General features: G+C 39.0%; 1 protein-coding gene and 2 long non-coding RNA genes across 4 annotated transcripts; 1 reads left to right on the top strand and 2 right to left on the bottom strand.

Moving 5' to 3' along the window:
• The first annotated feature begins 13875 nt into the window (after positions 1-13875).
• LOC116320599 lies at positions 13876-18316 on the top strand. Its single transcript, XM_039617786.1, has 5 exons — positions 13876-14666; positions 14911-15066; positions 15363-15455; positions 15885-15968; positions 18284-18316. The coding sequence occupies exons 1-5, from the start codon at positions 14016-14018 to the stop codon at positions 18314-18316; spliced, it is 1017 nt and encodes a 338-aa protein (XP_039473720.1). The 5' UTR covers positions 13876-14015.
• A 2289-nt stretch (positions 18317-20605) lies between these two features.
• LOC120441687 lies at positions 20606-38563 on the bottom strand. 2 transcript variants are annotated; one of them, XR_005614188.1, is made up of 5 exons: positions 38514-38563; positions 38298-38355; positions 36459-36570; positions 35618-35893; positions 20606-20664 (listed from the first exon to the last, which is right to left on the bottom strand). It is a non-coding gene; the product is annotated as an uncharacterized LOC120441687 (long non-coding RNA). The 2 variants fall into 2 exon arrangements; XR_005614187.1 differs by lacking the exon at positions 20606-20664 and adding an exon at positions 35040-35099.
• A 1846-nt stretch (positions 38564-40409) lies between these two features.
• Positions 40410-44704, bottom strand: LOC120441707. The gene is made up of 3 exons (XR_005614215.1): positions 44306-44704; positions 43869-43980; positions 40410-43633 (listed from the first exon to the last, which is right to left on the bottom strand). It is a non-coding gene; the product is annotated as an uncharacterized LOC120441707 (long non-coding RNA).
• Between the last annotated feature and the right edge of the window lie 27385 nt (positions 44705-72089).

A 72089-nucleotide genomic window follows, 5' to 3' on the forward strand; every position in this document is an offset into this window, starting at 1 on the left:
CAAACCGCTATCATTCAGCCCTGCTAACATTAGCGAAATGTCAGACCTGTTGGTAGTTTGTGCTTGGACATGTAGGTTAAGTTAGTAGTTTGCCGGCGGTACTCTCTTGTTTTAATATCGTAACGCTAGCTTAAAGTTGTGAATTCATGCAGTGTGTCGGTGTTGGCTTACTGTTAGTTATTCACAGTGTTGGGTAAGTTACTTTAAATTAGTAACTTAGTTACATTACTAGTTACTTCTCTAAAAAAGGAACTCAGTTACTTCAAGTTACTCGTTACTTTCAAAGTAACTAGTTACTAGGGAAAGTAACTTTGGTTTTACTCAGAATTCTCTTGTTAATGTGTTGCTTCCGTAACTGGATACCCAGCAAGATTGCTAGTCTTCTAGCTTGCTTACTTGCCACAAGTGCACTGTGCCACCTACCAACAGAAAGGAAAAAATAATGTGCACATTTCCACGAGAGAAATCCCACGCCTGGACCGTCGTTGACCGCCGCCATGATTCTAGCCTGCTTTTTACATCCAACACAAAAACTGCAGTCGTGGTGCTTTTGATTGTACTCAGAACTTGGAAATTCTGCCTTCTGAATAGGAAGATGTAGGTAACACCAGACTGCAGATGAGCTGCACACAGAGCTGGACTGGGACAAAACAATCGTCCCGGGCATTTTGACTAGAGACCGGCCCACCATTATAGGAAAAATCATAAAGCCTTTGAATGAAAACAAACACTGTTGTGACAGTGATGTACACTGTTCTGATGGTATATATGTATCAATCTATCAATTGTTTGTTGTAAGACTCAGATAATTATTTTTTTAAAAGCGAGACATTTTAAACTTCATCATAGCTAAAAGCTGAACTCTAACTGTATTTTGAACTCCCATTTCCTGGGTGATAACCTGTTTGAATATATCATTTTATTTCATTTTGCTGCTCTTAATGTAATGGTACATTCTAATTATATTTTATCAGTCATTATATTTTATCAGTCTTAACCAAAATACATAAGCTTTCCCCCCTTTGGACCTGGTTTAAAGCAAAAAAGAAACCTCGGTCACTTCGACAAGCGTTCGTTATTCTGTAGCTGCATTTTATATAATAGGACTAATTTAGAGCTGCATGTGTTATCTCAATATTTTACATGTCACACAGTTTAGTTACAAACGAAACTCCTATTCCGTTAAATGCTAAATGGATTTCAGGCCTTTTGCCTGGAATCAATACTGTCATGTGTCTTAATGAGCTCTATATGTCTGTAAGCGTGTGCAATCCTTCAATAACTCAGGTCATTCTCACAGTAGATTGGCTAATCATAACGTTAACCAAAAGTTTGTGACCCTCAACAGACGACTCTCTGAGCCACAACTCCGTTAAAGGCACAAAAATGCAATGTGTATGACAAAATCCTTTCTACATATATAATCTCCAATATTATTCATTTGAGTCAGCGAGACTTTTAACATCCTCATAGAAGCTCTCCTCTACCCTAGAACTAAATCTATTTACTATCTGTTTCTAAAGCCTACATTATAACAACATTCTAGCATTATGTCACTGTGACAACTTATCCTAAAAATCAAAAAGAAATCCCACATTTTCTACTCATAAAATGTTCACTATTTTCCCCAAAGCATATCCTTTATTCCCACAGTTTCCCTCTAAATTTGGTGTACAACTTCTTATTAACACCAGCAATTTATCTTCTAAACAGAATTCAGTTCATTTTACTCCTTTCTTTAGAATTAACAATCTCTGCCTCAGTTTTACCATATCTAAATTATCAAACAACCCCTAATCGTTATAAATCCTAGTAAAACCCATTTCAAATTAAACAAATTAAATCTTAAACCCCTCTCTTTTTTGACACATCTCATGTGGCAAAAAACTCAACATGCTCCACCCAAGCTTAGGAAATTAAAAGGAAAAAAGGTTAGTCATTTCATTTCTCAGAACAGCTCAGCAATTCTCCTCTCCGGTGTTTTGCTCCAGCCCTGAAAACCTGTGTTTAAGGAACAAAATCGATTTAATCATCATGTCAAATCTTCTCAAACTCGTTGCTCCATCGAACTCTGGATCCTTGGAACTTACTCAACTCTCCCCCTATATGATCCAATCGGTGTCATGACAAAAACAACCTTAATCAGAACTGTCGTCAGTCCTGTGTTTCTTCAATTAATGGTAACATGAGTTATATCAAACAATATTTCCCTTTTAGCATTTTATAATGTATTAATATGGTCTAACCCAAATCAATAAAACAGAAATTCACTCAAAGGAACATCAGCATCCCCAGATTTAAGTCTCCCACTTGTCCTTTCATTTATTTCCCCCTTGGTCCCATCACTCGCATTCACTCCCATGCATTCACACACGATCTTTTTGCTGATACTGCAGCCTTCTGCGCACGTCATCAGATGCTCCACATCAGCAAAATGAGCTCAATCATTTGTTTTATTTCGTTTTCCTTTCTAGGAAAATAGTTCACTATACTTTTGACTGGATTGACACGCTGCAATCATTTTTTAGACAGGGACTCGCCGCCACTCAGTCTCTGATTGTAATCAATTATAATTCTGTAAAGCCCACCTGATTTTCGTACTTGGTAATTTTGTCAGCGCCGTCAGTTCACTTTCTTCCAGGCCTGCTTAGAACAAAAATGAAAAAAGAGAGCTGATTATTAGCTCATCAAAGTACAAAACAAAATCACCTGACAGGTTTTTTCTCTAAGTGCACTGTTACAAAAACTATGGGCCCTTTTAGACATGTCCATGTTTATCAAAACTCCCTCTCTTGAAATAGAAACAACAGCCTCAAAAATCTAAAACAATCTCAAAGTTCACTCGTTCAATGCACTGAAACCTCGTCAAAAGCTGCACCGTTTTACACACAACCATGTCTCCTTTGACACTTCACCATACTTAGATTCAGCCTAAAATATAAACACGTTATAACAATGTGTCCACACTAAATTATAAATTTCTTGTCCAAATCTGCACCTCTAAACTATCTACTTTGCTTCCTTTCCTCAAGGCCTCAATCACACACACAGGAAGCTCCTCTGTCGTCACTCACTCGAGCTAATTTGCGTACTGTTTCATCTCAACAAGTCAACGTGACAAAAGAAATACATGTTTAAACCTTATCACCTTATTCAATTATTTTCATTTTCTTTCTATACTAATCACTTACTTTTATCAATCAGTGAAAGAGCACTCCTAAGTCACCTTTTAAACTACTTTAAACACTTCTCTTTTGGTTTTTTTTGGTTTTTTTGTTTGTTTTTTCTCATAACTCACTCCCTTGTCATACAGCTTCTTTTGAGTTATTCCACAACAACTCTATTTTATCCAAGTGTGTTTTAAGTGTATTTTCTTCAACATTCACACCATTTTAACACTCATGTAATTAACAGGCTGATTTAATTACATATGTTTGTGTTCTTAGCCAAGTTTTAATCACTATCTATGCATTACTCCTCATGAGCTTGTCTCTGTAAGGTTAGTGCATTTCCTGTTTTTATGTGTGATTTTTATAAATGTTTCTTCATGATCTTTGTGATCTTGTAAATGTTTCTTTTGCAGTGTTTCAAACTCCTTTTGACAGGGTGTGTTTTCTCTCTTTGGCTCATCACTGGTCATTGTTAATGACATTTCCCCTTCGTCTGTGCCCAGTGGCCTTACCTGTTAAATCCCGTCTCCTCCAGTGACTCCAAGGTCACTCCGGGACTTAGGTTCAAGCAATCGTGACTGCGCCTTGCCTTAGGTTGTCCCAGGGTTTCGAGGTGGGATCTTACCCGTCATGGGCTGTCCAGCCTTCCATGCCCGCCTACTACAGTGGCCAACTGGGCAAGAGTGTTATCAGGTCTAGGGGACACACTGGTTCTGGAAATTAAAGGAGTGTAAACTGCTTTCTTTATTAAACTTTCCAACAATAATTTCACATGTAACAGTTTGTGTACGTGCGTTTTCAATTCATTAATGTAATTGTTAGTTCCTGTATTTATTTCTCTCGGTCTGTCTCTTTTCTAAACCCTGTAATTAATATAATTTTATTACTTTATTACTTTTTCTTAAAACATGCATTCGCTTCATCTTCATCTTCTTAACTTTAAATTTAACTCTGTCTATTTCTCTGGGTGCTCCCCTGACATCATCAGTCACACACACACACCTTCCTGTTTCTGCAGGCAACAGGCAGACTCTGTCTCCCTTTAAATTTCACAGTCTACAAACAATCAGTAATTCTACTAAATCTTGATCTAAAAACAATACACCTTCATTTCACTCACACACATTTAAACCGAGCTCTTTCACATATCCAAACAATTAACCAAGGGTATATGCTTATGTGTTTTTGAACTGAGAGAAAAGAAACTCAACCTCTCATACCATCACTCATGCATTTCTTGAATTAAAAGCACTTTCAAACTTTAGCACATCCTACTTTTCATCACAAAAGAAATATATTTCACACCCACTTTTTAAATGTTCTAACCTCTTTTGTCATTCAGTAATCGTCTCACACACTGCCTTTTCTTTCAAACTCCCCCCTTTTCACTTACTCAGACAAATCACACAGTCACTCAAATCAAATACTGACAGCATTCACACAGTTAAAATCACACAAAATACGCTTCCATACGAGTATTTTGGACATGCCTTCCATGATCAGAAAGAGCAAGTCAAAAGAAAAAAGAAAAAGAAAACTGAAACCTCTCATCGTCTCACAGCTTCTCCCCACACACACATAACTGAAAATAAAACACACCAACATTTATGGCTCACGAAATATACATCTATCAAAATTCAGTCATTTACTATACATCCACACTAATATATTCAAACTGTATTTACACTCTCGTGATAAGCAAAACCAACCTCTTATATACAGGCATTTATCAAAGCGCTCAGTCCTCTCGAAATTGAAACCACCCTCTCTGCGCGTCCCCGCTGCTCATTTGCATTTACACACACCATCAGTGCACATCCGGCTGTGCATTACTGACACAGAGACTGATCTTACTCATAGATCTCATATTTTATATTACAGACGTCTTTAATTACAACTGCACAGATTTTTTTAGGCCTTTTCAACTCCTATGTAATTTCGATAATAGAACATAACGGCTCCAACCGATCAGTCCCAGACTTTTTGTGCTCAATTCACCAGGGCGGTCCCAGACTGTCCTGTCCAGATTTCTAAACCTAACTTAATTTGCCAGCATACCCAATAAGCGCAAAATAGGAGACTCTAACTCCTAGCAATTTTGGAGGTTCCCAAGTTCTCCCCCGCTGTCGACGGTACTATCCCTACTTCACCGGTAGGCCAAGGGTCAGCGTCCTGCCCAGGCGCAAGCGTTACCAAGGAGAAAAATGCGCTTCTTAAGGGTCCCAGACTCCTCGTCCTAAAGTAATTTAGAATAATTTGAAACAACAATCTGCACCCAAAACAGGATTAAGATTGAGGCAGATCTCCCGTTGTGGACATAAGGGACTTGAACCCACGAACTGACCATCACACGTAGATCAAATGACCAACGGGGCTTCACCCCACACAATGACCAAATTCCCTATCATTCTAAGAATTCACTTAGCAGTCCAACTGCTTTCTCTTTTCATTCCTTTATTCTCATTACTCAGTACTGTCCCTTATACTTCATTATCATTACTTCAACCGGTAAACTTCATGAAAACTTCACCAAAATTAAAAAACAGACATTCACCAGTAATTACAGTGACCAGGCTTTTAATTTGACATGCCCAATGTGACACCTTTTGGAAATATATTTCAACAGGCAGTGTCTTACCTTTAAATGCCCCGGGGAATGCCTGCTCACTTTCACCACTGATTACCGTCTGCCCGTCCAATTACCACGGACCCCGGATCTCTCCATCTACCCCTCTACCTCTCTCTCACCGGAACGAGCCCCCAAATGTTAGGGTTCAATGTTGAGAGAAGAATCCATAAATAACCACAGATCCGGTCCAGTGTGGAATTAGACGGCATTTTAATGAATTACACATGTGTGAGTTCAACAACCCAATCAGTGTTGAACTGTCTTTATCATATTCAGACAACTGTTTTATGGGGTTAAGATAGTACAGCCCCCTTTTCTGTTACTAGGCAGAAATACGTCACACCAAAACCACAATGACTTTTAACATAGAACATCATCTTCGTGTCGACGGCTGATGCTTCCTGTCTCCATTCTCGCTGTCGCTTATCTCCTAGGACATCAGGTGCACTTCCTGTACAAAATGTCACTCATACAGGCACAACTCCGCAGTTAGACTCATTTAGGTGAGAGTTTATATCTGTGTGTGTGTGCGCGCGCGGCGGCGTGCATGCTGTGTACTGCGTGCGTGTCATGACCTCTCACTATTTGTCTGTCTGTACGTGCAGAGTTTGCATCTGCTTTCTGAACCTTAGTTGACCTCAACTTAAGCAACCAACCAGGCTAAGGCCATCCTGTGTGTAATGATCTTGACTTATATGTAAAATATATAAACAACTGTTTCAGTCTACCACAACTACTTAAGGCTTAATCCGCAATACATGCATAATAAACACCCTGCTCTTAACTTGCACTCACTCTGCTTTCGGTTTCACTTCTGCACCAGCCTGCAACTTCAAAGACATATAACTTCCTGTCTTCTTTTAGCACAGAGTTACTCTTTCACCCTACAGTCTGCATAAACATTAAAATTATAAATTCAAAAGCACTTCGGGTGATAGATTCAACTCAACAGTTTAAAGTGGTTTTTTACTGGACCTGTAATAAAGACTAATATAATACCCATATATTTGAACATCTGAATGCCTCTGAATGCAACATCACTATTAACATGAAACGGTAATGATGATTATAAAAATAGCAGCAAATAATAGCAGGAAAATATTTCTATTCCCCACAGTAGTTCTAAATAAATTCTGACTGCATTTAGGATGTTTTTTTACTCACTTTGTCTCTTCCACGATGTTATTTCTCTCTCCAACAACGTATGTTACAATTACATTAGCGTGACCAATTATGCAAATTAGGCGATGACGTCATTTAGCGACTTCTAACGACTTTTAGGACAGCCAATAGCGATTTTCCTTACTGAGGAGTTGGCAACACTGCCTTCATCCACCTGCTGGCTTCCACCACTTGCTAATGTTATTGAATCTGTGGAAGCTCCGCGATATCCACCACACGAAGTAACGAGTAACGAGCCTATCTAAATCCCAGTAACGAGTAACGCGTTCCTGGTTTTGGCATAATAACTAGTTACCGTGCTCGTTACCACAATAATAACGTAGTTACTGTAACGCGTTACTTAATAACGCGTTAGTCCCAACACTGGTTATTCATTAGCATTAGCACATTATAGCGGCAAGCTGGGCCGCGGTTCTCTTCAGACTACGTTACTTCGGGCGCCCGCATTTATACACCAGTGGTTGTTCGCAGTATGCCTGTCGGCGCGAATAGTTCATGCGGTCACGGCCACGGGTGATGTAGGAGGTAAAGTTTAGCTGTGGTGGCTCCAGGAAGCATGCATTTACTGCCGCTTGCATTGCTTTCAATGTACATGACGTTAAGAAGGCGAGGAGAAAGGGTGCGTGCAGCGCTTCGTTACACGCACGGATCAGCCGTGTGAGAGGAGAGATGGTGTGCGGCAGAAAATCAAAATTAGAAATCATAGAAGAAAGTATTACGCTATTGAACACAGAAAATACAGCCATCAGATTTCTTGTAGACCTAGCACACTTCTGGTCTGTGTCTGAATACATATATAAGTACATAGATGCAGATGAACACTGTAAACATGATGAAAGATCGACAGACTAACTCGAACATATCTTTAATCTTTAGGACTTTGGGTGGCGCTTCCTTTCCTTCCTGTCAACCTCTCCAGAGGGGTGTCTGCTGATGGCAGAAAGATTACATCACCTCTGGTTGGAACCCTGGACAGTGCCACAACCTTTGGCTTGGTGTCCAATGTGATGCCCCATCGCCACCTTCTGACCTAACTTCTTCTCAGCTCTGTGACTACTTCAAGAGGGGCATTCCTGTGTGGAGGCGTGCCAGGCAGCTTGTTTTACCTGTGAACTTGCGTACTTTCACTTCATCAACAACAAAGGTATGCAAGTTCAAAATAGTAATGTCTCATTTAAACTTAATTCAGTTTTACACTGAACAGGAATCGGCTTTATATATAAAACAATTGCAAAAAAAAAAAAAAAAAAAAATGTACCTATGGGCATTTGGGTTTTGTTTTAAACTTTTGTTTTGAACTTATCCCTTTAAAATCTAATTAGAGAGGGCTGGCTACATTTGATGAATACATTTTGTGTTTAAATGATTCGCTTTGTGTTGGGCAATGTGGCAAAAAGCTGAGATGAGATCTAGTCTCATATCACCATATTGATATATTGTAATATTGCCCAACTCTCCTCTGTGTTTTTCTCAAATTATTTATATACACCCAGTAAAGCGTGTCTCTTTGTTTCTCCAGTGCTATGCTTCATGTGGAGATGCAAGGACTGTGGGACAACATTAACAAAAAGATCTGAATTGCTCAAACACTACAAACTGATTCATAGGCATTACGGACGAGGCCACTCATATCCATGCACTTATTTAAATTGTGCATGTAGGTTCAAGACTTGGAACGCCCTACTGAGCCATCTATCAAGAAATCACCCTGCCCAACAAGCAGTCTCCAAAGCTGCGTCCACATTCACTTGCCATATTTGTGGCCATAATCAACTCTCCACAGAAAGAGAATATTTTCAACATATCTATCAGCATCTTAAAAATAAGGAGACTGTAACATGTGTGTTCCAAAACTGTGAATATAAAACCAATGTCTATGAGAACTTCAAAAGTCATAAATACAGAAAACACTCTGGTACAGTGAACACATTTAAGCCTGGAATAAGTTCTGTTGATGAATCTTCTGCCAGTGTTGCCAGTGATATTTCAGATGTGGAAATTATAGAGAGTGATGTAAATTTAAATTCTGCTTTTGACAATGGGTATTCTGAAAACTTAGAGAAGGATATTGAGCTTAAAATTGCTTCAGTGCTCCTTAAGTTGGAACACATCTTTCTTGTGTCTAATGCAGCTGTAGATGAGCTTTTGCAGGAGTTAAACTATTTGATTGGTTCTGTTTCTGTGGCAATTACCCAAAAGACTATTAGCCAAGTATTACAAGACAATGGATGCCAATTTGACCAGTCAGTTGTTGAAAAGCTAGCCAGTGTACTCTGTGAGACAAACCCTGTAAAAAAAGCAATTGGAGATAAAAGTCCACTTTCCAGTCCTTGGAGATGAAAAGCATACTATAAGAGCCACTTTAAAGTAGTGGAACCAGTGGAATATATACTTGACCGAAAAAATAACAAGTCATTCCAATATATTTCAATTTTAAAGTCTTTGCAGCATATTCTTGACTGCCAGACAATCTTGGATCAGGCTGTTACAGTTTTTCTCAGTTGCTTTGGTGCATTTCTCACAACAGAATTAAACTTTGCACAATTCAACCTCCACAACATGTAGTCGTTTTGGCACAACCTTGTGGCGGTTTCATGTTCATTTCGTACAAAGGCAAATGCCTTTGGACATGAAGCAGTTGAGTAAGTACAATTATCTATAGAATGGTCACTTTTGACTTGCTATTCATCACTATCTCCTTGCTTCTATCATGAATGTCACAATTATTTATACTTGTACCGGCTGAATAGTCATTGTCCATACAACTAATAGTCTTCATTTCATTGCTTGTGTCAGTGCACTCAAAATTGTTGAACATCTTGTCAAACAATTTGTACACCCATTTTGAAAACCCTATTTTTATGGAGTTTCCATGAAAATCTCCATAAATTACTTTTCTCAGGTGAACCTTATCTCATACTAATGAAAATTGGTGTGTGTTACTCTTACTTGCAACCAATGAAAAGCCTCTTCTACCCAGTCATAGGTGAATCGCGTTACAGTATCCCCTACGCTACAAGTATATATATAATGTAAACCAACATACAAGATTGGCATGAGGTGCATACTGAATCTACAAAAGCTTGTGATGACATCACAGCAGAGTCCTGCAGAGGATGGATTCGCCACTCCAGGAGATACTTTCCTCGCTGCATTGCGAGGGATAACATCTGTTGTGATGTAGATGAAAATATGTGGCCAGACAGACAGGAACGTCTGGATATGCCAGAATGATTTACTGTACTGTTACATGTGCTGTTTATTGTTCACATTAGTGCACAGCTCTACCAAATGGATGATTTTATGTTTACATGTATTCTACAGTGAACAAGTGACTGTAGCATATTTTTCTTTTGCACAATTCTGTAGGATTACAAACACTTCTACACAATGGAAATGTGAAACGTACGTATTCAGTGTCTCAGTTACTCCCAAGACTCCCATAACATCTACAGTGACTTCACTGCACATTTCAGATGGCTGTACAGGTAGGCCATAGTGCTGTCGTCAGCATTTTCAGGTGTCACCAATTGTTTTTGCAATGGGAAACACTGAAATTATAAACTGTCATAGTGGAAACATGACAATGCCATTTGACTATCTTGTTCATACAGATGGTGTCAAGACTTTTCATTTTGATGGCACTGGCAGTTTCATTGACATGGATACTTGCTTTTGCGGTATGGATAATCAATTCTGTGCATGTGACGTGCTTTTGCAGGCTATCCACTAGGTTTTGCAGTTTGCACTAATTGTTTTGGGAAATGCACTAACTGCTGTGCAAATGTTGATGGTGTTCTGAGAAACGCACCAAGGCGACTGAGAAAAACTGTAATTTGAATACTGTAGATAATCAGCCTCAAAAAACTTCTGTGCACTACAAAACTATCTTCGATGGTGACTTCTTCCATGAAAATGGACTGTTGTCCAAGCAGGAAAGCATTTCATTGATATTATACATTGATGAATTCGAAATATGTAATCCCCTTGGTACATCACGGAGGAAGCATAAAATTTGTGGATTGTACTGGGTTTTGGGTAATTTGCCACCGGGCTGTAATTCTGCTTTAACCTCAATCTATTTGGCTGCTTTAATCAAAAGTAATGATCTGAAGTGCTATGGGTATGAGAAAGTGTTAAAACCTGTAATTAATGATCTTGTAATTTTGGAACAGAGTGGGATATTTCTGTCAAAGTTGGGCAGAACAGTAAAAGGCACTGTTCAGTGTGTTGTTGCCGACAACCTTGGTGCACACAGTATTGCTGGATTCTTTGAAAATTTCTCAGGGACATACGTATGTAGATTTTGCACTGCAGAAACATCAGAGTTCCAGACTATTGAAGTCAGAAGTGAAGTCTTTACTTTAAGAACAAAAGACATTCATGCAGATCATTTACGAATTATTGAGGAAAACAAATTGCCCAGTTATTATGGTGTGAAATCAAAGTGTATTTTGTCAAAGCACCTCTCACATTTTGATGTTACCACTGGGTTTCCACCTGATGTTGTACATGATCTTTTGAGGGAATTGTTCCTTTTGAACTTGCGCTTTGCCTCAATTTGTTAATCAAAAAAAGTATTTCACATTATGTACATTGAATGAAGCAATATCATCTTTCAACTTTAAGTGGGCTGACAAAACAAATCGACCTCATCCTGTGGCTCTCAGTTTTGCATCCAAAAAAAGTGTAGGAGGGAATGCACACGAGAACTGGAGTCTTACCAGATTTTTGCCTTTGTTCGTTGGGCAGAGTGTACCCTGTGAGGAGCCTGCTTGGCACATCTTAACAGACTTGAAGGACATTGTTGATCTTGTTGTCAGTCCTGTTCATACTGAGGACTCCATTGCATATCTTGGTTTTAAGATCTCCGAGCACAGAATCAAGTTTCAAGAGGTTTTAGTTAATGTTAATCTTAAACCAAAGCACCACTACTTGGAACATTATCCATACTTGATCCGTAAGTTTGGGCCACTGGTTGCACTATGGACTATGCGATTCGAAGCAAAGCATAGTTTTTTTAAAAGAGTTGCAAGGAACATCAGATGCTTCAAAAATGTACTTCTTTCCCTTTCACAGAGACATCAGTATCAGATTGCATATCATTTGCATGCAATTAGCTTTGCCAAACCCCCACTGGAAGTAATAGATGTTTCCACTGTTCACATTGATGTTCTTAACAAGGACATCTCAAATGCACTGAGACAGAAGTCTCCAGATATGGACAATGTGTGCTTGGCTAAAAGTGTAGCATATAATGAACTAATCTACAAGTGTGGGATGATCTTGAACCACGGCTCACTGGGAGGACTGCCAGAGTTTGGTGAAATCATCCAAATGGTGATACTGCAGGACAAACTAATCTTCATTCTGAAAAAGCTTAGCGGATGGTATATGGAACACTACAGAGCTTATGATCTCAAAACATCACCAAGCAAAGAAGTGGAACTTGTTGAGCCACAAGAACTGCATGATACCTACCCACTGGCAGACTACAAAATTAGAGGGATGCATCTTGTCACCTTGAAAAGATATGTCCATGTTTAAAGGGTGAGGCCTCAAAATATGATAAAGTATTTTCTTAAGTGGGAAAACAAAACCCAGACCCATACAATACTAATGTGTTCTCAGAACATATTTATTTTATACTGCAAGCCAAAGTGGTGTGATGATGTCATTGGCAATTCATCAGTTATGTCATTTTTTTTAATGCAGGTTACTGGATTCCTGTCATGGCTGTGTGCAGGCAGGCACGGAGAAAGGACCCAAAATGCAGGACTCCGAGGCAGACGTGGACTCAAAAACGCACAGCTTTATTGCTGGATAGCAACAGAACAGAACTAACCTAAACTGAGAAAAATAGAAAATAAACTAAGCAGGCTGGCAGACAGAACACACAGTTAACCTGAGGGTTGAAGACATTAACGACGCGACAGAGAACAAAGGAAACACAGGGCTAATATACACACGGCAGTAATCAAGGGATGAGAGACAGGAGAGGAACACACCTGGGAGAAATCACAGCTGACGAGACAGGGGAAACGTAAACTGAGCACACTCACATAAGACACAGACCTCCACAATAAAACAGGAAACTCAGACACAGGGAACCAGACAAGACGCTGAACTAAACAGGCTGATTAACAAACAGACAGTGTGACACCATAGACAGACAGAACACAGAAGTGGGACCAGGGCAAGCAAAGAACAGAAACCTAACAAATGGCAAATCATAACAGAATATATACTCAGAATAAACAAAAGCATAAGGAAACACAAAACGCTGAGTCGGCAGACTCAGGATCATGACAATTCCAGTCAGTGAATGCTAATCCTATGCTCTCCCCCCTTCTGCTTCTCTTCTCTTTTTCTTCTTTCCTCTCCTTGTTGTCTCCTATATTCTCCTCACCTCCTCTCCTTCTCTCTTCTCTTCAATGTCTCCCATATTCTCGCCATCTCTCTTCTCCTCCCCTCTCCTCTTCGGTTTGCCTTCTCTCCTCGCTGCCTCAGCTGATCTCCACCTCTCCTCTTCATTTTCTCCTCCCCTTTCCTCCTCTCTTTGCCTTCTCTCTTTTCCTCTAGTTTGACATTAAATTCTCCTAATTGGAAATGTCAGTGGTTTACATGTTGATCCTCACTAACTGTGCTTGTGCTTTGTTCTCAGACCACCATGGCTGGTTCAACACCTGCAAGACTGAAGGTGATTTTAGGAGAGAACAACATTGAAAAACTGACTCTTCCAAATGGCATCCCAGAGTCACTTGAAGACCTTCTCAGCACGATAAAGACTACCTTTGGGTTAAAAGGTAACTTCAGACTGCAATACATGGACCAAGACTTTGGCAACGACTTCTTCAATCTGAATTCTACCACCGAACTTGAATTTGGGGACAATCAAAGTGATCCACCAGCAAACAAATCCACCTTTGATCAGTGCCGATCAGTCCACTTCATCTCTGTCTCTTTCATTTGAGTCTGATGACGGTATTTCGGTGGCATCAAATGACACAATTATCCTCTCATCCCCTGAATCTATGTCATCTCGAACACAACAGTGGCCAGAAGACTTTGCAATTCCCCAATTTTCATATGACACAGAGCTACAGCTAGAGAGGGGGAATACTGAGTACCGTGTGAGCCAAAAAATGTTGACTTTAAGCGCCCGAATGCTGTCTGATATCCTGAAAAGAGTTGCAGAAGAAATTTACCGTTACAAGGTCTATCCAGAGGATGCACATTTCTGCGCAGCTGCAGAGGCCCTTATCAAAAAGCACCCATGTTTGAAAGAACCTGGATCGTTCAATGGCTGCTACGGTTGGAAACAACGACTGAAGTACAAAATGGCAAACTACAGGACCCAGCTCAAATTACAGGGGTATCCAGAGCTGTGTGTAAACTCACTGAAATCTAAAGCTACTACAGATGCTTTCCCTGCTAAAAAAGTGAAGAAGCCAAAACGTTCTGAAGCTAACTTTTATCCATCCTTTCCTACTGGTGAGACTCTGGACAGCATGGAAAAAGTGAGACTAGAACTTCTGACAGAGATCGGGATAAGGGACAATGAAAGGGTCATCGCAGACAAAATGGCTAACACGTTTGCCTACAGGCGACATGAGGTGGTAAACCAAGAACCAAGCATTCAGGAACTGAAGGACAGATGGCCTGCACTCTTCACACAGAAAGAGGTAAGAATGGAACTGAAGTGATCAAGAGTCTGTATGCTTCAGGATTTATTGCAGTTAACTTTCATGAATCGGTCATAACTTGATGTGGTTGAGATTTTATAACACTGAACTTAATGAAAAGAATTTACATTTTGAATTTCCATATATGTTATACTTTTTGGGATATAGACATTTTGGCATACAATCAGTTTCAGCATTTTGTTCCATAATACAATATCTACTGTCATTTGTGTTTTGTTTTTAGATAAATACAGAGTTCCAGAGGCTCATGGCTGTTCCTCTTGAGTGGAAGTTCATGGCCCAGTTAGACATGCACTCAAGTCAGCTGATCAAAGTCATACGTGCCAAAGGAGGAGCAACACGCCAAAAGATTGCGAACATCATGGACACATTGGACCAGGTAAATCTGTACCATCAAACAAGATACTTCGTAACTAAGAGGGCTGTCAAAATATATCTGAATCCTTCATAAAGACAATATGGGCAGGCCAATGCTAATCATGGCTTTCATATGCATGAATGTTTTAGCGACTCAAAAAATACACCACTGAACTCATCCCTTTTCTTTCTGTAATGAATCTCTGGGCTTGTGAATTACTGTTTTTAAATAAAGTACATGTAAGTTAAGCAATAAGAGTAAGGATGTCTGTCTTATGAAATTTAGAGTTTAAAATTAATCAACATTTGTTGTTCTAGACTGTGGACATTAATCATCGGAGGGAATGTGTGCTGAAAGCCCTCACCATCTTCCTGGGAGAAGATGCAGATGGCCTGATCAAGGAATACCTTGTAAGTTTCAACAGTTTGTCAGCACATCTTGTCAAAGGGACACAAAAAAGTTAACTGTTAGAACAAACATAACACGTGAACCATAGTTGGATTGCTGACATGTATTTATTATCATGACCATATTGGACATTATGTAATTCCCAGCAACAACACATTACATATTGGATTGACTTTGTTTTAAGTAAGAAGGGCTTACTTGATTATTTAAGTTCAAAGGAATAGTTTGACATGTTGGGAAATCTTATCTTTCTTGCTTACAATTTGATTAGAGTCAGATTGATACACCTCTCTCTGCTGTTTCTGTGTGATGACACCCAGCCAAGAAATAGCCCAGCACATAACACATATTGGTACATCACCCAAACACTTAATCACAGTAAGAAGTGAGGCTAATGATGATTTGTGTTTGTGTCTTGTACCCCTCTGTAGGACTGTGGAGCAGATGATGTTCAGAGGGACCTGGAGGAGGTCACCATGGCAGTGTATAGGGCTTTGGAGCGTGATGTCACAGGGGTGGGCGTGGAAAGGATTTTGGCCCGATCCGCCATTTTCGGGGTCTAGCAAGTGAAAAGGGAGCGAAGGCACACACAACAGCCATGGTTCGTATTTGCTGTGCGGTCGGCTGCAATGTTCGATCGCACGACCGGCAAGAGAATAAGGTTGAAAAGAGTTTATCTTTTCATTCTTTCCCAACCTGGAAGCAACATGAGGCAGCTCGTGTATCGATGTTACCAAACGAAGGCGTCTAGCCTGGATAGCAGCGGTGAGACGAGCTGATATCCAGCTCTCTTCCATCTCCAAATATCTGTTGGTGCTCCAGACATTTTCATTCCGGTAAGTTCTAAATATGTTCATATCACTCTTTGTAGCCTATTAGTTTTATTTTCGATGCGCTTTGAGGTCATAGCAAATTAGTACAAACATCCTACTGAGTGATTTTGCAGAACTACCTTCTATTTATAGAGTTGCTAATTATTTGGCATTATTGCAGCAAACCAGCCTATGAAATGGATGAAACACATCGTGACTGGGTTCCAGCGCTACATAACGGACCTGCTTCAAACATACCACCATGCCAATCAGATTACTTCTTCCATGTGAGGGTGAAGATGTGACCCTTCTGGATAAGATGGTGAAGGTTTGCTGCGTTTGTTGAACAGTGTTGTAGTAAAACCAGGGAAAATGAAACTTGCTCCTGTTAAATATTCTTAAGTCTTTTGCTGTATAAATAGTGGGGGTTTTTTTTTTCAAAAGATACAGTAAATAATGTTAGTAGTGTGTGATATCATGTAAACACTGTCATGATTTTATGTAAACATTTTGTCTTTTATAAACTATAAATGACGTGGATTCTACATTGTAACTGATGTGATGTTCTATAAAGTGGTTTTAATAATAAAAAAGAGGCAAAAATTAGTTTGTTTCTTTATTCAATTTTTGAACAGTTGTACTCAGTCAGTACATATTCAGTAAATGCAAATTATTTACATGGCAGTGCACTTCAGGCATAAATCTAGACCCCTATATAAAACATTATGGCATTATAGCAGTGACAACTCCTCCACAGTAGCAGGTGGGATTTTTCTTTTTTGAGGACGGCTCCTTTTACCTTTCACTACGGATGGTCTGTTTATGTTTTGATCAAGAGCCTTTTTTTGGGCAGCTGAAGAGGAGAAGTCTATCTTATGGCCAACCACTGACTGTATCTTGGTCACATTACCCAGCAAAACCCAGTATGCAGGTTCATCTGTAACAGGCCTTGTGCCACAGATCCGCACAGTTGCTTCTACATTAAACAGAAGAGCAGCAACATGGGTGCAGGTCTCCACGACTCCGGCCATACAGGTGCAGTGGGCGGCTTCAACCTTCCCTGTGATGCTCACAGTGACCCATGGCTGCAATGCTGTTCATTCAGTCTTTGAGAGTGCAGTACCTGAAACACACACAGACAAAGTTCAATTAAAGACAAGAACTATGAGCCAAGGCCGACATAAATGTGTTTTATCTACTTTATCATAAATGTAACAGTGTTTAGAAAGTTAGCACATACATGTCATTTTTCATTTCTTTATGTGTCCATCTATAAAACGCTGCATTTTATAGGGTAAATCTACCTGTTTTCTGTCAGAAACCTGCCTGCAGAAAATGAACCTAAAGTATGTAATGCAAGGATGTAATCACTTTAGAGATGGAGAAAGCATAAAGTGACAATTATGAATCACTTAATATGATAAGGAGATTCTGCAGGTCATTAATCAATGTATAAAATTAAAATAAAATGTATTTTTAGTGACACAAGATACAAATATTGAAGCAAGATCTATAATTAGAATTATTTATAATAAATATGAATAAATCAGTGCAATTTCTTTAACCATAAAGAATAACTAAGTCTTTCAGGACAATGTCACATTAATGCACTGAACTCACTATGTTATCCCTCTAACAGCCTCCACATGTTCTCACTGTAATTTCCCCCTCATGAATGAATTTATGCTGCACTAATCTGAATGTTTGCAGGGAAATCAAACGCATTTCACAGGCAGTGCTCGAGCTGACTTACCTTTGTTTGAATGATGACTTGTACGCGCTGACTCCACAGACAAGGTACAAAAATACGTCAGGCTATAGCGGTTGCTCTTCAGGGTTTCTACTCCACAGCAGTGTTTCATACGGGTCCACATTTCCAATGCACGCAATTTTCTGCAAGTACCGCTGCTTCGCCTCTGGACGCAATCGGTCTCTATACCGTCCGTTTTCTTTGGAGCTGCTTTTAAGCATGATTCTTGTCGTCGTCGTTCCAACACTGTGTCTCTTTTGATTCGTAGACCCCGAAAATGGCGCCGCGCTCCGCGGCGTGACGTCAACTCCAAAGCCCTATGTGATTCGGAAGGAGGGGGAGGGAGTGCAGGAGCCACCTGAAGACATTGGCATTGTCATTGAGGGTGTGGAAGTGTTGCATGAACTAACTTCGGTTGCCTCAGCTTGTGCCCTGCTTCTAGGTTTGATCTATGCACTCAACCTAGCTTATCCAAAACCCTTTCGCTTCACTTTTGAAGTGCTCCAAAAAATCTTCATGCAGCTTGATCAGCACAAGATGTCCCCCAAAGTCCAAAATCTGTATATCAAACTTCAAAGCTCCCAGTAATGGCACAGAACAATGACCAACAAATGGCCTTGTGTACGGTGGCCCTGAGAGGCCAAACGGACTGCAACTTCAGAAAACACTTGCAAAAAGAAAAACACTTGCAAAAAGAAAAATGCTGCAAAAGAAAAAATGCTGCAAAAGAAAAACACTTGCAAAAGAAAAATGCTGCAAAAGGAAAACGCTGCAAAAGAAAAATGCTGCAAAAGAAAAAACACTTGCAAAAGAAAAATGCTGCAAAAGAAAATGCTGCAAAAGAAAAACACTTGCAAAGGAAAATGCTGCAAAAGAAAACGCTGCAAAAGAAAAATGCTGCAAAAGAAAACACTTGCAAAAAGAAAAATGCTGCAAAAAGAAAAACGCTGCAAAAAGAAAAATGCTGCAAAAAGAAAAACACTTGCAAACAGAAAAATGCTGCAAAAAGAAAAACACTTGCAAAAAGAAAAACGCTGCAAAAAGAAAAACACTTGCAAAAAGAAAAACGCTGCAAAAAGAAAAATGCTGCACAAAGAAAAACGCTGCAAAAAGAAAAATGCTGCAAAAAGAAAAACGCTGCAAAAGCACACAAAGCACAACGGAAATGGGAAAAAAGACAACGGAAATGTTTCTGGGGAGACAATAACCGGACGGACCAGTTGCACGAACCAAAACGTATGTATGGCTGTATCCCAATTCAGGGACTGTTTCCCAATTCAGGGTCTGCAGCCTTAAAGTACGCAGCCTTAACGGTCCTTAAGGGCCGCACTCAAAGACCGCTGAGGCCGGCTTGTAGGCTTGTAAGATGGGACGGTCTAGCCTCCGTCGCGCTGCCCAGGTTGCCTAGCAACCATGATACTAACAGCTGGAAACGTTTCATACAGCTTTGTTTGACAGAAATGAAGGAGAACATATTTTGTACATTTGTTTCTACATGAGCTTTGTGTGATTTGATAAGTATCTGAGGCTGATGATTTTGGGCTTCATTTCTGTACTGAACAGTCATTTAAGATTAGCTAGTAAATAACAATTAGCTCATGTTGTTCATGAGACTAAAGTCATCTCACTTTGGTAATGTAAATATAATATGGCCAATATTTTATTAATCATTATTAGTTATTACAGCAGTGAACATGAACTCTGTGCCAAACACTGAGCTTCAGTAAAGATTCAAGTTGCATTTATTTATATTTCCTATCACCTTAAATCTTCACTCAAAGACAAGCATCTTTGACAGTGTATATATAGATGTATTATATATAAGAGACAAATATTGTTTTTTAATATGTTGGCATTACTAAATTTGGCTCAATGCTTATATATGTGTGGAAGAAGCAAATGTACAAGCTGTGATAACTGTTTCTGATAGAATGAAGAGTAGACTGATATATTAAATATTCCTTTATTGGGTGAGAAAATCAGAGCATGTCATAACTGCTTTAAGTCACACAGAATAGATATCAGAGCCTTAAACAGGCTGACTTCTGCTAAATGGGTCAAACTGGGCAGAAAGTACACAAACACATAACATCCTTATAGAATATGATGTAACACTATAGATCAACTTACCTCAGACTATATAAAGCATATAAACAGTTACAGCAATATGATGCAACAAACACAGCAGTGCTACTAATCCAAAATACTCAAAGCTTCATAGAACTGAAACAAACATTTTTTTAGCTCCATTCTGCTGCTGATACATACTTTAGGTTTCTGAATATTAAACTTGTTGCTGCCTTTCATAGTGTGTAACTTGAAGGCCCTGAGTACTTTCTCCCACACTGAAAACACTGGAATGATAACATTATTTGAACATTACCTAATAAGACTGATTCAGGACAGACAATTAGTTATGTTAAACTTTCCTAGCAGTCCTTCACAAACAGGGAACAGTCTGTCTATTCTCTCCATCCGTCAGCTGCTGCTGGCTCTTCCTCCTCCTCTTCCTCACACACTGCTGAGTTTGTCCTGGTGGATCATCAGGGGTGCAAAGCCTCACAGATGATGTGCAGCAGTGGGTCCCTCAGTCTGTCCTCACTCTGGACACTTGCAGTTGTCACACATGGAAATCAAATGTGTGATAAGCTGCAGGATTCAAACACAAGTGTAACTTATAAATACATGTTCATACTTTTATTCCACAATCAGAGAGAAAGAAAAAGGGAGAGAGTGCAGGACAGACAGACAGGTGACAGTCTCAGGTGTATACACTGCTACAAAACAGCACAAGAGAAGGAGGATTTAGTGTTTGTGTTATTACGAGTGCTAAACAAGAAGAGTTCCCAGATGGTCCAGTGGACACATGTGTGACTCCTGTGATTAAAGCATCTTTCTTTCAGCTTAACGATTGAACCGTCAGCTCGTTCAAACACACGTTAAACTCCGTTTGGCTCGACACCACCGAACAGAGGCAGCAATATAACATAGCGAACATTAACAGTGCAGTGAATCCTGCTTGTGCCGTCATATTCAGGACTGCAAACCGAGCAGCATCACTGACTTTCAGCTTGTTGTGTTTGTGGATATATGACTGACTTTAATTATCCACAAAATCATCAGATTCTCTGTAAGATTAAGGTCAACTATCTAACGGCGTATAAAGTAAAGGCTTTAAAACAAAGTAAATGCTGAAAGTACAAACATCGCTAATGTCACATAACTTTGCCGGCATGTGGCCAACAGTAATGTTTTAATGTTCCTCATTATTAAACATTTGCACATAAATAAGTGACATAATATTCAGAACTTACTTTTGAAAGTTTACTCTTTGGGCCGCTCCACTTCTTTGAAGTGTCTCCCAGTGCACTTGTTAGCATGTTTTGGTTCGTGCAACTGGTCCGTCCGGGTATTGTCTCCCAGAAACATTTCCGTTGTCTTTTTCCTATTTCCGTTGTGCTTTGTGTGCTTTTGCAGCGTTTTGTTTTTTGCAGCGTTTTCTTTTGCAGCATTTTCTTTTTTGCAAGTGTTTTTCTTTTGCAGCATTTTCTTTTTGCAAGTGTTTTTCTTTTGCAGCGTTTTCTTTTTGCAGCATTTTTTCTTTTGCAGCGTTTTTCTTTTGCAGCATTTTCTTTTGCAAGTGTTTTCTTTTTGCAGCATTTTTCTTTTGCAGCATTTTTCTTTTGCAAGTGTTTTTCTTTTGCAGCATTTTTCTTTTGCAGCATTTTTCTTTTTGCAAGTGTTTTTCTTTTTCTGCAGCATTTTTCTTTTGCAGCATTTTCTTTTGCAAGTGTTTTCTGAAGTAGCAGTCCGTTTGGCCTCTCAGGGCCACCGTGCTTGTGCCATAATGCGAAGGAACAACTGTGTTTGGACATATAGCATGTAAAATATGTAGTCTCTTTTGGATGTTGGGCCTTTTTATGCTCCAAGAGACCTCAAACCATAATTTAATGTGCTTTTATACATACTTTGTATGGTATTTTTATTTATTTTTAATTTTTTTTCAGACATATTTGCCTTCGTTTCAAGGAAAGGTTGCATTTCAGGTTTGATGTGCTCAGTTATACAACAAACTGTTGTGACATTCTAAAACTCTAAAGGAGTGTTTATATTTTTCATCCCCATTGGTCAGCTACACTGTTCAGATATTTATTCATTGGCTATAGCTGAAGAGAAGTTTCTGTATACTCTTGGGGCACTTTTTCATAGTTGACACTATATGTGTTGAGATTGATATTTGTGTAATACTGTGTTGCACTTTACACTTTGATGACAACTTTGTGGTCCTACTAAGCGTTACTTGCATTTTGTGCATATGTGTTTTAAAAAGGACAAATGTGTAATGTGTTTGACCAAAAGCTGTGTTGGTTGCCATAAAGGTAATACTTTATTACATTTATACAATAAAGCATTTTTAAAAAAAAACATTGGATTTTGAATTTTTGAAAAATATTTTCAGCCAACTTAAAATTTTGATTTAAGCTTTATTAAACAAACTAAAATTTCATTTTAGAGTCACTACAAAAAGTAATTTACACTAAACCACATTATTAGGTTAGCAAAGAGCAATATTTTACTTTTGGGTTATGCAAATTATTGGGTTGGAAAAACTGAAAACTTTAAGTTGAAATGTCTTAATTTTAAGTTGGATTAATGCAAAATGTTTATTTGACAACAATTAATTTATTAAGTACATGTAACTTAAATCAGTTGTGTTAATCTAATGTATTAACTTCATTTCAAAGAACTTAATTAAATTAGGTGTTACCAATTGAAATAATTCAATTAAGTTGGTTCAACTATTTTCTTTTTTCAGTGCAATTCCCACATTTTCCTATGAGGTAGAATTCATTCATGAGGGTGATGTTGCTTATGTTGCTTATGAGAGAACAGGAAAGGCTCTCAAGTTGTCTAGGGGACAAAAGCATGACATTCTTGAAACTCTTGCAGCTAAAATGCATAGTTTCAAAGCATATCCCAGTGATCGGGACATATCAGTGGTAGCTGAAGCTCTTGTCACTAAGCATCCTTGTCTAAAGGAGCCTGGATCACAGACAGGCTGGTATGGGTGGAAAAATAGCCTAAAGTTTAAGATGGGGAACTATCGTGCTAAATTGAGTCGGGCTGGATTTCAAGAGGTAGCTGTGAATTCTGGAAAGAGAAGTACAAATGACCCAAACAAGCAGTCACCACACACTGACATTAAAAGACCCAAAAAGGCAGAAGTAAATTTTCTGCTGAATTTCCCAAGGGGTGAAGATGCGGTTAGCCTTGAGCAGCTAAGACTGCAGATTGTGAATGAAGTCAAGAAAAGTGAAAAGAATCACGTCCTGATTACAAAGCTGATGCATACCACATTTGCCTTGCAACGCAAAGAGATCATCAGTGATGACCAGTGTTGGGACTAACGCGTTATTAAGTAACGCGTTACAGTAACTACGTTATTATTGTGGTAACGAGCACGGTAACTAGTTATTATGCCAAAACCAGCAACGCGTTACTCGTTACTGGGATTTAGATAGGCTCGTTACTCGTTACTTCGTGTGGTGGATATCGCGGAGCTTCCACAGATTCAATAACATTAGCAAGTGGTGGAGGCCAGCAGGTGGATGAAGGAAAAGGGAGGCAAGAGGAGAGACCCGAAGCGGCCGCCGGTCCGCGTGTCAGGTGAACTGAACTTGTCTCGTATTCAGAGAAAATATGACGCGTTTCGTACTGAGGTGAAAAGGAACAGTTTGTCCCGGACTTCAGCTACAATGAAAAAGACACAAAGCTGGAGCTGCACAGCTGCCTCTTCTTCTCTCATTCTCTCCCGTTTCTACTTCAATCATGAAACTGATCAATGATCAGCTGATCGGCTTTTCTCTCTTGTTTATTTATCGCCCACTTTGCGCCAGAAAGAGGAAACCAGCAGATGTCGCGTTAAACAACAGCAGCACGTTTAAGCTTGATCAGCTGTTGTTAGAATTTATTTAATATTAATTTCTAGTATCAGCTGATGTTTGTTGGAGCCACAGCTGTAAAGCTGCTGGTCATGATATCGGTTTGGATATGTGGTGAGAGGGAAACATGAAGATGAAACCAGATGTCCTTACTGAATCATCAGAGCTGAACAGGTGATGGAGAAACAGGTTTACCTTTTCGGTGACATGAATGAGTTGAAGGGAAGTTATGAACTGTTTCTGAGAGACAAATAACACCAGGATCCTTTTCTAAGTAGCTGACAGCTGGTAACTGTGCAGGGGTGGCTCTAGCAAAGTGTTGCCAGGGGGGCAGGTAGGGCATTAACAGGGAAAGGGGGGGACAAGGAAATACTTTTCTTTATTATTCTCATTTAAAATGTCTCGCTTTTAAAAAAATAATTATCTGAGTCTTACAACAAACAATTGATAGATTGATACATATATACCATCAGAACAGTGTACATCACTGTCACAACAGTGTTTATTTTCATTCAAAGGCTTTATGATTTTTCCTATAATGGTGGGCGGTCTCTAGTCAAAATGCCGGGGCGATTGTTTTGTCCCAGTCCAGCTCTGTATGCAGCTCATCTGCAGTCTGGTGTTACCTACATCTTCCTATTCAGAAGGCAGAATTTCCAAGTTCTGAGTACAATCAAAAGCACCACGACTGCAGTTTTTGTGTTGGATGTAAAAGCAGGCTAGAATCATGGCGGCGGTCAACGACGGTCCAGGCGTGGGATTTCTCTCGTGGAAATGTGCACATTATTTTTTCCTTTCTGTTGGTAGGTGGCACAGTGCACTTGTGGCAAGTAAGCAAGATAGAAGACTGGCAATCTGGCTGGGTATCCAGTTACGGAAGCAACACATTAACAAGAGAATTCTGAGTAAAACCAAAGTTACTTTCCCTAGTAACTAGTTACTCTGAAAGTAACGAGTAACTTGAAGTAACTGAGTTACTTTTTTAGAGAAGTAACTAGTAATGTAACTAAGTTACTAATTTAAAGTAACTTACCCAACACTGGTGATGACCTACCAGTAGGTGAGATCCTGGATCGCTGGCCTGCTCTGAAATTGGAGTCCCAGGTAAGAATGTTTCCTTAGATGAGGCATATAACAAGATGCATATTATATTGATTTCTGTTATGTGGCCTCTCTGAATTAATACAAATTAGGCCATGGTAGTGTAAGAATTTTTATGTATTTTGCAAATATTTGTAGACTAATTGAAACTTGTAAATTTATTTTGTGTGTTCAGATCTGTGCAGAAATCCACAGAATTACAAACCTCAACCTAAAGAACCACTTTTATACTGTGTTGGACCAACATGCCCCCCAGCTCCAGAGCTTATTCAGAAAGAAAGCTGCTCGCGCAGGGAAAGTGTCTGATGTTCTGTCTCAACTCTTCCGAACCTATGATCTCCAGGTAAGTGGGGTTTTGTCTTGTTTTTTGAGATTTATTTAATTTGATCCATTTTAACTGCCATTCTTGACTGGGTAAGCCAATAATTAAAAAAAATGTTCTTGTGATGTAGGAACAAGCTGATATCCACACTGTTAGCCTTTGCAGTAATTTCCATAGCTTAGTACTGCAAAATCAACAGTAAAAAACTCTAAAGGATGTTAGCAGTTTAGTACTGTAATTTGCATGTAATTGTGGGAAAATTCCATGAGATTACATTATTTTTACGGTAACTCACCGTACTCATGGAAACAGCTGTAAAATACAGCAAATGTAACAACTGGTGATGTTACTGAGATTATACTATTACACCATCCGGATTTCTGTTGTTTTCTACTGTAGATCTAAAAGTAATTACTTAAATCCTCATTCAGAGTGTATTACCATAAAATGTGATTCACTGTGAAAGTAGTATAACATATAAACTACAGCATAATTTTTAACTTAAGGAGTAAGTTGCAGCCACACTAAAATTTAATTCCTTGAACTGAATGGAACCTCATATATTAATAAATGTATTTGTTAAGTCAAACAATGTGAAACATTAGTAATACTATTAATTAATAGTATACTTGTAAGGTTAGTATTGTGATAGAGTCGCGTATATTTTAATTATACTCTTGTAGACATTATGACATTATGCTAGTACAATTATGGTGAACAAAAAGTACATCTAAAAGTTAATTTCAAGAATACTGTTATGTACTAAAACGGGGCCAATATAGTCCCAAGAAGCATTATTAGTATACGTACTAGGTAAGGTATACTTGGGAAATATAATTGAAGTATACTTATTTTTGTATGGCCAGCAACAAATACTAATGGCTACATTTAGAGTAATGTTTAAAAATGACTTAATTTAGCATGGTGTTCCTTTTTTCTCTTCTTATTCTTTCTGGACCTTCATTTGTTTTGTATAAGGTGGTACTTTTTAAGACACCTCTGCCTAACTACAGTGAACTAACCTAATAATATGCTCTGCACATTATCACAGTTTAGCGCGTTGGGTTGTGTTTTTAAATCAATTGTTACGTTTTCAAAGCTTTTTAATGCGACAGGTGCGATAGCCGACACCACACCTTCACCTGACGTACAACGTGACGTATGACGCACACGTCGGGTATTCACTTTCAAAACAACAATGGGGATAGAAAATATTGCTCGAGTGGTTAATGCTCCTTTCGCTGGTTGCCAACCACCATTAAATAACAACAAGAAGAAAATATTGATCTGCTTCTCTTAGTTTTGCACGTTTAAGCCGCAATTCACACTCAAACAAAGCTGCAAAGCAGGAGAACAACATGACCATCAACTATTCTGTGCCACAGATCCAGTTCGCTGCAGCACAGAGTGATGATGAGACCGTTAACATGTGCAACTTAGAAGTAGTCAGAGGTAACTGGATGTTCAATCGGGTAAAATGCAAGGTTGATTGGATTATATCTGAAGATCGTATGCTATTCGTGATAACTCTGCTAGACTCCAAATTGCTCGTCCATGCGGGAGTATCCCAAAATTAAATGAAACCACTTAACACTTTTTCCCTAAAACGGACTGACATGGGACACATTAAAGTTGGATCGGAACCAGCTAATCAGTCTGAAGGTAAGTGTTTTTTCACTTATTCGAGAGAAGTCCGAAATGCGTTCTTATTACTGTTTGTTTTGACTTTTAAGCTACCCTACCAGGATATTTTCATTCAAATGCTAAGACAAAATGTCAATAGCTATGAATGTGGAGACTCAAAAGACTAGTTAGGTAATAGTTGCCGATGGATTTATGAGACTTGATAGAAACTTGGACGTTTGCAACAGGTGAATCGGTGAACTACCGAGGTTGCGCCCAAATGCTTAAAGCTGTTAGCTGGTCAGTGTTTTCAGGTGTGCTTGTACTACCTGTACGGTGCGGAGTGCTGACTAAGTCATGTTAAACCCATTAAAGCGTCGAGCTCAAATATCTTTTCGTTTTTTGTGCACTGCTCTCTTGTCGGCACACATTTTCTGTTTATTGAAGCCTTTTGTGAATAATTTTGATCATGTAAAAACTGGGAATTGGTCCCTATTGACAATACTCTTATTTTTGCATTGTATATGTCATTCAGGAAAGGTAATTGGTCACTGAACTTTTGCAACTGTGTATTTCTAAATTTTGTGGCTTCAGTGCACGCAAATTTATATTGTTCAGTTTGCATGTTAAAAAGCCTGCCAAGCACCCCAAGGCTGATTATGCTTGGTAAGAAGTCATTTATGAAATAGAGCTGATTAGACCATATTAAAATTTCTGTTTGGCACAGGAGCTTTTAAGTGGACACAGGTATCCAGTCTCTGTTTTGTTAGCTCAAATTTCTGTAATTTCCTTTATAAACCAAGGTTGTTGGACATGTGTCTCAATGAATCCAGCAAAGTAACAATATCAAATTTCACATTACATATTACTGATCAACATAGTAATCTAGCTACACCAACAGCAAAAATACTGAAGTCAATACTGTAAAGTTTAACAGCAGAACAAACTATAAACTCCAAAATCACCATACAGTTGATTCATCTCCGGTAATTTAACTGGGCTGACTCTTTGTTAGGTGTGTTTAATGGGCAGAATAATTCCCAATTATGTACAATTATAATATGTTAAAACGGACTTATGTACATAAGGCCATTAATAATTAACTGTACATAGCTATTTGCTTTATGACTATCTAGACAGTGTGAAGAAGTGAAGTATTGAAATTATTTTATGTTGCATAATGACAACATGTTGCCCCTATACATTTAAGGACAAAAGTTCAATGACCGCCACCTGCTGGATGGTGAGTGCAGAGGGCGTGTAATTGTTGAGCTGGACAAAGAGAACATCTTTGCTGATGCAATGTCAGTCTTCTTTGGTTCATTCTATGTATTGAACCTGGAATACCAGGAGTCAGCGTGTGCAAGGTTTTTGTAAGGATAAACCCTGAAGAGGGAACAAAATGTACCTCAAGGTTGGGACAAGCAGAAAGACTGGGACCACTGTGAAGCGAAAGGTTGTTCACATTAACCCTCATGTCACAACTTTCCTCCAGTGGCTTACTGAATTTGAGTGGAGAACTTCAAATTAGGTAACTGTTTTTGCCATTTTAGTGAATTTCTTGTATAATTTAAGTGACCAATGTGTTGTTACCTGTGTCTCCACAGATGATCCATGGCCCATGCTTTCTGGACATTTACACAAGATGAGCAACAATGAAGACAAGCTCTCTTGCCATCTTGCAAGACGCTGTCTCTGTCCAACAGGTTTTTTGAGTGCAACAGTGCTGATTTTTTTTTCCTTCTTTTACCCGTTTGTTAAAAATTATTGCAGCTACTTACACTTTAATTGTCACATGTATTGGCTCACCCTACAAATCAATGAACTCAGTCCACAAAGCAAGGTCAGGGTTCAGTGCAGGTCAGTCAAGTTCCTTCACACCACACACGCTCATCCATGTCCTTGTGGACCCTGCTTTGTGCATTGATTTGGTGGTGTGAGCCAGTATTTTGGACAAAGTGTATATAAAGGCAGAAGTGTGGGGCTTGATATTATATTCATTACAATTCAGTTTATTTGTATGGTGCCAACAAAATGAATGCCAAGGCACTTCACATTGTAGGTTTAAGACCCTACAAAATATAACTAAGAAAACCCAACACTTGAGCATATGTTGTCTGCCATGATATGGATATGACATAATATCGTTATTGTTTGTACAACCATCTGAGAAAATAATGGATTACATGGTTTAGTAAAAACAAGTGCTTCCTCAATCAAAATATGTTTTCAGTTCTTTTCAGTTTTTGATTTTGGAAATGTGTATTTCTGCAGAGGAAAATCAGAACTGAAATAAAAAGTGGTGTAAAGCACATGAATTATATTTTGTGTGTGTGTGTCTATCTATCCATCCATCCATCCATCCAGTTTTTTGGAACCCTCCAGTCTCTTACAGTATGTTACTGTTAACTGAAATTACGGTAAATTACGACCTGTTAAACAGTAAATGACCGCCTGTTGGGAACGGTATCCTCTAGCAGAGATGAATATTTCTGGTACTGATGATGCGTGATAACGGTAAGTTACTGGTTAATATATTGCAGTTTATTACCTTGCAGCGGGCTTACAGTGACATACCGTGAATAAACGGTAGTATACCAATTTCTTAATCACAGTATGATGTTACTTTGTTGACGTAATTTACGACATAACGACATAACGGTATCTCACTGGCGACAGTGACGCCAGTGAGATACCGTAAAAAAAAAGCTACGGTGCGTTACCATAATTTGTCCAAGAGTATTATACCACACCAGCAAAAAACGGTATCATCCTGCAGAACGGTAAGCTACCGTAACACGGCGTCACGGTATGACGCTGGCAACAGTGACGCCAGTATGTTACCGTAAAGTGGCGATGAAAAGTCTAACAGTGCATGCCCGACGTGCTGTTGTGCTTCATGCCCTCCCTGCCTATTTGGACGAAGACACCTCTACCTTCATCAAAACTTGGGATGTAAGTTTGTGAACAGTATCCTAGTATCAACCTTGTTTAGATTTCACAAAAACATTATGACACTTTGTTGTAGACAGACCCAAAGGATGGAGATACTTCTCACACTGTCAGTGTTCATGTCACATAGTGGGAAACACCACATATTCTTAATGTGTATACACCCTACCATTCTATAATGTTCCTAGCCCAGCCATATATCACTGTACATTTTTTTTAAATAATAGAACTCCCATTGACTTTCTGTAGTTATTACAATGAAGAGGTATGACTTTGCTTCATAAGTACTAGTTTTGTCAATTTTTTTCTGAAGTCTTTGGTGTATTTTGGCTTTTTTGTTGTTCAAACAATTGATTTCTAAGATAGGAATAATCCAGAACTTGTATAGTGACTTGTATAGATGAGACTAAGAGAAATAGGAATGCACTGACATGTAGTAATTTTGTTTTCTGTAGATGATGCATTCTGATGAACCAGATATTAGTGAAGTGCCACTTGGACTCCTCCTGATCAGAGCCAATTCCAGCGATGCAACATTCTTCTGCCCTGAGAAGATTGCAGTTTTGGTCGAGGGTAACATAATCATTGATTTCCCCACCCTGGCTGATGCATTTCTGATAATATTTGGACTGACTTACGCCCGGCATCTAAGCTACCCAAAATGTTTGGCCAACACATTTGACTTTGTTCAGAAAGTTTTGATGGGTCTGGAGGATGGGAAATTGAAGCCTAAAGTGCTGAGTCTCAAAAATGATCTTTTGGCAGCAGAATAATGTCCAGGGTTCCTACACAGCCCTCAAGTGCCTGAGCAAGTAACTCAGTTTATCATTTTTCCAAGTCTGGATAATTTTAAAAAAAGAGAATAGAAGTGAGAAAATGTTGGTATTTGTATATTCTTATTTCATACTTGATTATCTAAATTCAATTCAATTTTATTTATATAGCGCCAAATCACAACAAAAGTCGCCTCAATGCGCTTTATAAAAGCCACATCAACATCCCAAATAAAAGGGGAAGGTGATAAGGCACTAAGGAGTTTTACAAGACTTTGTTTTATGTTTCTAAGGAAGGATTTATCTCTTTAAAGTTTTATTGGTCTGTTGTTGACAGCATGATTGCACTCTACAGATGTGCATATTGGTTTAAGTAATAACCCTTTGCTGTTTTTGTAATGACACAGTATTGGCATATTAAAAAGGTTCCCGATAATATTCCAGTGTATTACCTGCACTGTAAGTTACTTTCATTCAGTTTCTCCACCTGACAATGCAGGATTTTATCTGTGGGTTTTTTCATTTCCTTTTGTTTTTTAACAAAAATGCCATACTCATCTGTTAATCAAATCTGAATACTATTGTATTCAGATTTCACATGTTGTGAAAGTCTTTATTTCTAATATTGTAACCTTGTGCCTAAACTTGATATTTCTGAAATTATTCCCAATAATATTTGGCTAATTTGTCTTTGGGCTTGCCCAAGATTTTTTTTTTTTCTTTTTTGAACATACATGCGAGGAAATTTAATTTGTCATGTATTACTGTACTCCATTTGTCATACCGAAAGAGGATCTCAGCTCTATCCCCTTGCTACACAAAAGTGTTTTTGGTTCTCTGAAAAAACGCAAATGTTAAGACATTTTGTCAGGCAAGCTAATGTTACTCAATGAATTTGTAAGTTAAATTTATGTTGTCTGTCTTGTTTTTCCTGTTTTTACAAGTGTAGTTGCTTATTTCTAGCACATTTTTTCTTTTTATATCCAATTCAAAACACAGTAAATTTGGCTACTGCAAGACTTAGGGTGTATTTTAAAGTTTTGAGTATTATTAGCTTAAAATGGTTAACATTTTAAAACTAAATATCAATTTCTAAAATTTAATAGTTAGATTTGTACTTGAAACTTGAAATATAAAGTAGAGAGTACCAACCCAAAAAAGTGGATATAACATAAAAACATTTATCATTGGTACTTAAAAATATTTATCTAAAGTTAATAAATAAAGTGTGTTTAATTAACTTTTATTTTTGGGTTTTAGTTACTTAAAATATTTTATGTAATCAGTTTCACCAAAAGTTTTGAGTTAAATTAACTTATTGGGTTTTACAGTGTACACAAGATTTGCGCTAAACGTCTCAAATCTCTCACATCTCAAAACACCGCCGTCACTCCTAAAACTTCCCCCTTCCTAAACATCTAAATGCCATGTTGCCATATCACTTTTTGATTGGTCAACATGGTACATTTTTCGATCAATAGGAAAGGGCGGGGGGTTCGGTTTTGTTTTTGCTCACAGGCGGAGAGTGCTTTCGAGCGTTTTCCTTATAAAACGCCGTTTTTACCGTTCACTTTGAATTCAGCAAGTGTCCATGCAGCTTCAAGAAGTGTTCCTTTAGTTTTGCCGGTGCGAGACTAGAGTTGCTCAACTTGGCGTTGCAAATCATGCAGATAGGACACTCACTCCCATCACGTTCCGTGATACATTTGAATCCATATTGTACATTGTACACATATTGTGGAGAGTGAGGGGTTGAGGGAGCTGGTTCAGGTCCTTGATCCATCATACGTTTTGCCAACCAGTAAGGTTTGTATAGACAGTGTCTCATCAGGTAGCTGATGTTAAGTACTGCATACTGATTTAATTTTGTTTCATCCTCAGACCATCAAGGAATTGATAGCCAAAAAACATGTGGAGGAACTTGAACAAGTGAAAACGGAAGTACAGCAAGCTGTGGCAGTGAGTAACAGCTGACATGTGGACCTCTTTGAACATGGAGGCTTACTTGGCTCTTACCTGTCACTACATTAATGAGAATATGCAGTTGTGTACATCTGTGTTGGGTGTGAAACACTTTCCACAAAGTCACACTGCAGACTATATGGCCCAATTCAAAACAGGCATGATGGATGACTGGGCCATCACAAATAAGGTAAGGTGTCTTGTGACCGACACAGCACCAAACATGATTGCAGCAACAAGAACTCTCCAAATTCAACATTCAGTTCGCATTGCACACAAACTCAATTTATTAGTCAAGAAATCATGTGATCAAATCCCTGAACTTTCATGCATAAGAGACAAATGTAGACAAATCGTATCATTCTTCAGATTCAGCACTACAACCAAAGAAAAGCTTGCTCAAGTGTATGGAAGAAATATAGTATCATCAGAATCCAACTTTTTTTAGACATTGAATTTATAACACTGAATTTTTATCCTCCAAATTTCCCTGCAAAAATATTCACCTGCAAAAATTCACCTGCAAAAAATTCACCTGAAAAAATTCACCTGCAAAAATTCACCTGCAAAAAATTCACCTGCAAAAATTCACCTGCAAAAAATTCACCTGCAAAAATTCACCTGAAAAAAATTCACCATCAAATATTCACCTGCAAAAAATTCACCTGCAAAAAATTCACCATCAAATATTCACCTGCAAAAAATTCACCTGCAAAAATTCGCCTGCAAAAATTCAACTGCAAAAGTGTTGAACTTAAATGACCCAAGCCAGAGCAATCAGCACTAGATCGAGTCGAGCGGCTCTCAGCCAATTAAATTACGCTGTTTGATCACATGACACCGTTAGCCAGCAGTGTGTCTCCTGAAAAGAGAGCTGTTTAGAGGTGAGTGATTAAGGCTGTATCCCAATTCAGGGGCTGTATCCCAATTCAGGGTCTGCAGCATTAAAGTACGCAGCCTCAACGATCCTCAAGGGCCGCGTACTCAAAGACCGCTAAGGCCGGAAGTGCGAGGCTCGTGAAATGGGACGGTCTAGCCTCCGTCGCGCTTCCCAGGTTGCCTAGCAACCATAACACCAACCGCTGGAAACGTTTCGTACAGCTTTGTTTGACAGAAATGAAGGAGAACATATTTTTGTTCGTGTGTTTGTTTCTACACGAGCTTTGTGTGATTTAATAAGTATCTGATGCTGAGACCACAGGACTGTAAAACATGATTGTTGGCCTTCATATCTGTACTGAACAGTCATTTAAGATTAGCTAGTAAATAACAATTAGCTAATGTTGTTCATGAGACTAAAGTCAGTGTAAATATGATATGGCCAATATCATAGTTATTATATTAATCATAAGTTATTGCAGCAGTGAGTTTGAACTCTCAAATCAAATCACTTCTATTGTCACATCACATGTGCAGGTACACTGGTACAGCACATGTGATGTGACAATCATGTGAATGAACTCTGAGTCAGATACTGAGCTTCAGTAAAGATTCAAGTTCCAGTTATTTATAAGTCCTATCACCTCAAATCTTCACTCAAAGACAAATATCTTTGACAGTGTATATGTAGATGTATTATATATAAGAGACAAATGTTTGTTTAATATGTTGGCATTATTACATTTGGCTCAATGCTTGCATATATGTGTAAAAAGAAAACGTACGAGCTGTGAAAACTGTTTCTGATAGAATGAAGATCAGACTGATACATTAAATATTCCTTTATTGGGTGAGAAAATCAGACCATGTCATAACTGCTTTAAGTTATACAGAATAGATATCAGAGCCTTAAACAGGCTGACTTCTGCAAAATGGGTCAAACTGGGCAGAAAGTCTACAAACACATAACATCCTTATAGAATATGATGTAACACTATAGATCAACTTACCTCAGAATATATAAAGCATATAAACAATTACAGCAATATGATGCAACAAACACAGCAGTACTACTAATCCAAAATACTCAAAGCTTCATAGAACTGAAACAAACATTTATTTTTGCTCCATTCTGCTGCTGATACATACTTTAGGTTTCTGAACATTAAACTTGTTGCTGCCTTTCATAGTGTGTAACTTGAAGGCCCTGAGTACTTTCTCCCACACTGAAAACACTGGGATGATAACATTATTTGAACATTACCTAATAAGACTGATTCAGGACAGACAATTAGTTATGTTAAACTTTTCTAGCAGTCCTTCACAAACAGGGAACAGTCTGTCTATTCTCTCCATCTGTCAGCTGCTGCTGGCTCTTCCTCCTCCTCTTCCTCACACACTGCTGAGTTTGTCCTGGTGGATCATCAGGGGTGCAAAGCCTCACAGGTGATGTGCAGCAGTGGGTCCCTCAGTCTGTCCTCACTCTGGACACTTGCAGTCGTCACACATGGAAATCAAATGTGTGATAAGCTGCAGGATTCAAACACAAGTGTAACTTATAAATACATGTTCATACTTTTATTCCACAATCAGAGAGAAAGAAACAGAGAGAGTGCAGGACAGACAGACAGGTGACAGTCTCAGGTGTATACACTGCTACAAAACAGCACAAGAGAAGGAGGATTTAGTGTTTGTGTTATTACGAGTGCTAAACAAGAAGAGTTCCCAGATGGTCCAGTGGACACGTGCGTGACTCCTGTGATTAAAGCATCTTTCTTTCAGCTTAACGAGTGAACCGTCAGCTCGTTCAAACACACGTTAAAGTCCGTTTGGCTCGACACCACCGAACAGAGGCAGCAATATAACATAGCTAACATTAACAGTGCAGTGAATCCTGCTTGTGCCGTGATATTCAGGACTGCAAACCGAGCAGCATCACTGACTTTCAGCTTGTTGTGTTTGTGGATTTATGACTGACTTTAATTATCCATAAAATCATCACATTCTCTGTAAGAAAATCAATGAGTACTAAAAATGTGCACCTTTACCTGTGTGTTTTCTGGAACAGGAACAGGGTGATATCTGTGACCCAACTCCCACAGCTGGTTGGGACTCATGTTGTTTTCTGTTCGCAGTGGATGGTTGTCCCATCCACTGCAAAATGTATTAAAATCATCCTCCAGTCGAGGAAGAAAGACGTAATGGCAGCAAAAGAGGTGTGCAGCATTTGAAATGTCAAGAAGGTCTTCTTCCTCAAGGTTGTGAAGAACATCGTAGTAAAGCATGTAATGGCCACCCAGAGGTCTCTCCACAGTCGCTCTATTCTGAAATAATATATAAAAATATTTAAATTAGGTATGGCCTTTCTTTGGTGTGTATGAGAAATTCCCTGCTTGTTTCTAACCCTACATGAAATGTGTGCATGACAACAGTAATAATACATTATCAGGGCATGTAGGAAGGACCCAGGCATATCACTTAAAAGGTGCCAAAAGGGTTGTAATGATCAGTGGCAACAAGACCATTAACACAGAATGAACATTCAGGGAAGGAAGTAACAGACTGGAAAAGGTGTGTGAATAACTAAAAATAGGGCAGAGTCCTGAAGGCTCTTTGGGGTTTGTAGGACCTGTCCAACATTTTCTTCCTTGAGGGTAAATAATGGAAATTGAAAGAAACAACAACAACAACAAAAACACCTGACACATATCAGACAATATATCCTGCTGGATAGGGCACTGTTCTCTAAAGACATTTTACTATAAAACTTTTTCATAAAGCTATACCCTTTAAATGTTTATGTATTTTTAAATAATGGAAATAAAGCTGCAACACCTTCCATCTTATGTCAGAAACATTGGAGGTTGACAGTATTTTATGAGAACAAACCTTTGATTGTGCTCACTCATTCCTGAAATAAAACTGCCTCTTCCTGTGCCATGAACAGTAAACATCAGCCGTGCAACCTCCACATTTTCCCCATCCGTGGTTGCCACGAACCCTGAAAACAAAGAAAAGTACCCCAAAACATTCGAAGCTTTAAACAAACTTAGATCTGACAATAAAGAACAACATATGCCTTAATCAAAGTGTTTAAAAAATGTAAAAGAATCCTTAAAATCTTTGATTGCTACTGCTCTAGAAGGCATAAAAAAGTCTCATAAATGCACTTTCCAGCATGTGTCAGTATGAAGTTTAACACAGCTGTTAAAACATTTTTCAGGATTTAACAGGATAGTAACAATTATTTAGATTTATTGAATTTGTAGGAAATTACACAAGTGCCATCTTGTATCATTATGATCTGTGTAAAGAGACAATTTTAAGAATATATTTGCAAAAATACGTTAAAGTTGGAAGTAACTGGCCAATGTTCCACTCTTGAAGATCAGCTGTGCCCATTTGTTGCACATTGTGGGAATGGAGAAGTTGAGGCCCTTGCAGGCTACCCACAATTTTCCCCAAACTGAGCGACCCAGCTAATTCAACACCTTTACCAAGCAGTGCTGTTATGTAATTGGATACAAGGGGTGAGATAGTAATATTTTCCCTCCTTGGTTGTAGCTCCCTGACATTACAAGGGTAATCATTTTATGATGTCGGGTTCAGTGTTACACCAGGATTTCAAATACAATATCATCATCAATAAGAATTAGTATTATTATTTCAGAATTGTAGGTAACCACTTTTAAATGCCATAGACTACTTATTTGTTTAATTTGATGTATTCTCTCTAGGAGAGCGCAGAGGGAATATCCTGTTTAACTTATGCTATCTGTTTAAGTTTAGATAGTATTTGTAAAGATATTGACCATATCCTTTTCTGAAAGTGTGGATATAATGGAAGGGGTAAGGTACTGGCATGCCACAACTTTATAGTTGTTAAATTCTGGGTACAAGTATACATGCCCATCTTGTACATGTTTTTTAATATTATTATTATCATCATCATCATCATCATCATCACCACCATCCTACCCAATTACATGTTTCTTTTAATCAGGTTATGCTGTTTTAATGACTTTACAGTATAATTTGCACTGTATTCCTTCAATTTTCCCTAATTGTATGTTATATTAATCCTATATTTCCGTTTTAATATTTCTAATGTTTGCCTTGTTTTCTTCACTGCCTGGTCTGCCTCTGTCTCGCCTGTATGGATGCATTTACACCTAAATTTCCCCAACAAAGGATGTTTTAATTCACCACTATTTCAGTGAAACACGAGTCACCCATCTTCCTGCTACCGGTCTCGAGTTTTTGTTCACCAAAGCACACACCAACTTCATACTGACGGACATATCACTGCCCTATTCGCCTTGTCTGACCGTGTTTTGTGGCTTTGGTTCACTTCACCTCACTCTTCCCCATTCTTGTCATTAAATCAGGCCGTTCTGCAACCATGGCAGCCATTCACTCTATGGCTTTATTCATGGTGTATTTTACCCCTTCACCAAATGCCGTTCTCGTTTCCCACATTATATTTGCAGTGTTCGTCTATCTATCAATATCTGCGGAGTATGGTTTTGTACCGAGTATCCTATTTTGTAGAGCACAGCATGTAAAGGTTAGCTCGGTTAGCAGGATGCTAGCATGTAGCGCTTAGTGAGACACGCCTCAGACGAGTTGAGCAAAGACCCCGTCTGTGTACTTTATACGTGACCAACGGATTTAAATAAAATTAACGTTTCAAAAGACAAACTTGAAGATAAAACACAATATACTTACCGGAGAACCGCCAGGGTTTGCCGCTGCCATCTTGCCACTCCTAAATTCAAAACTGCCTCTGCAGACAGGCAGGGAGGCGCGGAAATGTTCGTTGAGTTAGTCAAATGTTTTCCTCAGTTCGAGTAGATGATAAAATAAAAGAAAAATGAATGGGATTTTAAGTAGGACTAGGCGTTCTGTAATGATCTCTATTTAGAGAAAAACTTAATCACTCACCTCTAATCAGCTCTCTTTTCAGGAGACACACTGCTGGCTAACGGTGTCATGTGATCAAACAGCGTAATTTAATTGCTGAGAGCCGCTCGACTCGATCTAGTGCTGATTGCTCTGGCTTGGGTCATTTAAGTTCAACACTTTTGCAGTTGAATTTTTGCAGGCGAATTTTTGCAGGTGAATTTTTTGCAGGTGAATATTTGATGGTGAATTTTTTGCAGGTGAATATTTGATGGTGAATTTTTTCAGGTGAATTTTGCAGGTGAATTTTGCAGGTGAATTTTTGCAGGTGAATTTTGCAGGTGAATTTTTTGCAGGTGAATTTTTTGCAGGTGAATTTTTGCAGGGAAATTTGGAGGATAAAAATTCAGTGTTATAAATTCAATGTCTAAAAAAAGTTGGATTCTGATGATACTATATTTCTTCCATACAAGTGCAGCAGCAGATGGGACGGCCCGTATTGAAACTTATCAACGAGGTACCAACACGTTGGAACAGTACATATCAGATGCTGTCACGGCTACATGATGAGAAAGAAGCAGTCTGGGTATCTGTTGCTTCTCTTCCAACAGATTTAACTCCACTTACGGCTGATGAGTGTGACATCGTAAGGGAAGCACTTCTTGTGCTGGCCCCTTTCCATCAGGCCACAGTGGAGTTGTCTGAGGAGAGTTTCAGGATCAAAGGTCATCCCGATGAGGAAAATGCTATATTGCGCACTTGAGCAGAACTCTTTACATCTACACACACAAGAAGCCACCCATCTCCATGACCAACTAAGGCATAGTGTCACAGACACTGCTTCTAATCTGGAGTCAATAAGTGTGTTGACCCTATCAACACTTTTAGACCCCAGATTTAAAACAGATTTCGTAGTTCCTCCAAGTGTAGTGAGGCAGTCAATCGCCTGAAAATGGAGTGTGCTGCAGTAATTGTGGCACAACATCTGATCCACAGCCTGGACCTTCATCAGAGCAATCACCTGTTCCAGGCAAGTTCAGTATTATCAGCTTATTCGTACATTTATTTTGATGCTAATGTGTACTAATTTGGGGTAGATGACAAAAACTAAAACGGCCATGCAATTTTTATTATTTCAGAAATCCCGTGGCAGCGGCTCGATGAAGAAGTTGGCAAACAAACCAATAATGCAACAGCGGACACCATCATTGAGGTCCAGTGCTACTTGGCGGAGAGAAACATTCCAAGATCAGAGGATCCTTTAACGTACTGGGATAATAGGAAGACATCTTATCCGAACCTTTCCTACCTGGCTTTACAGTTTTTGTGTACCCCAGCTTCATCTGTGCCCTGCGAGTGTGCGTTTTCCAAAGCTGGGGAAATGGTGCCAAAAAAATGCAATAGACTGAATGCAAAAACATTGGATAAACTTATTTTTCTGAATAGAAATTTATAATAAACTCTGAGTCAATTACATTTAAATGGGTAATATTACATTCACAATACTTTCATTTTAATTTTCACTTAATGTCATTCACAATATATTTTAAAGATGTCTACAATATTTGCAATGTAAAAGATATAAAATGATTCCATGGAAAGTACCTTACAGTGTATACAAGTATGACTAGGTCATTGAATCAGTGTCTGTTGCGAGTCTGAAGTAAGTTGCCTGCAATGATATTTAAGGTCCAGCAGGTGTCAGTATGGAGCAAAACAGCAACACTGTCGACAGAGTATTGATACAGTTTGGGGAATGTGCTGAAACGCTTCACGAGGCCTCATCTACCCATCACTAATATTTACTAATGAAATCTTTAAGTGGTCTCCTAATTAATGACATTAGTGATCATCCACCTGTTTTTGCAGTGTATGACAGCAATTACAGGAAGCTCAAACAGGAAAATGCAATAAAATACAAACAGGTGAGTCCATAAATGCATTTACAAGTTATTTACTTAAGCAAGCATGGGAGATGTTGTATACAGAAAAAAATATTGATAAAGCTTGTGAAACTTTTATAGGAAAATTTAAACTGTTATATAACCATTGCCCAATAAAGAAATATGGGGGGAAAAAAGAAAAATATGCAGCGTGCCCATGGATCACAAAAGGATTACAAAATGCATGTAAAAAGAAAAAACCTTATATAGAGAACTTATAAAGTACAGAAGTAGAGAAGCTGAAAATAAATACAAGAAATATATTAAAAAAATAAATAAATTAACTAGTACTTTGAGGTCATGTAAAAAGGAATATTATGAAATTACTAAATATGAATTAAACTAACATTAAAGGTCTTTGGAAAACATTTAATAGCATTATTAAAAATAGTTTTAGGCAGTTAAATCATCCTTCATATTTCACTAATAATGATAGAAATATTAACATGAGTGATGTGGTTAATGAGTTCAATAAATTATTTGTAATGTTTGGTCAGACTTGGCTGATAGAATTCCTGATATAAGAAATTGTACAGAGAAAGAAACAAAACTCATTGAACGCAATCCTCATTCAATGTTTTTAAAGGTGGTAAAAGAAAAGGAAATCATTGATATTGTTGGGAAATCACAAACACAAACTTCTACAGACTTTGATGACATCAATATGGAAATTGTTAAAGTTATCGATGACATCTCCAAACCCTTTACATACATTTGTCTCTACAAACTGGTGCATTCCCAACACAAATGAAAACAGCCAAAGTAATACCACTGTTTAAAAATGGAGAGACACCAACTCACAAATTACAGGCCTGTTTCTCTACTCTCAATTTTCAAAAATACTGGAAAAAGTTTTCATTAATAGACTCAACAAATTTATAGATAAACATAAAATAATAATGGACAGTCAAGGTGATGAGGATGACGTGTTGAGCGGCAGGTATAGAAGCAGAAGCCAACAATCGAATTTGGTTTTCACATGAGAGTGCTAGCAGGAGGTTTGTGTAATAGCGCTGTGAAAACTCTACATTTAACGAACGACTTCCAAAGTTTTAAAAACTTGAAGAATACAACAATTCAACCACCCAAAAATGGCTACCCGTGGATTACGGCATGAGCAGTACCTGCTGTCCCTTGGCGTCACCCGTATACTTGATGAGCACTGTGGTAAAGCTTAGCTAATAAGTATAACAGAATATTTAAGCAAACAATTACACCTTAGACTGGCCTTATAAAATTGATGAGTCAGTAGTGTCAGGTGGTCGAGATAACATTGAAAGTCCAGGAGAGTCCAAAATGCTACAAAGCTTGGGGGGGGGGGGATGATACCTAGCTTGGTTTTGGGGGAGGTTAGGGAGTCCTCAGAGATGTGACCAAATTTGATCTTGTACGCATTACGTGCAAAATCATTTCTCTCGCCTTCTACCAATCTTTAGGCTTTCAAAAACAATGACTTCTGCAGTGAGGCTAACGACTGCCTGTGTGTGGAAATGGCATATGATGATATAAATCCTTAATTTGTCTGATTACGTCATGATTAACACAGATGACCATTTCATTTTCTCGTAGCTGAGCTGGTGAGTCCAGTCAGTGTACGTCAGATGCTCATCACAAACTTGAGGAACCGTTTCTTTGAGCCCCAGCCATTTGGACTCCATGAAAGATCTAGTCCTCTCACTATACCACGACCTGGCTACGGGATCCAATTAGTTTCCTCATATCGCAGTCAGAGGATTGTTTCACTCAGAGCAGCTGATGACACCTTTTAGACCCGTGCTGCAGAGACTCCTACAGACTCACCAGCTGGTTTGATGGTGCTGCCTGCAGCGTCACGCCTCCATTCTCAGATCCTGACTCCAGTACTTCCAGACAAGGCAGATATTTTTGTGCTGAAGGCAGACCTGAGGAACTGTGTCCACACCCTGGATGTCAGCGGCCTCACCATCATCAGTCATCAGTGAAATGACAAACCGCTGGAGAGTTACGGACTACAGCTCAGAGGGCGGAGTTATCATGTCGGTGTTCTGCTGGTTTCTGAGGACGTTTGCACAGGGTGCAAAGAGAAAGGCTACAGAGGAAGAGAGCAGCAACAGGAGCACCACTCCACCAAGGAAGCGCTTCAGACTGTGAAGCCTTTCTTAGAGAAGTTTTTTTTTCCCTTTAATAGTTTTAAGACTTTGGCACTGCTTCTGTGAACTGTGTTGGACATATGGCATGGCTATGGACTGGATGTTGAACCAGGGGCATATATTATAGAGCCAACTGTAAATCTATGCAAAGTGTACTAAGGATCAATAAAGACAGTGCCAAGTGTACATTATCCTCTGCTGCATCTCAGACATCAGCAAGAATCAACAAAGTTGTAAGTAGTACGTCATGTTTAAGGTTGTCTCTAAAATGATGTCACAAAATGTTAGAAAACATCTTGAGGTTTTAACTGTTATTGTTGCTTTTCTGCCTTTTGTTTTTAAAAGTGAGAAGAAAAGGAGAAATAAGAAGAGACACCACCGAAAAGAATTTTCCTCATTAAAATACCACACCAGCTGGTATGATGGTGCTGCCTGCAGCATCACACCGCCATTCTCAGATCCTGACTCCGGTACTTCCAGAGAAGCTGGATATTTATGTGCTTTTACCATCTTCTTCCAACTTCTGATAGAAATCCTGATGAAAACTGATGACACCCATCTCTAACAGTCAAGAGGAAGTCTGCATCCCCCTTATTTATTTTTTTCTCGTAGCTGAGCCGGTGAGTCCAGTCAGCGTACGTCAGATGCTCATCACAAACTTGAGGAACCGTCCTTTAAACAGCAGGCATTTGGACTCCATGAACAATCTAGTCCTCTGGCCATACCATGACCTGGTTATGGGATTCAAGGAGTTTCCTCATATCACGGACAGGGGATTGTTTCACTCAGAGCAGCTGGCGACACCTTTCACACCGGTGCAGCAGAGTCAGAGAGAGAACACCACTCCATCTCCTCCTACAGACTCACCAGCTGGTATGATGCTGCTGCCTGCAGGGTCCTACTTACATTCTCAGATCCTGACTCCTGTACTTCCAGAGAAGGTGGATATTTATGTGCTTTTATCATCATCTTCCAACTTATGCAAGAAACCCTGAAGAAAATTGACAACACGCATCTCTCGGTGTCTTCTGATTGGGGCTTCCTCACTGAAGGGAGGTGACAAGGCAAACACAAGGAAGTCTGCATCCCCCTGGAAAAAAGAAACGCATCAAATAATTATACAAAACGCTTTTATAATAAAAGTAACAATGCACGTAACCAAAGTTGCTGATGCAGTAATCTTTGCACACTGCAAATTTGTGTCTATGGCTTATTGCATATCTACAAAACGTGGGGTTCTTCAGTCCACAAGAAACTGATATCATAACTAAAAATACATATATATTTTTAGAACGAGTGTGAGCCTCTTCTACAACTGTACTTACATCCTTTGTAAGAGCTGCTGGCACATCTGGTGAGGGGCTGCCCACACCTCATCTAAACCACAGAGCTTTAGTCGATCAGATCAGCCGCACCAGTGGATCCAATGTGATGCCACTAATAGACACGGAATTAATACCCGAATTCATTCTGAATTAAGAGGTCACACCACATGTTTTTGACAGACATTTCAGTAATGACTACACATACTTTATGATTGTTTTGGTTTTTTTCTATAGTTGGGTGGCGTTGTCATTTGGTGTTCGCTCTCTCTGCAGTTGAGTGTCACTTCCTGTTTCTAAACACAGTGGTGTTTCTGTGTAGCTTATCTGCATAGTAATTTAATTAAAAAGTTGTAGATATCTTCTTATTTCATAGTGTAATCTTCACGTGCACACTCTGGTTATAAATTAGCGTGTGAGTACACAAAGTATTAACTCACCGTGTCTTTACTGTCTCGCTAGCTTAGCTTAGCTTAGCTAATCTCGTAGCCGTACGGCCTCTTCCCCTGTCCCCAGGTGTTTGCTTGTTGCTGGGGCGGTGGCGTGCGAGGCTGTGTAGCTGTTGCGCTAGCTCCCGCTTTTCCGTCAGACACCTTCTTGTTGTAGAGCAACTCACACTGGTACTTTCAAAATCCCCGCGAACCATTTCTCTCTTTAGCTGCCGGCTCACCCGACGTTCACTTCCTGTTAAACCTTTCACAATAAAACTGATTACGCCACACGACCAGCCTAACCCTAACCCTAATGTAGCCAGTTAACATTCTCAATGAGCTAACTAGCCAGACTAATCATTTTGATATATTGAAGTTGTCTAATATTGAAGATATCCTTATGCTTTGCTTGTGATATCCTGTCAGGATATCATAGGCCCATAACTTCACGCCACATGGCTCCACCTTGTGGAATAACAGGACCATTACAATTAATAGGAAGTCATTATTCATTAAAGAGTCGTATGAAATATAACAGATTATAACAGATTTACTTGACGAGACGGGGCAGTTTCTCGAAATAGGTGTTTTTAATGTCCAGTTTAATATTCAGTGTTCCCGTAGAGAATATTACAAAGTTTTTAATGCAATCCCTTTATCTCTGTTGAGTTTGATACAAAATCATTTATATCACTCTAAAGGACAAACAAGTTTACCCTCTTTACAGTTAAATCAGATTCCTTTAACTAATAAAAATCATAAATAAAATGTTTGAAAATATTATTTCACAGTTTTAACAATAACACAAAAATAAAAGGGAGTAATATTAAAATAACAAATAAATAAACACATTTTTGAAATTACCTATCCCCCCCAAAGTTAAAGAAATGTAATTTAAAATAATCAATGGATATTACCCAGCAGCAGAAACGCTTAAAGAAAGGTTTGGGTTTGAGGTGGACCCATGTGGATTTTGTTTACAAGAAGAAGAAAGTATTGACCAGGTGTTTTGTTCCTGTTCAGTAATGACTAACGTCCTGCAGGATTTGGTAAACTGGATGAGCGTAAGAGTAGATGGGATGACCCTACTGACTCTAAGGAACTTGTCATGCTTTACAGTGTTGTAATAATTATGGGCAAATAGCACATCCATAAGTATAAATGGCAAAACAAAAAACCTTCCCTAAATGGGTTGAAGATTAAATTAAAGTTTTTTTTTCTCATCTTTAGAACTACTGAATGCTTCATGTAAAGATGCTGCTTTGTTATGTGAAAATATGACCCAGTTTCTATCCTCTAATGAATGTGTTTTGTTTTTTTGTACCAAGCAAGCCTCATGTATGTTAAAGTGTTGCCAGAAAAGAAAATGAAAAAAGGCATTAGAATGGCCTCCACATATTTATATTGTAAATGTTTTTTTTCTCCAGATGTTATTGCACCAATGTTATCTCCCATTGCACCAATGTAAAGACTCTCAAAGACAACATTTAAAAAATAAATAAATAAATAAATAAAAAACTAGCCAAACTAACCTGGCTTTGTGCTAGCTTTCATCTATCCATGCAGACATTTTCTTTAACCTATCCAATTCAGGGTCACAGGGCAGCTGGAGCCTATCCCAGCTACCACAGGGCGTTCCTGTTGATCAGTCTTCCACTCCTCATTTTACTCACTCAATCGCTGTTTTCATTCAGCTACTACTCTTGCTGTCCTGGAGAAACTCTTAGGAATCTTAAATAGTTTCACTTAGGAGAGTAGTGTAATAGGTCATCCTAGCACCAATGATGCTGTTCATCAGTAGTCCACTTTTATCACACCTAATTTCAATACTGGGTCACATTGTGAAACGTTTTAGTGGGATCCTTAGCCTGTACAATTTGCAATATTAGTTTTATTCACATATTTATCCTATTGTGGGAGTGCTTGTCTCTATTTAGAAAATACAGTATTTACCTTAATGTGTTAGGTAGCAGTACATTTGCTGCACATGTACACTCGCTATAGTTTTGTGGAAATACAAAATGTGCTCATTCCAAACGTGTTCCTGTCCAACAAAAGCTTTACTTTATATTACTTGATCTCAACAAGTAAGAAACTTTGTCTTCTCAACATAGACACGGGTCAGAAATTGTAATTTCAGTCTTTTTTTCCAGAGAAATGCTCCTTCAATCACACTTTTTTTTTTTTGTTTGTTTAAGCTTTGAGAGCTCCATCAAAATAGTGATTTTTAAGCCATCTCATGTTATCTTCCCATGTTGTCTCTCGCCACCTGTAGGGGCGCCATATTTGGAAACACTCGTGTGGATTGTATAGGAACACGTTTAAGAACAAGAAGGAACCTTTGCTTGTTATTAGTCTCCACCAGATGGCGCTGATAGAACATCATCAGTTGTGGTCAATACAGAAATAAATGAAATCGTAAACAAATATATAAACAAATGTGTCACAAAGTAGTTTAAGCTTCAAGTGTTTTAGCCAACTAAAAAAACGCAAACTAAACTTTTACAAATTTATCAGTTGCTTCTCAACATGTCAGCAGGTCTGTGTTTAGGACTGAAAAGTGAATAAATAAAGCTTTATTTGTTTTTAATTAACTAGCCATCATCTTAAATAAATAAAATAAAGTTCTCTTAAATAAAACTGCATAGGGGAAAAAAGCTTTTACTGGTTTATTTGCTGTGCTTACAGCTGCACTGAGAACAGTCTAAATGTTCTATTTTACTTGGCAAGTCAAGTAATTTCTAACATTTAATGATTTACTTAAATAAAATGTCGGAAACATTGTCTCCACCTTGTGAGTAAAATACGTTTCAGTCCTGCTCCTTCTAACGCTTTAAAAGAACCAATTATTATAAAGTTGGACCCTCATCAGACATCTCTGCAGCTTTGTTCATACAAACTGTGGAAATATTTCTGTAGGATATGAGAGTTTTATTTTTACCGTTAAACAGCACAAGTTACTGTGTATACACACACAGATCAGGTGTGACACTGCAAAGCTGCCTGGTTATGTTACACACTGAGGGGCAGACCAGTGAGAATCAATGACTCCATCAAAATAAACTGCTCTTCTCTAATATGCAGTTTAATAGAGCTGAGACTAAATGTCGATGTTGGTCTGAAAATAGAAGCAAATATTTAAAATGCAAAATAAATTAATGCTTTAAAAAAAAAAAAAAATCTAGTTATAATTGTTTCAGGAAAACAGCTTCAGCACAACAAGAGTGTTCACAAACCAACAGAAGCAAATCAACTCATTTACTTCACTTCAGAGACAGACTGTGATACTCAAAGAAACAAATTATAAGGTAGAATCCGTTTTGATTCGCTGAAACGCTGAGAACGAAATCTAAATAAACTAAAACCTGATTACGAAACATCAGAAGATCCAGAAACATTCAAAATATAAAAGATCCAGCAGCAGCTGATTAAAGTTAAAAATGACAAAGGAACATTTTAATCCAATCAGGTGTAGCTACACTGATGTGTGACTGAAATGAATATGCTGCTTTTTTCTGTTTAAACATGTTTAACCTGCTGACGTGATTCAGTTTCAGAACTTTAGAATTAATTTCTTTGAACCGACATGTTACTATAAAATGTGGTTTGACTTAAAACGCTGATAATCAGGATGATTGACATGTTTTCTTTGTAAAGTCGGGGATTGTTGATGTGCTACAAGTTTAATCATGAATTCTTCCTTTAAGAATTGCTAACATTTACTGTTCACACTCAACAACTTTAAAAAGCAAAGAAAACATCATCATTCAGATTTGACACGATCAAAATAATTATATGAACAACACGAAAAATATTTAGAAAATCTTAATTTAAAAGAAACAAAAACATAAAAAGCAAACGTTTCTTACAGAAGATGAATAAAGCCTTAGTGGCTCACACGATTTCAATATTGATGTCACGGCTGAGCAGCCGGTGTGTTTGAGGCACGGACCAAAAAGCAGCCATGCGAGAAACAAACTACGGTTTAAAAAGCAAGCAGTTTATTTAGGCTGATGAAAAACAGAAAAGCAAGGAGAGTCGAAACAAGTTGAAAGTAAACTGGGAAACAACAACAAGAGAGTAGAACATGAAACTATGACGTAAACCGAACACGAATCTGAACAGCAGAAGCAAAAACTCTGTGACGTGGAAACAAACAGACGTAAGAAACAGAGGACTTAAGCACACAGGAGGGTAACGAGGGAAACACCTGGGGAGACACAGCTGACACAAATGAACATGATGGTGCCACAGGGCAAACGTAAAACTGAGCACACTGAACATAGAAACACAAGACTTTCACAATAAAACAGGAAACACGGGGAGACGTAGACGTGACAAGCTTGACAACATGAAACACGCAGACAAGAAACACATGACAGACAGATTGACACAGAAGACAAGAAACAACTTATAAACCAGGAATTATAGAAGAAACAAAAAATGAAACTCAACTAAATCCTAACTAATACTAGCAACACAAGAACTAAGCATATTTTCACATAATATGAAATCAAAAATACAAAATGAACTCAAAATGCTGGGTCACAGAGCCCTGACAATGGAAAAGCTGCTGTGGTTTTATCACGAGTCTCATAAAATACTGAAACAAAGTAAAAACCAAATAATGGAATCAGAAAGTTTGATTAATGATTTCCCTTTACAACAAACCAGCTCAGCTGCTGCTGTCCCATCATGTCATCACACACACACACAGTTAAAATAATCACTTTACTGTGAAATCTCAGTGTGACAGACTTTGGAATCAGAGGTTTTGCGTTTCCAGTATAAACTATGGGAAAGTGTCTCTGTGAGTGTAGAGTCATGTCCTCAGAGGTCATGGAAAGACACCTCCGCCTGTCACAGCTGGACTCTGGTCCTCTGGAGACTCTTCTTCACCGTCACAGTCTGACCATCATATTCTCCACTCTGATGGAGTAAACACCAGTATCCATATTGTGGTGAAACAGGATATTCTCCTGTCAGCTTGTGTCTCCATGTCTCACACGGCTCAGATCAAAGTTACACTGAGCCTAGTTTTAGCCTCAGACCGTCCTGGCTGATCTTAACATTTGCTAATGTTAGCCTCTGATTTGGGCTGCTAACGTAAAGACTTTTAGCTAGCTGACCAGCAGAGACTAGTTTGCTGGTTAACAGACTTACAGTCGTAATTTTATTTAAAGCTGAGCATATTTATCATTATATCTATTTTGTAGCACATGTAAGTGTAAAAAATGTAATTTATGACCCCGTTGAGCTAATATGATTAAATGACAACTATATCTTGATTAAAGTATAAGTGCAGTGCTGGTGTGCAGGGGTGTTATGCTGCTGACATATTATAAAAGATCTATATCAAGCTTTTAGTCTAATAATAAGAGATATTTGTGTCTTTCTTAAAAATTCAGATCCACAGTTGTCTGTCATGGTCCTGGATCTTTGACCCAGTGTTTTGGGTTCTGAATTAATAATAGTCTTTGATTTCATTATTATTTATAATTTCTGGCCTCTTGGTTTCTGTCTCTGTGCTCCTCCTGTGTTCCATGTTCAAAGCCCTTAAGCCTTTTGTCTTCCTCTGTTTGTTGCTGGGTCATCTGTGTTTCACTGACTGCATTTTCCTTGTATGGGCAGAACTTTGTGCCATCAGAAACTGAATTTGAATAAGTTAAATTCAAATTTGAATTGCTCAACTTGAATAAAAGCTTCTAAAACTGAATTTGTATTAGCCTAATTTGAAATCCAATGTATTGGTTTGAAAATGATCATCGCTAAATTGAAACTGAATTTTATATTTTGAATTAACTCAATTTGAAATTGTATTCGATCCTTCTTTAAATTTAGCTCATGAATGCTTTCAGTTTCACTTCTCACCTTTCAACTTCAGTTCTTAAATTCAGTTTTTTGAGGTCATCCATCTGGGTCCTTCGTATAAGCAACAGAGTAATCGAGCACAGATTAATAGAGCTACGTTGTACCTGCGGAGTGTTACTGAGCGGACCTACAGCATCTAGAGCTGAAGCGGGGCACAGATTAAGTATTCAGAAGTCATTCGTCATTTCAAATGACCAGCAGATAAACTCTCAGGTTGATAATAAATGTATTATCTATATAAGAAAAAGCATCATGTAAACAAATGATAGCCTAACCGTAACCGTTAAGCTTATTGTAGCTGTTAGCTAAAAACACTGATTTAGCGTAGTTAGCCCTGGGTTCAGCTTTGCAAACATGATCGACTGTTTCCAAAGTCGCGTCTTGTACCCTCTCACAGCCCTGTATGCTTGCAGAGACCGCTACAGTAAAGAAACATGCAAATGAATATCCAAACCATTGTAATTTAGGTTTATTTATGTCTTACACAGCATCCCAACTCTGTAGCTAACTTAATAACTTTAGCTAAAGCGAACAGTTAGTCTAATTCATTAGTGCAGCATTACCGGATCGCCCCTGTTTGAAATGATATGATATACGACTATCACTGAAACAGCAAACTTTGTGAAAAAACCCAACACTTCACATTCTCTAAACGTTTGGCCACAGCTGTAGATGACACTATCAGTGCTCGTTCACTCTTGTCAATAATTACATTTCTGGGGAGGATCCAAGATGGCAGAGTGACTAGCTACCTTACTGCAGGCGTCCGAACTTTTTTGGTTTTCTTTTGTCCTGAAACTGTGAAATTATAAAAAGCAATAACCGTTTTTTGTGCACATCAACCAACTACGGAAGAACTAACAGGACACCAACTGTACCGTAGTTATTCAGTCTTTTTTTTTTTCTTTAACTGTCCTGTGAGTACGTACATCCGCTTCAAGGAAGGCTTCTCCAAAAAGACCTCCAAGGAGACCCATTTGGCAGAGGCAGACTCAAAGTTGTGTAAAACACAGTGGGGTGAATCTGTTTTCTTTAATCATGGTACGTCTCAGCTGGAGTGATGATTTTATTTAATAGGTTTCTGGGAAATGTCATAGACTGTAAAGGTGATTCTGATGGTCACTGGCTGATGGTAGTGTCAGAGATTATTGGTTCTAACTACATTTTGTTGTGCGTGTATGGTTATATGAATAGAGCTCAGAACAAGAAACTTCTAACCTTCCTCTGTGAAAACGGGAGCAATGGAAGATAAGCTATTTTGTTGACAAGGTTATTGTGGGAGGAGACTGTAGCTCCTGATCCCTCTTTAGACCGTTTTTCATCTAGGACTTCATGTCTCAGTTTTGATGAAAGTATTCTTAATTTGGTCAACACAGTCAGTCTGTGGGAGGCTGAATAATCCTTCTGCGTCTCTGTATACTTGGTTTCATTCATCTAACAATGGTCAGTGTTCCAGAATTGATTACTGGTTAATCTCTGACAGTTTGATCAATGACATCTCCAAGTGGGAAATCTCAGCTTCCTCTCTAACTGATCACTGTTTGATTTGCTTGTCCATCTCATTAACCAAGGTGAAACATCCTTATTTGGAAATTTAACAACAGCCTTCTGCATAATGACAACTTCAGCCTTGAAGTGAGAAATCTAATTGCCCAAACTGACAAATTAGATATGTCACATGTGAGCAAATGGGAATGGTTTAAATCCCAATTTAAACAGATGGCAATTCAAATGAGCAACCACTGCTAAACAGAAAAGACAGGAGCAACAAACCATTATTGAGAGAATTAACAGGCTATGCTGCAAATAGGATTTATCACTTGACAAACAAATACAACTAAACAAGTTTCAACCTCAAGTGGGCAAACTGTTCTTAGAGAAACCTAATGGCGCCTATATTCGTTCAAGAGCCTGATGGGTTGAAGAGGGTGAGAAAAAGTTCCTGCTTCTTTAATTTAGAGAAGCACAGACAAGCAAAAATGAACATTCAATCACTGAATATCAAGGGGGTTTGACTGAGGACCAAGACAAAGTAAACGAGGCAATAGTTCAATTTTACAGTAACATTTACAAGTCAAACTATTCAGCAGAGAATGTGTTTCTGGAAAGTCTTAGCGCCGGGGTGTCGAATTCAAGGCCTCAAGTGCCGGTGTCCTGCAGGTTTTAGATCTCACCCTGGATCAACACACCTGAATCAAATGATTAGTTCATTACCAGGCCTCTGGAGAACTTCAAGACATGTTGAGGAGGTCGTTTAGCGATTTAAATCAGCTGTGTTGGATCAAGGACACATCTAAAACCTGCAGGACCCCGGCCCTCGAGGCCTGGAGTTTGACACCTGTGTCTTAGAGGCTTTATTGGAACATTGGACAAAGGTGTGAAGGATCGTATGGAGGGTAAACTTGCAACTGAAGAGCTGGACAAGGCAATCGAACAAATGCCCAGGGGTAAATCACCAGGAATTGATGGGCTAACGATGTATTTACTATTTACATACGTAGAATGGATCTCATCAGTGAAAAGAGGTCTCGTCACTTTAATCCCAAAACCCAACAAAGACAAACTTCTTTTGGATATTTAGAGACCCATAACCCTTCTGTGCAGTGATTATAAATTATTGGCTCACGTTTATGCGAACCGTTTAAATGAATGTTTAACACATTTAGTGGACGAATGTCAGTCGGCTTTTATAAAAAGAAGAGATATACACAGTCACATTAGATTGATTCTTGATATGCTTAATTATCGTCAGCATATAAAGACAGAAAGCGTAGTGTTGTTTTTGGACTTTTATAAAGCTTTTGACATGGTTGAAGATCCTTTCTTGCTTAAAGCCTTACATCACCTGGGTTTTGGGGTAAACTTTTGTAATGTGATCAAAATGTTTTACAGTAACATCTACAGCTGTGTTTTGCTAACCCTGGAATGACGCCTAGGTTTGAAGTGCAGCAAGGTATACATCAGGGATGCCCTATTTTCCTGAAATTGTTCATACTCAGTTGCTGGCACTCATCATCCAAAATGACCCCGATCTACATGGCATAAACATTTTTGACAAGGAATTCAAAATAAGCCAGTTTGCAGACGATACTGCCCTGTTTTTAAGAGATAAGTCCATGGTAGCTAAAGCGCTCAACACCATCTCATTATTCTCTCAGGCTTCAGGACTGTGTCTGAATATTAACAAATGTGAATTATTACCTATTCACACGTGTTCTGATTCTAATATAGCTTCTATAAGAGTAGAATTGGAAGTGAAATATTTAGGTATAGTGATTTCTAAAAATATGACCAGAAGAGAAGACACCAACATCTGCAGTCGTATCGTCGACGTGAAGAGATCCCTTAGTCGTTGGTTGACCAGGGAGATCACTATATTTGGTAGAGTCGTCTTTTCCAAAGCTGAAGGTCTTTCAAAATTAATTTACTAACGTCATTCTCTGTATATTTCTCCCCAAAATATTAGGAAAGCCAACTCAGTTATTTTTCAATTCCTGTGGAAAAACCAAACACAGCCCGCTCCTCTGAATTTCTAAAGAGGAGGTTTAGTTTGAGGTTAACCTGTTCTTCCTGTGAATCGTTACACCTTCTGTGTTTTTCATGTCCTGCATCAGATTGGTTAGAACTACACAGCTGGTAATCACTCAAACTCAACGATATCCTGCAGTTTAACATTTCTGGTATTATTTTTTATATGGCTGATTTACATCCATCTGTTTCTACTGTGATTAATTAGTCATTCTGTTAGGTAAACACCATATACATCATTGTAAATGGAGGAATAGTCAACCATCCTTTACATGGTTCATCAATGACTTTAAACATTACTTCATGTCACTTAAGAAACTGAAGTCCAGCAGATTTGTTAAAATCTGTGATGACATCTGCTACTGTTTTCATTATTACCTCCATTGTGTGTCAACCTGTGCTCTTCTTTCTTACTGTCTTCCTTTAATACTGTGAATTTTTATCTAGCAACCCCCCCCCCCATTATATCCTTGCTGTTATTTTTGTTGTAATTTTATCCTGTACGAGAGTTCATTTTTTATTGTATTGTATTCTTGATTGTATTGGTTTATTCTTAATAACAATAAAAAAAATTACATTTTTAAATTAGTGCAGTTGCAGGTAAACAATATCCAATATTTTATCTAAATGACTGCTTTGTCTCTGAAAAGGTGAAGAGCCTGAGGCCGGTGACGGTCCAGTTTTACTCTACGTACATCCTTACGGTGGCTCACAGGACAAGGCCACATTCCTGTCCTGCCAGAAGAGAAACTTCATAGTCTTCATGCAGTTCAACCACACCTGTCATATTGTGTTCATGCAGTCTGGAGCATCTGGAGTAAACAAAAAACTAAAGCAGACACGTGTTACTTCATCTTTTACCTTTATTATTCTTATTTTACATGTTTCATTGTTAGGTTAGGTTAGGTTAGGCATCAGGTTCATTGCCACTGAAATCAGAGTTTTAGCAGTCCTTGCCAACTTCTCTCCCTCCTCCATGTTACTGTGTCAGCATCTATTTAGGATTGGGAGTGCAACAGAAAGTAAGGAAATCCAAAGTACCATTAAAACCAAGAGAGGATCTTATATTTCAGAAGGAGAGATTATTAAAAAGAATTCAAAACAAATGACCTCGATGCCATACTTGATTTAGGAACCCTAGAGAGCACACTTATAATTTCACCCTCTAATGGGCCAAGCTACGACTGTCAGGGATGGTGATGTAGGCACAGAGCATGTGAGAGTGTGGTCAAATAAATGTCTCCAAAACTAGATGAAGGCACAAGGAGATCAATGCAAGGTGTAGAGATTCAGAGATTCACCAGCTTCAGTCTTCAGTGGACATTTCATTTCTGGCACAAATATACCTGTAAAAGTTTTTAGATTTAGGAGGTTTTTGGTGACAAAACAAAGATATACAATTTCAATTTGATAATATTTAAAATATAATGAAATAAAACAAGCTACAATGGTGGCAATATGCTTGTTTGTTGTGCAGCAGTGTCCAGTATGTTGGCTGATATACTTTTTTGCATTTGAAAATAAAAGTTGGATTTTAACTCCATTACAGAAAGTGATGCTACCTCTTTTTGAATCGCACTTAATGTTTGTATTAAGTGTTGTACGAGAAGTATAAGAAACATAATGTGATTGAGTTGCATTTAATTTGGGTAAGAAATCTTTTTTAAATTTAGTAGCACCTGATGTTTAGCAGGTAAACAATTAGTATTGTGCACTAAGAAAAATCTGCCCCTCTCTTCTTTTGAATATACACTGCTCCAAAAAATAAAGGGAACACTGAAACAACACAATGTAACTATGAGTCAATCACACTTCTGTGAAATCAAACTGTCCACTTAGGAAGCAATACTGGCTGACTGTTTCACCTGCTGTTGTGCAAATGGAATCGACAGCAGGTGGAAATTAGCAAGACATATCCAATAATAAAGGAGTGGTTCAGCAGGTGGTCACCACAGACCACTTCCCAGTATCTGTGCCACTGGTTCTCAAACTTTTTTTTTGCTGGGCCCCCCTTTGTTTTACAAGAAAATCTCCCTCCCCACAAACCCATCCTTCATCCACCCATTTATTGCTTTCAACCCCCTTTGCAGTTTATTTCACACCTCAAACCTTTTTTAAACAATTAAATAAATAAAAGTAAACTGTAATCAATTACAGGGAGCAATAAAATAATCTAACTCCTTTACGGTCCAACCACACCTACACGGGTATTTTAGAAAACGCAGCTTTACTATGCATTTGGGCCTTTCATTCACACGTAAACGGCGTTTTGGGTCGCTGTTCTTGACTTTTCATAAATACCCGTGTACGTGTGGACGTAGCCTTAAATAACAGAAAAACAAACCATCTTTATAGCGTCATTATTTTACGTGTAGTTGGTTTTTTCTCCTGTGTAATAATATTCAACATTTTAAAAAAGATGTCTGTCTGTGCAAAACAGGTTTAAAACCATAAACAGCTGTGGGATACTGTTTGTCCGTGATTTGGACGGGGGAACAAACTGCAGCAGGATCAGCCTGATGTTATTTGTATCCCGCTGTAACTTTACTGTATAAAGAGCTAACATCTGCAAAATTTCATGAGTAGTTAGTTTTTGTGTTTGTGAAGGGAAAATCAATTCTGCAGGGCAGACCTACCTTGGCACTTGTGCAGGTGAAGCCAAAGGGAAGATATGCTTCACCATATTTTCTAGTCTTTGGCTTGGAAGGAAGTTGGTTTGGAAACATATTTGGCGATGCTTCATCTCCTGCTTTGTGTATGTGTGGGAGCCCCGTCAAAAACCTGTCCATTATGCTAGCAGTGTCTGTTTCCCTCTCCGCTCCTCATCCCTCGTCTCATGTCTCCAGAATTCTTAAAGTGTAGTTTCAAGTTTTGGTTTGTTTTTGCAGGTTTATTGTTTATGGAGCTTTGTCCTGTAACTGCAATAAAGCAGCCTCTTTGAGTTTACTCCTCCATCTGAGTGTCCTGCACTGCTTGCCTCCCACAGCCGCTTCATGACAGAAATGGCTGCAAATATTTTATTCTGTCTTTAAATGTTGTTGGTGCATTACAAATATCCTTATTTTATTGTTATTGACTGAATATCCTTTTCCACTCAACCGGAGTTAGCAGTGTGTTCATACATGTTAATAAAATGGGTTCAGTGACAATTACTGTTTCAATTTATTGAGACCATAAGACTTAACTTACAACACAAATGTCCAGTGTCCTTAGATAAACCCAAGAGATTTCATTCTAGTGATAGCATGAGACGGAGTCTACAGCCCACACAGCCCACTCAGGTAGTGCAGCTCATCCAGGATGGCACATCAATGCGAGCTGTGTCTGTCAGTGTAGTGTCCAGAGCATGGAGGCGCTACCAGGAGACAGGCCAGGACATCAGGAGACGTGGAGGCCGTAGGAGGGCAACAACCCAGCAGCAGCGAACCAAATGGCTCTTAAAGCCGGATCTTTGACGTGAACAACGCGAGCCGGCTCCTTATCGCAAGCCGTGGGTTGTTTGTTTTTTTTTCTTTCTCTCACCCTCTCTCTCGCACTTTTTTTCCGCTTCACTCCGCACGCGACCCTTGTGCTTTACGCTGGGATGAGGGGGGAGGGGCGGTAGTTACACTCAGTAGCACAGGAACAGAGCGGGAGGGAGAGACAGAGAAAGAGAGCCAGGGATAACAACGTCACATTAGAAAGGTATAGTAATCATCTACAACTATTTTCAGTTGCGGATGATAAAGGATTCAGAAAGTTTATTCATGCAGGCCCATATGACAGAGAATATGCATCTTCTTTTTCATATTTTAATTTATATTTAATTGTGTTGTGGTTTGCAGTGTTTTGTGTTGTTTCACTTTAAATTTGTAAAAGGAAAAAGCTGAAAATTTAAATAGTTAAAAGTTGAAATGTTGAATGGTTGTTTTTTGTATTATAAGATTTATTTATTACATTTTATGTGGAGTGAATAAATAAAAGTATATTTACGGTGACCCCTATAGACAAAGCAACGTACAAACTCCAAAACATGTAAAAACTCCATAGCACGTACAAACCCCCGAAGCACATACAAACTGTAAAACACGTAAAAACTCCAAAACACGTACAAAAGACAACGGAAGTGCTCCAGGATGCTAGGCACAGTGTTGAGCTTTTGTTACGTAGTGGCTGCACAAGCCAGCAAGTACCAACGACCGGATTTGGTGTGTGGTAGTAGCAGGTAAATGAACATTTTTATTCATTTACCTGCAATTATATCTTCATTACCTTCAATTATTTGAATATATATGAGTGCTTGTGTATAAATACGCAAACAATACACATATGCTTTCAATTGTGTAATTTAAGTGATCTAGGTAGCTCTGTTTTGGAAGTTCAGTTCATGCTAGAAATGTGCTTCGGAGTTTGTACGTGTTTTGTCTCTAGGGGCCACCGCATATATTTAGATATAAATAAAACCACTTTTTTTTTACATTAGTAAATCCTTCTGTGCATAATTTTATATTATTGTTAATAATAAATTAATTAAAGCAACAAAACAACCTGAAGAGCCGGTTCGGAGCCGAAAGAGCCGGCTCTTTTTAGAGAACGGCTCACTAAAAAGAGCCGGAAATCCCATCACTAGTGCACGGAGGAACAGGAGGAGCCCTGCCAGAGCCCTGCAAAATTGCTGTCCAAATTCAGGAGAAGGATGCTTCAAAGGATCCTACCTACCTGCTGCATGTAGGTAGGTAGGATCCTTCGACGGCCGGGTAGGACGGAACTGAGCAGCTGTGAAATTGGACAGCCTTCTAGCCTTCGTTCAAGTCCACCCTTACTTCTGTTTTTGTCCGCTCGCTAACGCCAAGGCGCAAAAACGAAAAAATGGACTGAGAAATGTTGCTCCGTGTGTTGTGTGCTGTTTTAATTTCAGAGAAGATACTAAACCGGATCAACATGTTTGGTACCTTATGCTCATCAGAGCCAGTCATATGCAGGTAAAATAATCTACCCTAAACTACTCACATTTAAGAATTACTTAGCTAATTTAACGGATAATGTCACTGACTGAATGATTGCTGGTCATTCGTACACATTCACCATATTATATAGAATAAACTAAATGTCCTTGAAACTGAGAGGAGAACTTCTTCTGTTTATTTCCTATCATTCATTGGATCCTGTAACTTATTTGTGTGCATAGAACAGCAGTAAAAATGCTGAAGCTGAAAGCTGAAACAGGTAACACAACAAGCTTAGTTACACAGATGAAGTGTGTAAAATATAAGTATCCGGTTGTTCAGTGATGACATGACGAATCCAACTTCCGGGCCTAAAGTAGTCTGCGTTTAATATGGCTTTTGTGTTGTTAACATGTTTAATGTTTTGTATTTTCTTCTATTTAATCTCAAAAAGCTCCTAAAACAGTCAGTGATCACCGTTGACCTCCCTCGGCTTTTATTACTGCTAATCATTTATTTAAGCTCAGTTTTTAAAACCTTACGATGTAACTACAGCACAGCCCATGCAGCAGTATATGAATGACTAACCTCGTATTGTGGATGGATTATCTCACTTGTTCTCCTGGCTGAAGTTTAGTCCTTTTACAGCATCCTGCCATGCGATTACATTTGTTCCTGACCACCGAGAACACTCACGTTAACTTTTATCAAGTGGAAAAAAAGTTAGCTTGTTTATGTTATGCTAACATAGCTGTGTCGCTAGCGGTCACGTAGCACATCATTATATACCAGCTAGCCAAACTTCAGTAACCCTACAAACGTCACTGCTGTTTAGTTTTCTGTCTTCATTTATTTTGGAAGTTATAGCAGAGCTGTACGTTTGAATTTGTTTCCAAAACCCCGCAGTCAGGACATGCTATATTGTATATAGATAGAAGCTAGCGAGCTAACTTCCTGCTAACTTCTAACGCCGTTAAATGTCATAAATTCCATTTTCATGGATGCCTGGATGTTAAACTCAATTGTTACACCTGGTAGAGCAGAACACTGATCATTTTATTAAAGATGAAAGACTTTAGACAGTTTTTCAACTCTCAGTAATGCCACAGTGATCGTTTGATATATGGACCTGCAGCGGAGTTTAGGCCCAGACACGGCCAGTGACGTCAGACTGAACAACCGGATTGTCACAGCGCATTAGTATATTTTACTTAAGCCTAAAAATCAGAATAATGCTTGGATCCCTTAAAATAAATGAAATCATGCTCTTCCACTGTTTGTGTTGTTCTCCACCTTTTCCTTAAGCAGACGAGACCCTTATACAGCAGGATTAACCTGAGTGTCCCAGTCCTGGACCGTGTTTTCAAACCGGAGGATTCCAGGCCTTCATCTGCCTCAGTACAGTGCCAGAGGCTTCCTGTAATCTCCTGAAGCTTTTTTACAGCTACTTAGTTTTAATATTACTCTTATCATTCTTTCTGGGTCACAAAATAAATGTTTAACATATTTTCAGGCAAGAATGTAGCTGTGTAAACCTCAAATATCTGCTCAGTTTATCAAGACACCACATATTTTCAAAAGCGCTCCAACATTTTCGGAAACATCTGTTACCCACCAGCTCGATAGCTAGCCGGGGTTCAAGGCTCACTAAAGCCGGTGAGAGCAGCGAACTCCCAGCAAATTGTATTCAAACCCACCGCCGTCTTTCGCTACTCAGGTTAACCATGATATATAAGTCACTTAGATAACTTAAAAATGTTATTGTTTTTTTTTTTTTCAGTATTTTATTTGTTCCTGAGTAAATCGGTTTGCCTGAGATTAAAGTTACAGTTTTTACACAGCTGAATAAATGTCAAGCAGACAACTGATTATCAGAAGTGTGAGATGCTCGAGAATTTACTCCGGTGTCCTGTTATATTTTAGATAGCAAGGAGCAGACGACTGAGTTTATTAAACTCCACCGAAACAATCTGCAGATTTCATTAAAATTTAATAAACTATCATCTTGTCTTTAGTTTTAGTTCAGCACATACCTTAAACACTTAAAGCTGTAAGCTAATGATAGTTATTTAAGAACAGATGCATGCTGGTGCAATAAGCTGTACGTTTTACATCCAATGGATGCATGATCTGATTAGTCGACTGTCAAAATAATGGTTTGTGGCAGCCCTAGTGCAGGAACAGGTCACCCAGCTTAATCCTGTGTGTCTGGTGACTCCATGTTTATGTTTTGTGTTTGTTAATTTTTTTGAGTTTTCTGGTTTTTTAAAATTATTTTTCTTTTTTGATATGTTTATGTTTGTCATTTTACTTTGGCGGTCCTTGTCTCAGGTCTGTGTCTCTGGCCTTGCCTCTCCTTCGTCTCGTCATGTGTGATCAGTCCCAGCTGTGCTCTCCTCCTGTGTCCCATCCCCTCGTTATCCCTCAGTGTATTTGAGCCCTGTGTTTCTCTCTGTCAGTGTCGTGTTGTCCCCTCGTGCTGTCTGTTTTCTTCTCCACTCCTCGTCCCCAGAATTCTTAAAGTTTAGTTTCAAGTTTTGGTTTGTTTTTTGCAATTTTATAGTTTATGGAGCTTTGTCCTGTGACTGCAGTAAAGCAGCCTCTTTGAGTTTACTGAGTGTCCTGAACCATATGGAAAAGAAATAGAAAAAAACTTATAGAAGATTTGCATCAGATGTTGCCTACTTCATATACTGAATCATATAAGGCTTAAGATTTAGTCACGAAAGTGGCCACTTTTCATACATTGTTTTAGGAAGTATCCAAAACATAAGTTTCATTTATATAATTTTTCAAGGGATCTTATGTCTGTTTTCACTGTTGTATGCTTTTCATACAAGTTTCACGATGGATGGATGGATGGATGGATGGATGGATGGATGGATGGATAGATTCATTCCATATGGGGCACTTCCTGCCTGCCACAGCCGCTTCATGACAGAAATGGCTGCAAATACTTTATTCTGTCTTTAAATGTTGTTGGTGCATTAGAAATATTCTTATTTTATTGTTACTGATATGTACTCTATTGTTATTGACTGAATCTTATTTTCCACTCAACCAGAGTTAGCATTGTGTTCATACATGTTAATAAAATGGGTTCAGTGACAATTACTGTTTCAATTTATTGAGACCATAAGACTCTTAACTTTGTGATATTTGTATTGTAACAAAAAGATTCAAAGGAAAGCATCTCTCATTTAGGGACTGAATGTTCCACAATGGGGGGGGGGGGAGTTGGTCCATCCGCTCCCGGCTCTCCTGCGCCCTTCTCTCCTCGGCCTCCCTTTGATGCTGCATATCATCTTTGATGAGATTGAGCAGCTTGTCGTCCCGATCCCTTCTCTTCCTCCCTGCTGTGGGTGGCCGACTCTCTTCCTCACCAATGTCCGATTTCCTTTCATTTTGGTCACCCACTGGCCCTGGAGTGGCCTCAGGGAGAGAGGAAATTAGGACATGAGGCCTAATGGAAGGCCTTTGGACACAGCAGGCCACAAATGTAGCACAGCTGGGAGCAATCGCACATAACGAGGCGTGGAGGAAGCAAAACTGAAAACATTAACGAAGCACACAAGACTATCAAAGTGAAAGGCACAGAGATGCAGACTCGACAAGGACACGCTGCAGACAGGGAGATAGAGACAAGAGCAACTAACAGTGACGGGGAGACACAGGAGACGAGCCAACATGGAGACAAGGGTGACTCGACATGAAACGAGGAACGACACAGAAAACGCAGACGGACGATACACAGGCTAAGATGAAACACCGAGGGAGGGAGAACTACGATCAATAAGAGCTTAAGAAATAAAAACACTCAAAGAATATTAAACTAAAGACCCAAACACTGGGTCATCACACCCAGCACAGTGACTAAAGGGCTATTCTGTTCTAGTTACTGGGGACATTTCATTCTTGCACGTACCAACTTCCCGTTTCTCCCTCAAAGTAAAATAAAAACGCACAATTTAATGTCAGCACTTGTGCCATCACAGGTTCACACAGAGCCCTCTGACTTTGTATCCTGTTGTCACCAAATGACCAAGGAATAAGCTCAACACAAACAACACGGCCATATCCAGCTCAACAATGTTTAAAGTGCTGACATTAATTATTTTCCTCTGTCGCAACACGCACAGCCCTGACACAACGGGGATCATTTTTTCTGTTTATTTAGCATGCACAACATTTGTAGTCGCCTTCTGCACAGGGGAAGTCCACGCACACTGTGTGGTACCACTTTCCGCAGAAGGTGCATTCAACCTGCAAGAAAAATGAGATTGTCACAGTCATTCATTCAGAGAGTGTAACATCCAACCACCTGTGTAAAATTTGGTGCAAGATGGCGCCTGTGTGTTCGGCACGCCGTCTATCGCTCTCCTTTATTTGTTTTGTTTTATTGTTTTTAGTTAACTTTGCGTTACATGTGTGTTGTACTTTTTCCTATGATCGCCAGACATTATTGGAGATAGGTTTATCCATCCGGATGTCTGACCGGCCTGAATATGACAACCAAGGCTTTTTTTTTTTTTTTTTTTTTTTTTTTTTCTCCGATGCTCTGGAATAACCTTCCCCTCCAAATTAGACAAGCGTCATCAGTGCAGGTCTTTAAGTCCAGACTGAAAACCTATTTTTATTCCCTGGCTTTTAACTCTGTAGGAAACTGACACCTTATTTATTTTATTGTATGTAATGATTTTATTGTATTTTTAATTTGGTAGTAGTTTTAATTGTGTTGTTCAGCACTTTGGACTGCCTGGTGTGTTCTTAAAGTGCTATACAAATAAACGATGATGATGATGATGATTCATCTAAAGTCAGGCTGAGTGAAGCAACTAAACATGTTTAAATGTGTAGATACTGCAGGTGTCTGTGTAAAGGCATGCAGGTTCCCTGAACTATAATTTTTCTGCTGGTGCATCAAAGTGACATGTCACTCCGTGATGTTGAAGTGACCCGTTTAAGGTGCTTCAGTCTTAGGTATTGATTTGGTTATCTTACCCATTCATTGGTTTCCGCACCAGAGCTTCTCTCACCACAGGCACAGCATAGCTGGGAAAGATCATCTGAAAATATGTCACAATGAGGATATACACAAATATATTAAATGGAGACTCAAATGCCATTTCTCGGGTATACCTGAGTGTTGGAACACAGAGAGCTATGTCCAGTCTGAGCCTGGCAACCCCCTCCTTATCAACAGGGTAGCGTCTCATTGTCCCCGATAGAACTTGTTCTGCAAGCTGACAGTTTTCTATTCATTAGAATCTATTCATTCAGGTACAAACACCATGAGCATTTTACCTACCCTGCATACAAAGACACCACAGGATGTAATGTCCTGCTGTTTTGGATGGGCAACAGTTGAGCAGGTCCATTTGCCGATGGCTGGACATTTTCTCCTAACCAGAGCTCTGTTTTAAAAAAAAAAAAAACAAAAAAAAAAACCCTGGTACTGAATGTTATTCAGTGCAGCAGCCTCATGTAATTCACATGTACAAGTTAGAAAAATGACTGCTGTGGTTAACATTAGCCTTTTTTGCTTACCTTGTTACATCCCTGCACTTATCCATTTTTGCTTGTGTTGCCCCAAATGGGTCAACAAAGACAACCCGCATCTCTTTTAGATACATTATCTTGAAAAACAAATGGAGATCATGTTAAACCTAGTAATTTCACTTCAAATTCTCATGGTTGTGTGATGTCTTACAATGAGTGTCCAGTGTCTGTTGTCACAGACTGCCCCAGCTGCCACGCCATAATTCAGCAGATCCAGCTACAAAGTGAAGATCTTGAAATTAAATCATGAATAGTCTTAAATGAGAATGTTTAAATGTCAAAGCCAACTCACCTTTCTGAAACCTTTTGTGGACCCCTGCCAAACTGATGTAATGAAATGGGAGTCCATAATCAATGCAGCGTGTTGTCGCCCCACCAGTGTCAAATAGGCATTTATGATCTAGGAGCACAAACGGTACATTGTCATTTCCTTCCAGTGAGGTGACCACTCGTGTGGAAAACATTTACATACCTCACTTTCCAACTCTTTCCCAGGGGCCAAATCAGCAATGTTTTCCGAAAATAGCTTCTAAGGCCCAATTTTGGACCACAGCACCTTTCCCCTTTCCTCAGCCCAGATTTTGGTTATTACTGTGAAGACAATATTGTCAGCCACTTGTCAGACATATCATTTGTTCATTGTCTGCTTACTCACCATTTTCGGGGTCATAGCAAGACTGCACCGGTGATGGCCCCTCGCAGGAAGCAAACATTTTCTTCAGTTCTGCAGGGACCCTCTCCTCAGGCTGGAAGTAGTGTGTCAGTTGGTCGATGTTGACCTTCAGAGGCCTCTTTCCCTTCTCTGACATCAAGTCAGCACTTTTGCCGTCCAGCTTCACAATCTTCAAGGGTCCCAGCATATCAGCATCCAGTTTGCCACCTTTTCTCTGTTCTTGCCTCACATTTTTCCGCAAAACCAGGTCTCCCACCTGAAAGCCATCCTCCTCTCCCCTTTTTGCCTTTCCCCTGCAGATTTTGTCTTGGGTGGTTTTAACATTTTTGGTTACTTCAGCATACCACCTCCTGGGATTGTAGGCCCTCACACACGTCTTCATTTGAAATGATTTTAGTGACCATGTCTTCTGTAATTTGCCAAAATAGAATGACTGAGTAACTGGATTAGGATTGAGACATTTTCTCTCTTGTAAATTACAGCATTTTACCTTGTATTCCTTTGCGATCTCCGATGGATACCTTGCCTCTCTGCCGAACATGAGGAAATATGGGCTGTATTTTGTCGTCAGCTGCTTTTTTGTCCTCAGTCCAAACATGGCGGACTGCAGAAATTTGTCCCAGTTCTTGGGCTCGTCACTCACCAGTTTATTGAGGGATCTGAAATGTGAATGCATAAGAACAATATACTAAATAGCCAGCGTTGTGACATAGTTACAGCACAAAATATAAATGACAGTATTGTACCTCTGGATTGTGCCATTTAATCTCTCCACCAAGCCATTGGTTTGGGGATGGTATGGTGAGCAGAGGCTTCTTTGGATGCCCAGGGTTTTACACAAGCCATAGTTCACCTTGAAAAGGTGATCACATTAGTCATCCAAGCTTACACTACATCTGCTTGAGCTATTAATACCTTACCTTGTTGCAGAACTCTGAGCCCTGGTCTGTTAGCAGTCTTTTAGGTGCACCAAATTTGTAGAAAAAATCCAGAATACAACTGGTGACCTCATTTGCAGTTTTGTTTTTCAGTGGGTAGGCCTCTGCCCATTTGGTGAAATAGTCAACCATTACACAAATATACTGATTACCACCATCCGTTAAGGTCAGTTTACCCACAAGATCCATTCCAATGAGCTCAAAGGGCTCTGTGACCTGTGAGGGGGGAAAGAAAAGAACATGTTGCATTTGATGTATTTGGACAGTATCAAATATTCTGTTTGTGTTACTGTACCTCGATTGGAATTTATCCTTTCTTTTCCATAATATTGGCCCGCTTACACTGGCATTGTGGGCACTGAGCAACCTATTGACAAATGAAGTAACATTACATGCTAATAATCAGCAAAATGCCTTAGAGCTGTAAGTAATATGGGTTAGTCAGGAGCAACAAAGTACAAACAAAAGACAAAAACAAACAAACAAAAAAGGGGGGGGGGGTTCAAAATGAGTTTGAAGCTCATTCAGACAAAATGTGCTCACCCATATTTTTTTTTTTTTTTTTTTTTTTTTTTTATGTCCCCCTCCATGCCAGGCCAGTAATAGAGTGCCATGATAGCACTGTGGGTCTTCTCCCATCCACAGTGTCCAAAGTGGCTGGAATGAAATTCCTCAAATGTCATTTGCCTCTTTGGCAGAGCAGACCACTTTCACCAGGTTCTCAGTTTTGTTCTTCTTCTGCCTGCATACATAATACAGGTCTCCATCTACATTGAGCATGTAAGGCAAGACAAGAAAAAAAAAGAAATGGTCACATTACAGCACAATACTACACTCTGATGGTTTACATGACATTATCCATTGTACTCACCATTTATCCTGATGGTCTCAGCTCTTCTCTTGATTGTATATCTTTCCCTGCTGGTTGATCCTTCAGGATGGCGATTGTGGAGTTTGAACTCCAGAAGCTCCCTCACAATTTTGGGATCCATTTCCCTCACCTACACCTGTCCACCTATCCACCTACTCCACTGTACCACAAACACACAGACTCAAAGACACACCACACAAACCAACTAGCACACCTCAGTCACTCACTTTCAGAAGTCCACTCTCTCACAAGCTCTTCTCAACCACACTGGCTATAGTTGCCTTCTAATCACTGTCTAACTGCTGTAAATTCACTAACTGCTATCGCCTCACAATACCCACAAATGTTGGTTGTACTCACTATGCATATATAGACTGCATATAACTACCAATTCTCTCCAGCTGTGCTGCTTAATTACTTATATTGGCTACCAGTGTTCCTAGCAAACACCATATGATTGCCTATTTCTTTACTGTGATTCTGTATATTTCAGTTGTACAACTGGAGTCACTTGAGGCAGACTATTCTGACAATGTGTGTTGTGAGCACACTAATGACATATTTCTATGTAATCTGTGTGAAGTACATATTTTTGTTGTGTAATAACATAGAAGGAGTTATGATGTCTAACACTTCATGTATATGATGAGATGTAAATGGATACACAATTGTGTTTCATGTGGTTGCATGGTTTATGGGACAGAAAAGACAACATTGACAATCACAAATATAATGTGCAGGAAACAAATTCAAACGTGGTGATAGGACCAGCTGCAGATGTGTGTCATAAGTATATCTGGCTGGATAATGAACAGAAAAAATTGATCCGTGTTGTCTTTGCTTACTGATTGTTTTTAGTGTTAACAAACCACATTGCTGGCATTGCATCTTTCAACATATTTGTGGGTAGATTTGGATGTACCAGGGGTAAGTGCAGCCAATCAGCCTTTACTCAATGTGATCATAGCAGCAGGTGCAGATGTGTGTCACAAGTTAATCTAGTAGTAGGCTATGGTACTTGGCCACAGGTGGCAGCAGTGGACTGACCTGCATTGGAGACTGGTCCAGCTGCTATGTGGTAGTCAGTAGATGGGTTCCAAATTGAGGATTATATGCAAGTTTTGGAGACTGTTTATTACTGATCACTGTGTAACTGCTGTACATTCAGCGTAACTGCCATCTCCTTACGGATCGGTATTAGATTGACCACACTTATACAGACTGTATATAACGACCAACTCTAAAAAGTTCGTTTGCAGAGAAAAGACACACGCAGACTACGCTAACGACATGTGATGTTACAACACTGGTGAAATATTAGTGTGTCATATATTTGTTCACGACATTTTTCTTATGGGCGAAAGTATTGATCTCATGATGAACAAGGGTGGTGATTCTTATGACTTTGTGTATATAATTTGGTATTTTGTACAAATGTAGGCTGATAATACATACATGATATCATTTCATTCATTTCAAAGGTTTATTTGCATGACGCACAAACACACAATTGAAAGGTACAAATGTATTGTGCATGAAACGATTTCAAACGTGGTGCAGATGTGTGTCACAATTGATCTGGCTGTGGCACTTGGCCAGAGGTGGCGCTGGTTGATTCGAGTCCATGTTAGTGCACTAAAAGTAAACTGCACGCTTTAGTTGTGAAGCAAAAACGCTGAAACCGGAGAAATAAAACGTGCGAGGGGAACGATAACAACGACAAGAGTCTCCCGATCGTTTACTCTTGCTGTCCTGTGAACAACATCGGCGTGGTGTTAATTGTTTGCTGTTTTCGTGATCGCGTCGCACATGAGGATATCACCAGGTAAACTCGTGAAATTTTTAAACATTTTGTTGTTCAACGGCATCAAGACTGATGGAGTGTGTTTGAGATAACCTCACAAGTGTCACAGATGACACATTTGGTGTTTGGTTTTTTTTGTTTTTGTTTTTTTGCTGGTTTGTCGGTAGCAGCTCCTGAAACGCAAGTCTGCCACACATCTGTTCGACCAACGCCAGTTGATCTAAACGCCAGTTGATCTGGAACACCGGCAGCTGTCGGAGGAAGAGGTGGGTGAAGAGGAATCCTCCGTCACCCGCGCCCAGTAAGGACAGCATGCTCTCCATTAGCTCGAGAGCGGTACCATCGCCCAGGCCCGCAAGGGAAAGGAGTTTCTCGGTCCGCTCAGCGTCAGAGAGGGAGTAACGCCGCAGCAGCAGCGCCTTGAGGGCGGTGTATTTGCCTTGGGCTGGGGGGTCCTGGAGGAGAGTCATCACGCTGCGAGTGGACAGCTGATCAAGTGAGGCCACCACATGGTGGTATTTGGTATCGTCGGCTGAAACTCCACGAAGAGCAAACTGAGCTTCTACGTGCACGAACCATGAAGGAGGGTCGTGAAGCCAAAAATCCGGCAATTTAAGCGCCACAGCAAACGAAGCCATCGGTGGAGGTGGAAGTCCAGTGGCAGCCGATGCTTCCAGGCCGGAGCTGGCTTCATCTTCGAACCTCAGCATGTTCGCCACAGGGGTCACCAATGTGGAGGTATGTAAAAACGACAGGAGAGGTCTCAGTGTCTCACTCAAACTTTATTACTGAGCCAGCAGAACTTCACATACAGAAAAGCGCCAAAATCTCCACCCCAGCACTTCCCTTCAACTTGGGTGTGAGTGGAGCCATCTGGTGGTCCGCCACATTGTCACTGTTCAGGGATGTACTTCAGCCAGTGGTGGTCTTGTTCTCAAGGCTTCTTCAAGGAGCATCCTGGATAACTACTTGCAAAGTATTTAAATAAAAAGACAGCTTGCTATTGTTGTAGATCCCCGTACTAAATATTTACTTGCAACCTCGTTCAAATGATACTTAAGGGTTTGTGTTTATGCATTAAAAAAAACTCATTAAACCTTTTTTTTTTTTTTTAATTTAATTTTTTGAAAAAAGTAAAAATAAAAAGAGAGAGAGCGAGCTCAAACCTGTGTAGTGACAGCTTCAGTCTGCTCTGTGGACACATCTGAGTGTGGTGGTTCTTCTTGATGATCCTTATAAAAATAAAAAAATTACTACTTTACATAGGCATTTACATAGACGCAAGTATTACAATTGTTACAGGTTATTAAGACTTATAAGGGAGATCGTGGCTCAAGAGTTGGGAGTTCGCCTTGCAATCGGAAGGTTGCCGGTTCGAGCCCCGGCTTGGACAGTCTCGGTCGTTGTGTCCTTGGGCAAGACACTTCACCCGTTGCCTACTGGTGGTGGTCAGAGGGCCTGGTGGCGCCAGTGTCCGGCAGCCTCGCCTCTGTCAGTGCGCCCCAGGGTGGCTGTGGCTACAACGTAGCTTGCCATCACCAGTGTGTGAATGTGTGCGTGAATGGGTGAATGACTGGATATGTAAAGCGCTTTGGGGTCCTTAGGGACTAGAAGGCGCTATATAAATACAGGCCATTTACCATTTACCATTTTACCAGAACAACACAGAATACTTACAGAACACAAATTTATGTCTTTAGCAGAACTTAAATTATTCTTGATCTACATTACATATAGAGGTTTTGACAATATACATTCTTTATCTGGGTTTATATGTTGTTGAATTTACAGAAAAAATGTTAAGTGATAGAAATGTAAGAATCACTATAAATGGTCGTCTACAACAGCAATAACTAACAATAATGGTAATTAATTCACTAACATGTATTTTATGGGTAGCTGTTGCCATGTAAGGAGTGTACAATATCATGTTTCTTCTAAAAGTTGTGAAAGACTAATGTTTTTAATTCTATGTATTATGGCATATAACGTGGTTATTTAATGTATACAAAACAGTTTTAAAATATAGATGACTTATGATTACTGTACAGTTATGTAGAGTTAACATCTTCATTTAAGTTCATAAACATGCATAAAATGAAGGAAATAGGAGCATAAAGAGATTTACAATAACATTAAGCACGTTTTAATAAAAACAATAATTTAATTCATCTCAAATGTAAAAAAAAAGTATACATTTAAATTTGATTACAACACACAACATTTAACATTAAAAATGTTTTTAGTGAGATGCATAGATGGAAGAAATGATGACGCCTTACCTGTTTGACTCGTTTCCCCATCATAGGAGTAACATAGAAGCCTTTTTGCTTTCTACTTGTTTTCTTCCACTTCTCGGTCTCCACTCGGTAAGACTGAAAAGTATAATTTTGAAATAAATATAAATCATTTATAGATCAGATATTCATTTACAGAAGATTACAAACATGGAAAACGTCAAGGACACTGACTGTAATCCCACATTTATTGAACCATAAAATGCTTAATGCTTCCTGTCTTTTGTTGAATTACAGTTGTTACTCAAACAATCTCCTTGATTTGTCACATCAGAAATGTCATTCTCACCACTTGTAATGCAGTTTGGAAAAAGTTTTTTAATAACAAAGTCACAACGACAGTAACAAAGACATTTTAGACTAAAGCATGCACAAAAAACTGACAATTTCAAATGGGGATGAGAATATGCATTACATATTTGAGAAACATGTACGAATGACTTTTCGTTGTGTAAAAACTGCGCAAAATCTGTCCCGAACTTTTACTTCTCCTATTTAAACCTCACCTTCTTCCTTTGTGCAGATATATCAAAAGAAACATGATGCTCTTCTCCGAGAATATGGCGATGTAGGGAAACAAAGTCATCTAGTCTAGTGAGACGCCTTCGTTCAAAATGAATCCTTTTCAGGTCCCATTGACTTTTTTTCCACGATCCCTTGGGTTCGATTGTCTTCAGTGTAGTTCTGAAAATGGTAATTACATCATTTACACTTTGTCCCAATACAGCTTAATGTTTCATTTACTGTGTTAACTTATTCTACCTGCTTCTTCAATTGCGACACATGATTGTACCGTTTACTGAGAAAGCCATACGCTGAGCCTTTCCCATGCCGTCCAAGGTCTCCTGAAGAAAAACAGAATTTTTAATCAATAAAGCACTTTAATAACGACATATAAGTGTTGATTGACCAGAACAAGACATACCAAGCAGCATTCCTGACCACAAGGTAGCATGTGGTAGAAAGGATTTTGAAATACCGGTACTTGAAATGAATGCTAGTGCATGGTACACATTCGGTGGTCCAGTCACATCAAGGGGGGCCACTGGCAATTACTTCGGCAAAGTCCTGTTTAAGTGATGAATGACCTATATCTGTCTGAAATAAAAAGTTAAATATCATCTAAGTACAACTTTTTTTTTTTATATTACTAAAGAAGGTCTTTATGTGTTAAAAACACACAGAAATGTACTACAAAATGATGTTATTGGTGTCACACAATATCATGAACACAATATCTCGACCATTGACATCTAACAAGCAGAATTTTAAAATTACCTTATAGTCCTCTGGAATGATGTCTGTGTCTTCAGCATCCACATTCCCC

The sequence above is a fragment of the Oreochromis aureus genome, linkage group 9 (genome assembly GCF_013358895.1).
Source record: "Oreochromis aureus strain Israel breed Guangdong linkage group 9, ZZ_aureus, whole genome shotgun sequence".
NCBI classification, from domain to species: domain Eukaryota; kingdom Metazoa; phylum Chordata; class Actinopteri; order Cichliformes; family Cichlidae; genus Oreochromis; species Oreochromis aureus.

Coding starts and splice junctions, on each gene's coding strand:
- LOC116320599 (XM_039617786.1), top strand. CDS start 14,016: ATGTCATCTCGAACACAACAGTGGCCAGAAGACTTTGCAATTCCCCAA. Junction 14,667..14,910: donor CACTCTTCACACAGAAAGAG/GTAAGAATGGAA, acceptor TTTTGTTTTTAG/ATAAATACAGAGTTCCAGAG. Junction 15,456..15,884: donor GCCTGATCAAGGAATACCTT/GTAAGTTTCAAC, acceptor ACCCCTCTGTAG/GACTGTGGAGCAGATGATGT.